The sequence below is a fragment of the Primulina eburnea genome, chromosome 10 (genome assembly GCF_022965805.1).
Source record: "Primulina eburnea isolate SZY01 chromosome 10, ASM2296580v1, whole genome shotgun sequence".
NCBI lineage: Eukaryota > Viridiplantae > Streptophyta > Magnoliopsida > Lamiales > Gesneriaceae > Primulina > Primulina eburnea.
Genome location: NC_133110.1, coordinates 5762750 through 5834838, shown reverse-complemented (window position 1 = coordinate 5834838; position 72089 = coordinate 5762750). Strand labels below are relative to the sequence as shown.

The following is a 72089-nucleotide window of genomic DNA, read 5'->3' as shown; positions in this document are numbered from 1 at the left end:
AAACAACTACCCTGAATGCAAATGTGGTACTTTGTCTGTTAGCAATCCTAGGTGCTTTCAGTGCCATGGATATGGACATAGCTGTAAGTAGACCCTTTGCAATGATTGATGAAATCACAGAGGCATCTCCAGCAGCTGAAGATGGCTTACAGCTCAGAGATCAAATGGTGAAATTTGGAAATAGGCGAGAACTTGTTGCAAAGGCTAGCTGCTGAAGTTCAGAAAAACCAAAGTCAAGTGGTGCCTTTGTTGGTAATGAGGCAAGGGAGTTTATAAATTATGCAAAATAATTTATAAGTTGTTTTAGAGCTTATAAGTTCGAATTTGTCGTGTAACAATTTGGTCAATCATAAAAAAGTTGAGTTACTTGAACTTATTTTATAAGATATTTTTTAAAACATGAAATTATTTTTTAAATTTTAATTTATCTTCAATTTATCTGTATATAATATTTCGTATAAGGTACTTTCGATTATTATTATTGATATCATTATTAATATTACAAAAAATATTTAATTATAATAATTATTAATGTTGTATTATTACTAATACAACATTAAGATTTATGAGTATATTTATTATAATAATAACGGTTTTAATAACAATCAATATAATCTTGAGTAATTTTTGATCTTATAATGTCAAGCACATCACCATTTTTAATATTAATTGTCTTATTTTGTCAAACATTTTAACAACTTATTTTTAACAAAAAAAACGCCTATTAGACCATTTTTCGGTTTAATTTTGTCATATGGATCTTTTATCCGACCAAACACATGAAAAATATTAATTTTAATCCTTAAATTATTACTTTTTACTCTAGATATGGACCACGTCGACCTGTTTCACAAATATAAATTTTTGAGATCGTCTTACAAAAGACCTATTTTTTTTTAAAAAAAAAAATAAGACCTCACAGCTTATAAGTTCATAGAACTTATACACTGTAATTTGATTTGCAAAACATGAGATTCAATATTTTGAAGATGGATTCCCTTGAATCCTAGATACTTTAATCTTTTTAATGTTAAAACAAGAGTGAAATACCATGAAGCTAAATCTGTGTCTTGGAAGCCTCTCCGGAGAAATCTCGTTTATAATAATAATACCTTGTTGATATATTTAAGCGAGGATTCAGTGAGAGCAAAAGAGTATTCCACGTCTTCAATAGAAAATATTTGAATTTTATGTACTTTTCATGTATGAGTCTAAATATAAGTTTTGAATAACAAACAAGTGCTAAACAGAAGAGTTTTGTTTATAAATTAAAAAAAAAACCATAAGGCTGTGTTAGGATTCATGATTTTTTTTTAATCATTAATTCCAAATTCTTTGATTTGTTTGAATCGATTTTAACAGTAAGAATTGAGTTTTGTATAATTTGAAATGCATAGTTTTTTAAAATCAGTAGTTCATATTTTACGGACCGTTATTCATGGAAAGAAGAATTAAACAGCCAAAAATAAATGGGCAGCAAGAGCAATACAAAGTGGCAAAACTTGGTCTCCATAGTGGGGACATAAGAGATCACAAAAAATTAAAGTAAATGGAATTGGATTTGATTCTTTTAACAAAAAGAAAAGAAATAGAGAATTAGATTTTATTCTTAGCCTTCATAAAAAGACATAAATTTGTCGACCATGTAGAACGGTTCAGAGCACTCAAAATCGTGCGAGAGTTTTGAAACATTTTGCCCGAGTAAGCCAATAATTATAGATATTAACAAAATCACCCCTTTTAACTTATAAAATGTATATATATATATATATATATATATATATATATATATATATATATATATATATACCAACAATTTGTAAGAAGATATCTTGATCAACAGTTTGGGTTAAAACTTTTCAAGCTTTATGCGCAAATATCACCTAAGCCTAAAACATTGTCAGTCGTACTATATAATTAAACAAGGGATAAGACTATGTCACACAAGAAGTAACGATATTAGTTTTAACCTTTAGATGAGGCAAACCCCACCTGGCTTGAGATGGGATCCATACATGAACAAGTTCGTCCAGCGGCTGTGTCTATCCGGAGTAACATAGACCAACCTTAAACGAGATACACCTAAACATCCATTTCCTGTAACATTTTAAAGTTGAATTAGAAGATGTAGAGATTATGAAATGCTCCACTTTATCAAGCTCTTCCAGCGGTGTCAACTCGGCTTAATTTCAAACTCAATACTCAAAAGGGTTTGTGCTGTTTCCAACGTTTTCTCCCCTCCAGGATTCATCGATTCATCAGTCAAATCGCTTTCTTTGTCCATTGACAGTTGGGTTTCACTCCGATATGGTTTCATTTTGATATTTTTTAGACTGCCCATGGAATCACAAGTATCATCAACTAGACGAGTAGACTTCGAGCCAAGTCGCTTTTTTGGTACTGGCATGTCGTGATCATGAACTCCCTTGTAGGTTATTACTGCAGCACAAGTGTAATCCACGGCTTTCTCGGTGTACTTTCTAACAGGACATCCAGCTGATGTACATCTGTAGTAGTTCCTGAAATTCATTTAAGAGTTTATTAAAACAAATACAGACCAACAGTGAACATTACACGGACAATCGATATAAGAATGTTCATTACTTGTTAATACAGAAAAAGAAGTTTTACAATTTCTTGCATTCAGAAAGTGGGGATATGAGAAATAATATTACAGGACCAAACACTTGCGGTTGTGCCTATAATTACTACCAGCGGTGAAGGCTCAACTAAATTTTTTTTAATCTGACAGCAGTTCAACCGCTATGTACTGATTTTTGTGGCCACATATGCAACCATACAGGAAATATGAACAATTCGCCCACCAGCTCAAGCACGTTTTGTCTTATGGACCTTGCGGTAAACCAAGTAGCAGGAGCAAATATTGTTCCCCAACTAACAGAATCACTTAAAAGTTGAAAATTTTCTCACGAAGTTGAGGTAGTGTTTCGTTTGATGAACAATCGGCATCCCACTTTCCCATTCTTGTAAGACTAATTCCACACACTTCCAAACACTGGCCCAAGCTAGAATGGGGCACTGATATTTTGTGTTAGCAGTGAATAATCAAGACACTGTTCCGGTTCCAAATCGACCAGGCGGTTCAAAAATCAAATACGTTCAGTTCTGTGGCCACAACTCCTTGTCGAATATAATATTCAAGTACTTTTGAGATTTTCAAGGGAGAAAAACAAAAGAGCCCAGCCATCTTGTTGAAATTAGGATTCTCATACGAATCAATATTAAAATGTAATAATGGGATCTGAGAGTGTACCTTGGATGAGGATTCCCCTTCACCATCTTCTGGCCATACTTGCGCCACCTGTACCCATCTCCTGTTATCCCCATGTCACCAGCTGCATGAACAACGAATTTAGATTTCTTTCCAGGTTTGGAAAGAGGCCCCAATTCAGCAGCAGAACTTCTCTTCTGCCTGGAGATTCGAATAAGGTAGTCAAATTCTACTGATAAAAACAATAAGCGACATGATGTTACTACATTAAATCAAGAAAACCATGTAACTAACAACTTACCTGTTTGCACATACATGACCATCAACATACTCATCCTTATAACTGATTTGCATGGTCTCATCAGACCCACTAGACTCTTGCTGCTTTGTTTCCGGTATCTGACAAATTCCAAGCAAAGTTTCTTTTGAAGACGTAGATGGAACAGGGTCACTAGGGCATCTCACTGAATGGGTTGTAAGATCATTACCATTAATCGGTATGATTGGACGCACAGCCTTAATTTCTCTAATGCAATTTAGCTTTTGCGGAGGATCGTGATTGTGGAGACTTCTGTAAACAGTATCTATGACACGGTTAGAACGATCACAGCAGTCAGTCTTTTTGGCATAACAGTCCGAAAATGTGCATCTGTAATAGCTCCGAAAGCCCTCTGGACTCTTCACTTGCTTTTGACCATATTTGCGCCAATTATATCCATCAGAAGAGGCCTTCAGCATGGGAAGTGCAGCAAAAGGTTTTAGTTTGGGAGAGTTATCCATGTCCTGATCTCCAAGGCACGGATTCCTCTTGTTTTCAACTGGTACTACTTTTTGTTCTGACGAAGATGGACTCGGAATAGATGAACCAGACTGAGTGGCATATATAGGTGACAGCTCCAGCTTTGATGGACCATCATATGGCCGTATCAGATGTTGTATTGGGCTTTGGGCAGGTTGACCAGTAATAATTTTCAAGGGTTCCTCATGGATTGCTTTAACTTGATCCTGAGGTAATAAAAACAAGAAGATAAAATTCCAAAATAAAGTTAATGATTTTAAGCGTCAAAGACGGAACATGCAGATCTCCGGTGTAGCAGGAAGACAAACGAAAATAGAATAAATTTCATCAATATCATTATTCTCGTCCGTTATGAAGCCAAAGTGTTTAAGATGACGACGCTTTTTGTGATGTCTGATGCTGAAACAAAATCAAGTGCTTGAGAGATAACATACTAATTCACTTGAGTAGCCAAAGGTCATATTGATGCACTAAAAGTTTAAGAAATGATGAGCACACTCCAATTTTATTTCCAACTACCACAGGTTTACTAGAACAGAATTCACTGTCTTCTAAACCAACATCTACCATGCAAAACCTAATTTTAGATAAAATAACATGCAGGATCAAGTTTAGTGCCCCTTTTGAACTAATTTTACTTTTCTTTGTCTTCCATGGGATGGTGCAAATTTCAAGCAAAACGTATAGGCGATGGTGTTCAGCCGATAAAAAATGTAAATTTGCATCTCTTGTCCATAATTGCTCTAATAATTAAAATAGCCATTACATTCCACACAAAAAGGTTGATTTTGTCAATCTTATAATAATAACTGATTTACTATGAATACATAACAGGATACACAGACTAGTCAATAAATGTATATCAATATTTTTCAGTTTAAGACCCATAAAACAGGTAAATTCCAAACAATGGAATTTACTACATTCAGCAAGGTTTGCACATATTAGCTGAAACATAATTGTAGGTGCATAACTTGATTATGTGAATGCTTTTATCAATCTGGCAGTAATAGTTTGGCAAAAATGGAGGAAGCGACAATAAAGAAGTTACGTCATATTTCTTTCAAAAAAACAATGGCGGAAACAAGTAATTAGTCATATCTGAATCAAGCAATATTTCCAAGGCATGTAATTTTCGATAGAAACTCAAGATTAGTGAATTACATTAAATTAATTAGCTTACACTGGTGCTTTACTCGACTTGAACCAAATTAACTCAATCAAGGTAACCATAAAATGGTGAATAATAAAGAAATTCAGGTTTCAAAGATCAAATGAGCTCAGTACAAGATTGAGAGTCGATATCCACATATCAAATTCTGAAAACGAAAGCAATTTCTTCCACGTTCCAACATCACAAGAATTTAGAACAATCAAGCTTAGGGCCTTCATGGGGAAAAAACAGTATAAAGAAAAAAAAATCTAACCTTTAACTCTTCGACTGACAGTAGAGGTTGCAGAGAATACTCCACAGGAACCTCTGCAGTTTTCAAAATTCATCAAAACCAGCACGTTTACTCGCTCGTCCATAGTACACACATGCACACACACACACACACACACACCGAAACATACGAATTCCAGTCTTTGATCGCACAAATATATCATCTCAAATCGTTTTATTCACTTGAGATTGAAAAAAAATCCAAAAAACCATACAAAAAGATGTATTTACGAAGTACCAGATAAGCTGTGAGTCGAATCTTTATTTTCGGAACCACTCTCGGACAACCGTACAGGCGCTAGGGTTCCCAATTCAATAGCTTTGGATTCTCCGCTTTCACAATAGGAAGCGTTCACGACGGTAAAATCATTTCCATTATCTCCACTCGGTAGACTCCGTTCATTGTCTTCTCCGATTGTTTCACCTCGAATTTCTTCTTCTTCGCTTGGAGGACTTGAATTTTCGTTTTTCTTTCCGAGCAAGCCTCTGAACTCCGATGCGTCCCCTCTTCCATAGCTGGATCCTACGCACAGTCAGTGGGTGAGTGCGTGCTTTGTGACTGTGAAGGAGATGATTTATTTGCAGATTCTTCTCCTTCTGTAGTAATCGTTCTTTGCGTCAAATGACTAGAAAAACCCCTATGAAACCGTATTTTACGGATAGTGAAGGGGTTAGTTTCGAAAGCGTGGGGGAGTACTTCATTCTGTGTAGGTGCTCGAGATTTTGGATGTCATAAAAAGTTAATTGTAATTTATTATTGTAGAGTAGGTGGGCCGTTCACGGAGCATATATTGTGAGATGGTCAACAATCAATATTCCATAATATACTGTACATAAAAATATACTTTTTGGATTCAATAAGATCCGTCACATACGTGAGAGTCTCCCAGTTTTTGCTTATTAAGTTCGATGTACGATTTTTATTCCATTCGATTTGACCTTCGTTGACTCGGGTTTGGGTTAGATGCCCATTCCATCTAAACAGAAAGTATTTCATCGTCACATCAGTCAAAAAATAATTTAATTTTCTCACATTAATTTTAATATTATCATTTTCCATCGAGCTAGGAGCGTCTCGAATGCTTGTTCAACATCTTTTGTTGCAGCCTCTTGTCTTTCCTTAAACAACCTCCTCTTGGGATCCTTCGAGTAAGGAAAAGACTTCATGAATGTAGTTCATTCCGGATATATTCTGTATGTTAGATAATACCCTTCGTATGTTATTGAGTGTCGTTGATAGTAAAATTAATCTCAGAGCTCATTGCTTTGCAAGACGGTATTGAATATGCGAGATTTCGTACAATTCATTAATAGCATTACGTGAACTAGCGATACCAATTAATGCATGTCATATTCACAAGTGTTGAAACGTGATCGCTTCAAGAACGATTGTTGGTGACCCATGGATTCTTGTAAACTGACCTTTTCCAAGCAACTAGACAATTTTTCCATTCTCAGTGCATGCAATCAAGGTTTCCCAACATTCCATGGAAATCGTGCCTCTCATCATGCATTTGAAGAAAACATTGAACATCATCAGCATTTGTCCTTCTCAAGTATCAATTACCAAATAGTTTAACCACATATTTGCAGACCTTGAAAAGACACTTGGTGTCAGTTGATTACCCCTATGTAGGTACTCTTCAAGGATGTTATCCGGGCCAATTGACGAATCGAGGTCATGTATTTTTGTAGTGGTGACAAGTTTTTTCTTCTTGTAGCATCGTCCCTCTGCTGAAAATACGATGAACGATTTTAAGTGCATTCACTATGCTAAGGAATTACTCTCTTCGCATTCGAAATCGTCTTTGAAATATTTGATTTGGATACACCGGATTTCTGGATAAATAATCATTGAAGAGTCTCTCATGTCCAGCTTCACGATTTCTTTGGATGAATCTTCTTTTTCACCACATCTCGTTATTGTTTTGATATGCCTCAATTATTTGTCGGCTTTGTTGAAGTATCAATGACATTAATTCTTCATCCAGATCATATAATTGATCATCAACTTCAATTGGACTTCGTTTTCACTTATCAAGCTAGAGCTAGAGCTGGTGCTAGAGGAATATTGAAACATTTTAAGGGAAACAAATTCAAGTCTATGTGTTTTTCAAATGACATGTTCTTAGAATGAATAATTGTAGAGCACAATGTATCTATATATATTATTCTTGTCAATAGCTATATTTCAACGGCTAATTTTCAACAACTATATTTGAAATGGCTATATTCAAAATGCTACTTTACAACAACTATATTAATTGATCGGAGACTTACATGAATTGAAACGAAAATTATATTAATTGAAAACTACATTAATTAAAAATGCAATAATTGAAAATTGCATTAATCGAAAAGTGCAATATTCTTGTTTTTAATATTATTATATCAGTGCGATCGTATGAACTTGCACTTCTGTTAGTGTACTTGAGAGAGATTCTCATTGTAGTAGCTTTAAACACATCCCAAAAAGTATATGTCTTCTGATCATTATCTGTGATTGGATCATCGGAGTGTACGACTTCAAGTTCATTTGAAATCGCAAAATTCTGTAAAAGAAACCAGATTGCGCAAAAGGGAAATCGATCATCTTTAATTTCAGACTTAGATTTCTTCAAGGGCAAGGTGTTCTCTTGCCCCACAAATTAGTTTGCGCAATTTCTTCTTTTTTCAGACCAAAGCTCGGACCACACCATATTTAGTTTAAATATAGTTAATAAAGTTTTTTTTTTAATTTTAAAATACAAATATAACTTATTTCGTTGGTGTCACTGTCGCTTAGGGGTGTAGACGAGTCGAGTCTAGTCGAGTTTGAATACCATACTAATCGAGACAATATTTTCATCGGATAAGTGATCGAATCGGTCTAACCTAAAAAAACAACTAGTCGGATCAGTTTAATTGGACTGTCGGACCAGACAAAATATTGTTATATTATATAAAATATTAATATAAATAATAATATATTTTAAAATCTAATTTTTTTTATAAATAGATAAAAAAAATATTTATAAAATTTTAAAAACCAAGTAACTATATATATTCAAAATATCAGTTATAATTTTATATTTTTTAAATAAAAATAAATAAATATGCACCAATTTTACTAAAAGAATATTTTTAAAAAATTTTAAATTTCAAATATTCATATGTGTGTGTATATATATATATATACAAATATTAAATTTATAGTTTTAAAAATAAGAAACATAATTTTTGTTTAAATAAAATATATATTGAAAACCGATTAAACAACCGATCAAATGTTTTTTGTGTTTGTCTGACGAGAGAGTCACATGCGGTTTATCTGATTAATATGATTTGCAGGATAACATATTAGTCCGAAAGTTTATCCAATGGAGCGAGGTAGCGAGAATTTTGTTTTATCATGTATATGAACAAACATTTCTCCACATCACTGTACTAATGGAGTATAGTTAATTGAAACTCGATATCCACTCGAAAAAAATTCGAGCTACTCGAACTCGACTCGACCTCGAACAAACCAAATTCCACTCGAGTTTTAACCAAGTTGCTCACTAATATGTGCACTCATTTACACCCCCTGATGTCTCTGAGTTGCCATTAAGTCGTTGATGCTGTAAAAGTTTGTTGTCCCATTTCTTCGGTTATCAATAATTGCGTGCGTGTCTTAATCTTATCAATCAGTGTACTTATTTTAAATTCTCACCGAACACAGAAATTGGAATCAAGAATTCTTAATCCAACCCTAAATCCAACCTTTTTTTCCCTTCTATTATTATTCACACCTAACATAGTTTTAAGCTACGAGCAAAATATATGTAGTGTCAGCTTTACAAATAGATTTATAAGATCATTTCACAAGAGACTTATTCAAAACAACAAAAATTATTTATTATTATCTTGATAGGAGATTTGAGTTGATAGAGTAGTTGAATGTTTGACTATTGGTCATAGAATCGAATCTCTCTACCAATACTTTATCGGGAGCTCTATCAGATTTATCTAATTACAATGGTTTACATAATACTACGTTAATTTTATAGTTTACCTAATGAAGATGAGACATCGAGATTTTTGTTTTATCAAGGATACAAACGCAGGCTTCTCTACATCACTATACCCAGAGGCGGAGCCACATGGTTGATTACTTGGGCTTTAGCCCGGATGGCCCAATTGTTTTTTCAAAAAATGTATATGTAAATTTTGGAATAATATGATATTAGCTAGTCCGTGTAGATCAATTTAAAATTTTAAAAGATTTTAGAGTTTAAAATTTGAGCTCGGACGGAGCCATATTTCTGGCTCCGCCACTTCCTATACCATAAGAGTGTTGACATCTATCAGTCATATTTTCCTTCACAAATATATTTCCTTTCGATTTTGTATTATCCTATGCTAGTAGATGTCATTTGGCTCACGTGAAAGGATTTGATCTCAAGTTTGAGTTGTTAAAATGAGCTAGATTTGTTAGATTGACCCGTCTCGTCTAATGGGAGGTTGTGGGTTGGCTCGCCTCAACCCACCAAATTACACACAAGTCCATCGAGTTGGCTCGTCCCGTCACCTAAAATAAGTGGATTAGATTGATGGCTAACTCATCTGGTCTAATAGTAGATTGTGACGGGTTGTGAGCCGACTCATCCTATTAACCTGTTTCTTGTCCCGTCAAATAACAGGTTGTGACGAGTTGTGAGCTGAATCAACCTATTAACCCGTTTTTACATATATGTTCCCAGCCATCTAAAACTCAGCCTTGTCATAGTCCGTGGCTGGACATAATCCACTATTTGATTTGTTATATATTAAATAATTCATTCTGTCTTCTTTATATATACTTAATTCATTCTCTTTTAAATGAAAACATTACATATAATTAAAATGAGAAAATTTATCCCTGAGAAGATACACGATGAAATCAAATTTTAGACTGTAAGACCATCATACGTAATAATGTTTAATAAATTACAAAATAATATTTTATGTAACTCGCATTATTTAATTTATCATGTTAAATGAATAACTTCACACGTATTTCATTGTATATATAAGTAAAAACTTTTCTGCATCTTTTTTCAAATTTATTTTGTAAGAACAATTTTATTTTACTTGGTGCATATAAAACGTGGTCAAGGAAATAATATATATTTGTTCATTTCTCATCATAATTTATGTTAGGTCACATAATAACTTTATTAGTGGTCAATTCAGTGGGTCCTTTCCTAAAATAAATAAATAAATAATAAAAAAACTGTCGGTGTTTGTCGACGTCATCTAATAAATTTAAAATTATTATTATTTTCTTAATTTTCAGCCAAGTAAAACATCCATAAAAAAATTATTTTTCTTGATCTAGAATCTTGATTCTCCATCAAATAAAAAATGAAATTATATTGTTTCCTTAAATAATGTGTTTAAGAGTAGGTGTTTGTGAGACAGTCTCACATATTTTTATTTGTAAGACAAGTCAATTATGCATATATTTACAATAAAAAAAATAATATTTTGATATTTTTAAAAATAATATTTTTTTTTATAGATGACCACAATATGTAGCAGGCACTTGAGTATGGAATCATAATATATATCTTCTTACATCAAATAACTAAAACAATAAATCTATAAAACCAAATAGTTAAAATAAGAGTGGGTCTCATGTAAGACCGTTTCACGGATCTTAATCTGTGAGACGAGTTAATCTTATCATATTCACAATAAAAAGTAATACTCTTAGCATAAAAAGTAATACTTGTTAATGTATGACCCAAATAAAAGATCCGTCTTACAAATACGACCCATGAGACCATCTCACACAAGTTTTTGTCTTAAAATAATATTGTACAAAGTAAAAAGTCTACTCTCTTAACTATTTCAAGCTATGACCACGTTTTCGATATATAATAATGTTTTTTGAGACCATGCAATATTCAGCTGTAATAATGTTTCCAATGAGGATTTGAAGCATCTCTTCTTCTTGACCTCTACAAGCAAAATATTAATATCTGATATTAATTAACTTTTAATTTGAAGTAAATATTCTTTGGTATATCAAAAATATAATAAAAAAATTTATGGTGTACGTGTTACAATATTTAGTGAGTGGTCGTGGATGATTGAATCAGTCGTTGTCAATCATATAACAGAATTAATGATAATTTGACTAATTTCCTTCGCTCTGTGTTGTGTCACTGTATGTGTTATTTTCTTCTTTTAAAGTGAAGGAAACCTGCATGGTCGGCTTTCAAGAACCAATTCTCGGCTCAGTTTTTGGTCTGTCGCGTTGATATTTTACCTCAACTGATTCAAGAAACGAGGTTTGGGATTGATGCAGCGGCTATTACTCATGTCTGGTTTGTCCTAATTACTGAATTTTCGGTTCTGTGCTGTTAAAAAAACATGATTTCTTGGTTCATAGGGGCGCCAACATGGGTCTTTATTCATTGTGTTTAGAATATCTAATTTAGTATTGCGTAAAATTTATTCAAGTGTCTCGGACAATCTGATGCTCGAGTTGTGTGTTTTAATTTATCTGTGCTTTTTTGGAAACTTTTTACTCTCTTTATCATGGCCGACAAGTTTTGAATGTCAAATTATCAACACCTGTTCGCAAAAGTTCTAGAAATGTTTGGTTCCCTTGAAGCAAGATTTTAAATTTAACATCTGTAATGGAAAAGATAGGCTCGGCTCCCTTCGAGCAAAGTTTCAGATCCAAGCTGTGTGAGTTGAGAAAATAGGTGTTGGGAGGGATATTTCCATTATAGTTCGATTAAAGAGAGAACAGAGAGAGAATCAATGGGTTTGACTGCACCACTTCTTTAGGTGACTGATGTGGTTTAATTGAAGTTTGATGGTATTGTTTGAATTTTAATGATAAAAGACAAGAGGATGATAATTCATACTGCATCTACTTTCAGTTTGCTTTTTGAGAAGGATTTTGATTATTCTGATTGATGGTAGATGCCACGTTCTAGATTTATTATTCTGAATTTGAAAGGGCATTGAATCATTCTTTTCCTTCTGAAAGGGCGTTATTATGGTGATTGTATAATGTTATTTTATATCCATTTGTTCATTTGGGGTTGATTTTTCCATGTGAGTGCTTGAAAGCTCACTGAACAAGTGAAGCTATTCTATCCTGAAGTTATTTGAACTCATTTATTCCAAATTTACATTGTGTCACTTCCAAATTATTTTCCTACAAATTATCAAAATACAGGTTTCCCGCGGGGCATGATTTTGTATGTTTGTATTATATATGCTAGGATTGTCTTTATTATTTTCTTCCGTTTTTGTGTTTGAAACTACATGACATTGAACTATAATTGAGTTTGTCTCAGGATTACGCTTCACATTGAAGGTAACAGGGATGGCTCATTCCTTGGCAATTACTCGATGCATCATGTATCCATTGTTGTTTGCCAAGTGTGATATCTGCCTTAGTCATCTTTCCTTCTCTTTGTTCTTGCTCAACGCAAGCTCATTCTTTATCTGCATAAATGAAGTCTTATGCTTCGCTTACTCTCACTGCGTTTCATCCAGAGGAAGAAATAGAGGTCACCACGGAAAAATCGTGGAATGACAAGTTCCGTGCCTTTAGGGCCATGGCTTGGGACACGTACAAAAGCAAACCGAACATGCATTGGATTCTTTTAACTCTTAAGTTTTATTGATCTTTCTCGGGTTCCGAACAAATTGCATAAACAGCAAGTCGATGCAAGAATGATTTTTTGTCCGCAAGACGAAATTGTCTGTATTAAAGTGCTATACATTGTAGACAATCGTCTCTAAGATACGACTACTTCGAGTTGAGAAATTGCAGCACTACAAACTCTCGAAAGCAGCGAACAAAAATACACAGTAACTTTCAAGGACGAAGGGAATATAGTATGCAACAAGATGGTAAGAAGTGTTTAATAATGTATGAGATTCATGATTTATAAATGATCATCGGATGCCTAGAAGATACACGACTTTTCGGACTAGATACGTAGAAGATTCACAACTCTCTGCGAGTAGCCAAGGGACACATTGTTTGGTGGTGTGTTCAGAACCAGTGGAACGCGCAGTCTGTTCGGATGCGTCCTGGACAGCTTGTGCGCGTTTCTAGTACGCACCAGCGCGGGTGCTACTGTATTATTTTCCAAATAAATTTGGTCCAAAAACCGCACCACACTGCACCACGTCGGCCGGCCTCACGCGCGTGTTCCACCGAGACTCAGTCTATCAAGTCTTCCCCTTTCTAAAAACTTCTGGTACCCCTTCTTTGGTAGCCATGGCTAGATGGCCGATTCTCATATTGTTTTTAATTCCTTCGTATTTTGTCATAGGAGTGTTCCCTGTAAGAAAATTGGCTCATATCAAAAGAAGAAAAAACGTGCAGGAAATGGCGATGGTCATTGCCTACAACTTTTGATAAAAGATGTATATGCCGCCTCAACTTTAGAAAATTGAGGCACGCATGTGCTTCCTTTGACAATAAAGCTCTCGCAATAACTCATTGATGGTATGAGATGCATATAAATAGTAGAGATTGAGGTCCCTAAGCATACACCTCCTAAGAATAATATACATCATCTACATAGTGTGTTGAGTGCTTAAAAGACATCAATCGGAGGAAAAGCAGAGAAATTAAAGATTTTCAATGGTCGGAGGTAACACTCGGTTTGCTTCCCCCATAATATTTATCATGTTTATATGTACGTAGAAACAAGATTTTTGAGAAAATTCTGACATTTGGTATCAGAGCCGTGATACCTCTGCCTTGAAAATATTTGTTTTCATTTTCTGAAAATCGGATAACATGAAATTTTGGAAAAAGAATTTTAAGTTTCACGTAAGAAACTTGAAATTTAAATATCAGACGTAATAATATTAAGAAACTTACCTTAGATTTGTGTTCTCGGTCGAAGTTTGAAGTTCTTCTTTGAAATCTAAAAAATTGTAGATTTGCTTTCTGAAATTTTTTGTATGAAACGAAAAAAAAATTTCAGAGTAAAAGTTTGGAGCAAAATATTCAGAAAGCTTGAAGAAGATGAAGTAATACATTCCTTCCGAATTGAATCCCTTCTGTGTGAATATCAAATATAATGAACATGGGCCATGTGAAAGAAATTGTCGTTGAAAGTTTTCATATTAAATTATACTAAGTTGTTTATAATTTGACATGAACATATCAAGTAAGATGTGAATATAATATTATAAAATAAAATATTTCAAATTTAAACAAATGAGCAAATGATCCTCACTTTATCACTATTCTGATAAAAGAGAAAACTAATGAGGAGCCCACATTTTCACGTAAATGTGATCCTCATTTTATCACTACTCTGATTGAAGAGAAAAACTGATGGGGAATGTATTTGTTCATATTAAGTAAAAATGTGAATATAAAGTTATTTAATGAAAAAAATTGGCTTATAAAGATTCACATAAATTTGGATAATTAAGTTGAATAATATTTAATATTTATGAGGTGACGTAAACATTATCTCAAGGAGTTCTTCATAGATCGGTTTAAATTGCTTTGGTCTCCTCGAGGAATGTTGCTCTGACTAGGAGTTAGGTATTTAAAGGACCTTAGCACTATCTATCTTTCCTGATGGCACTATTGGAAATGTTGATTATGTTACTAAATAATTATTATATAAAGTATTAAAGTAAAGCCAAAATTTTGTCTGGTGAACCGTATAATTTTAAATAATTAAGGAATAGCTACAACATCCTTAATTATGAAAAATTATACATTAAGTTGATTTAGATCACATAATGGACATCAATTGTAATTAATTATATAAACATAATAAAATTTACCCTGCAGGGATTTTTATTATATTTATATAACTAATTAGGTTAAAATATCAAATTATATTTTTCTTAATTTACCCACATGAGTTAAGGAAAATACATTTTGATAGTTTAACATAAAGTTACAGAAAAATATTATTGAATTAAAATTTTCGCCCAGAGGCAAATTTTATGTCACTAGATTTTTAAAACATGAATTACATTGGTAAAACATGATAGATCCCAAAATTTTAAGCATATGATATTTTGTGCAGTTATGCAACCTGCGAGTTTTTCTGATATGAAATGTGACATTCCCGAACTAAAGAGCGATAACTATAAAATATGGAAAGAAAGAATTCTTCTTCAACTAGGGTAGATGGATATTGATTATGCTATACGGAAAGACGAACTATCTGCTATTACGGAAAACATCATTCCAGATGTTGTTGATCTTTATGAAAAATGGGATTGGTCTAATCAACTCCGCATAATGTTCGTAAAGACCAAAATCTCTGCTGGTATTCGTGGTTTTGTCGATCAAAATAATAATGTCAAAGAATTACTGAAAGTTATTGATTAACAATTTCAGTCTTCAGATAAGGCACTTGCTAGTACCCTTATTATTGAATTCTATTCATTAAGGCTCACCAGTGTGAGAGGTGTGCGAAATCACATCATGAAAATGCGGGACATAGCGGCTCGGCTCAAGACAATTGAAGTGGAAATGTCTGAAACTTTTCTTGTGTACTACATTTTGTGCACTCTTTTACAACAATATGGACCCTTCAAAATTAATAACAACACACATAAGGATAAATGGTCAATCAATGAATTAATGACCATGTGTGTTCAAGAAGAAGGAATGTTGTTGATAGAAACGAGTGATAATATATTTATGACTATACAAGGAAAGAATAAGAAACAAGCCAAAGTCAAGGGAAAAGAGAAATGAATATTTCCACTCCAACCTTATATTAAGAAAGAATTCAAGTGTTTCTTCTGTAAAAAAGACGAGACACATGAAGAAAGATTGCATTAAATTTAAGGATTGACTTGAAAAGAAAGGTATTCCTACTTCATTTGTTTGTTATGAATCTAATATGGTTGATCTGATTTATAACACATTGTGGATTGATTCTGGTTCTACAATACAAGTTACAAATACCTTGTAGGGTATGCAAAACATAAGGAAGTCGATACAAAATGGGCGGAGCATCTATTCAGGAAATAAGATGTCTTCGCATGTGGAGGCTATTGGGACTTGCTGCCTAGTGTCGAATAGTGGTAATATTTTAAAATCGAAATAGACTTTTTATGTTCCTAGTTTTTCTAGGAATTTAATTTCAGTTTCAAAACTTGTACCTTTTGGTTATTCCTTTCAGTTTTTGGATAATCAATAAATGTGTTTTATAAATCAAATATTATTGGAAATGATACAATGGTTGATGGTCTTTTCTCTATTTCTTTACAAAATAATAACATCACTATGCGTGTTCAAGGATGTATTAAAAGATGTGCTATAAATGAAGATTTCTCTTTACTATGGCATCAAAGATTGAGACACATCTCCATAGAGAGAATTAAAAGATTAGTAAATGATAGAGTACTCAGTACTTTAGATTTTACTGATTTTGAGACTTGTGTGGACTGCATTAAGGGAAAGCAAACCAATAAGTCTCATTATAATCAATTCCTTCCTGCTGAATGAATCTTTTAGCAACGAGTCTTGCTTTATACCTTTCAATGTTGCCTAATGAGTCTTTCTTTGTTTTGAAGACCCATTTACATCCAATGCCTTTTATACTATCAGGCAACTGAACAAGATCACAGAATCCATTAACTGCCATAGAATTCATCTCTTCTTTCATATCATTAAATCATAGTTTTGACTCATTACAACTCATGGCTTGTCAAAACGTTTCATGATCATTTTCGGCTCCGATGTTAAAGTCTGATTCTTGTAAATACACAACATAATCACTAGATATTGCTGATGTTCTTATTCTAGTAGATCTCCTAAGATTGTTTGCTCGATCAACAATTTCTTGTTTTTCTTCATTAACAACTTGATCTACTGGATTTTCATCAGCGATTTGTGGAACTTCAGTAACTGGTTGTCTAACACCCATTTGGTCTTGAGGGGTGTGAATAATGGCCAATCTGTCATTTGAATACGAGAGTTGTGCATTAATGTGCTCATTCTAAAAAACTATGTCATGATCACTCCCACTAATCAAGTCAAGTCATTTTCAAGAAATTTTGCGTTTCTTGATTCCACAATTCTAGTGTTGTGAGATGGACAATAGAATAGGTACCATTTGGATTTTTCGGCATACCCAATGAAATATCCACTTATAGTTCTTGGATCCAGTTTCTTTTCATGTGGGTTGTAAACTAATATTTCAGAAGGACAACCCCAAACGCGTATATGTTGCAAACTCGGTTTCCAATCTTTTAATAACTCAAATGGCATCTTTGGGATAGCCTTAGTTGAAACTCGGTTTAATATACACAGCTGTCTTAAAAGATTTAGTCCACAAAAGTTTGGAGCTACTTAACATGCTCCTCACCATGTCTACTAATGTTCAATTTCTCCTCTCAGCTACGCCATTCTGGTCAGGAGAACCAGTCATAGTATATTGGGCAACAATCCCATGTTCCTGGAGAAACTTCGCAAACGAACCATGTGCTTGTCCATTCTCAGTGTATCTACCGTAATATTCTCCACCTCTATCTGTTCTCACGATTTTAATTTGTTTATCACATTGCTTCTCTACTTCAGCCTTAAAAGACTTAAGGCTTCAAATTCTTTGTTTTTATTATGAAGCATGCATATATACATGTATCGTGAATAAACATCAATGAAGGAGATGAAGTATTTCGGACTTTGCATGTCCATATCTGGAAAACAAATATCTAATATATGATTTATAATATTTCCAAACTCCTCTTGGCACCCTTTTTAGAATTATCGGTTTGCTTTCCCTTATGCAGTCTACATAAGTCTCAAAATCAGTAAAATCTAAAGTACTGAGTACTTCATCATTTACTCATATTTTTATTCTCTCTATGGAGATGTGTCCCTGTGGGGACCCGGACGCTAATCAAGTTCTTAATCATCATCGGGACTAATTAATCAATTATAAAACAGGGTCTAAATTTTTTTTTTTAAAATGCGGAACGTAGTGAAATCAAACTAATATACAACTCAGTATAAAATAAAGTGCATGTCTTGTACCGTCTACAAACCAGTAAAACTAAGGTACAACACCTATATATCAAGTGTCACACCCTATATACATCAAAGTCCGAAGTCTCCACTCTATCACGATCTCTCCTCATCTCCTGGACCGTGATCCTGTCCCACCTGTTGTCATGTACACATACAGACAAGACAACAGCCGGATAACTCCGGTGAGAATAAATCCCAGTATAAATAAACGAAACATGCAATCATATTAACAAATATAAAGCATGTAATCATGTAACAAATATAAGTATCAAAATCTGATACATAACCAATCATTCAGACTAGACTCAATCCTAGTCTAGGCATCTCGGTTTCCAAATGTGGTGTTCCTATATCGAATTCCGTAATAGAAGGAACTATGTTCCTATTACTCGATATAACCAAATATGGTGTTCCTATATCGAATTCCGTAATAGAATAATTCCAATCCTAATTACTCAATATAACCAACATCCGGTGTCCTGACCTATCCGTCATGGACTGTAGCTCTATCGCTAATATCATTATCTTGAGACATCGTGCAATGTTCCCGTGGCGATTCCACCACTATCAGGAACTTCTGTCACAAGATTACTCATCTGATACCTGCTATCTATAATTCAAGAAAACAAGTACATCAGTCAAATCAATGCAAATATCAATGCAATAAAGTAAAGTATGTGATTTAGGGAAACTCAAGTCTAAACCGACTCAAGTCGATCTCCCAGTACCACATTGACTTATACCTTTCTTTCGTCGGTTCTGGATCAGTCGAAGTCCTGAATTCACAGTCTGTCTGGCAATGACAATATCAATAATCTCATGTCAATATACCTTTCAAATCAATAACAATCTGATCAATCTTGATTTAATTCAAAATCAACAGCATAACGGTACAATTTCAATATTCCCGTCACTACAAAATTCTCAGATCACAATTACAATCCATAACTCATATCCAATACAATCCGTAATTCAATTGTAAATCCACTCTGTCCGGTATAAATCAATATACCCTAAAAATTCATAACAATTCCATAATCAGTCCGTTTCTTAATCTGACTTCGATTCTATGATTTCTAATACGTCAAGAACAACATATATGAGTTCCTTTAAATTCTGACAATATCATAATTCTAAAACATGTCAAAACGTAGTAAAACTTACGTCCAGTTGTAGTCTGCGTTGATAGGAACTCGTTACCGAAGTCGGATTTAAAATCTAACGGACGGATTTCTCACGAATCGAATTCTAGAATCAAAGAACAACAGTTTCCTCTGAATTTCCGTTTTTCCTTCAAAGATTTACGTTTGTATCTTATATATATACATATATTTCAATGCATGCTCGGCAAGTGGCTCATTTTTCCCGAAACACGTCGCACCGCGGGGGCGCTCCATGTTCTACCGCGGGTGCGCTCATGCTTCGGCAGCAATTCCATTTTCTAAAATTCCACGACCGCGGGTGTGGTCTTGTTCGCACCGCGGGTGCGGTCCTGCACCGCGGGTGCGGTCTCAGTTTTACAAAAGTTGCTACCCTACTGGACATACACCGCGGGTGCGGTGTCTTCCTGAGCGCGGGTGCGGTGTTGCTTCGGCAACACATGCTGAAATTCAAAATAAATAGCCGCACATTCTCTTAAATCGTGTCTCGGTTGGCCCTTTCGTAATCACGTTAAATTATAAGTCAATAATCCTTGATTAACAGTGATTAATTCTCGAGCATTACAGTCCCAATCTCTGATGCCATAGTATAGAAGAATCTTCATTTATAACACATCTTTTAATACTTCCTTGAACATGCATAGTGGTGTAATTATTTTGTAAAGAAATAGAGAAAAGACCATTAAGCATAGTACCATTTTCAATAAGAATTGATATATAAAACTAGTATATTAATTTATTCAAAAACTGAAAGGAATAACCAAGAGGTACAAATTTTGAAACTGAAATTAAATTCCAAGAAAATCTAGGAAATAAAATGTCTTTTTCAATTTTAAAATAAAACAACTATCCAATATAAGATAGCAAGTCCCAATAGCCTCCACATGTGAATATATCTTGTTTCCTGAATAGATGCTCTGCTCATTTTCTATTGACTTCCTTAGGTTTTACATACCCTGCAAGGTATTTGTAACATGAATTATAAAACCAGAATCAATCAACAATGTGTTATAAATCAGATCAACCATATTAGATTCACAACACACAAATGAAGTAGGAATACCTTTTTTTTCAAGTCAATTCTTAAATTTAATGCAATCTTTCTTCATGTGTCTCGTCTTTTTACAGAAGAAACACTTGAATTCTTTCTTAATGTCAGGTTGGGGTGGAATTATTCATTTCTCTTTTCCCCTGACTTCGGCTTGTTTCTTATTCTTTCCTTGTATAGTCATAAATATATTATCACTCGTTTCTATCAACAACCTTCTTTTTTCTTGAACACTCATGGTCATTAATTCATTGATTGACCATTTATTCTTATGTGTGTTGTTATTAATTTTGAAGGGTCCATATTGTTGTAAAAGAGTGCACAAAATGTAGTGCACAAGAAAAGTCTCAGACATTTCTACTTTAATTGTCTTGAGCCGAGCCGCTATGTCCCGCATTTTCATGATGTGCTTTCGCACACCTCGCACACTGGTGAGCGTTAATGAATAGAATTCCATAATTAAGGTGCTAGCAAGTACCTTATCTGAATATTGAAATTGTTCATCAATAGTGTAGTAATTCTCTGACATTATTTTGTTGATCGAAAAAAGACTGCATACCAGCAGAGATTTTGGTCTTTATGAACATTACGCGGAGTCGATTAGATCACTCTCATTTTTCATAAAGATCAACATCATCCGGAATGTTGTTTTCAGTAATAGCAGATGGTTCGTCTTTCCGTATAGCATAATCAATATCCATCCACTCCAACGGAAGAAGAATTCTTTCTTTCCATATTTTATAGTTATCGCCCTTTAGTTCGAGAATGTCACATTTCATATCAGAAAAACTCGCAGGTTGTATAACTGCACAAAATATCACATGCTTAAAATTTTGAGACAATATCATGTTTTCCCAATGTAATTTATATTTTAAAACTCTAGTGACATAAAATTTGCCTGTGGGCTAAAATTTTAATTCAATTAGATTTTTATGTAACTTTATGTTAAACTATCAAAATGAATTTTTCTTAATTCATGTGTGTAAATTAAGAAAAATATAATTTGATATTTTAACCTAATTAGTTATATATATATATATATATATAATAAAAATCCTACGGGATAAATTTTATTATATTTATAAAATAATTACAATTGATGTCCATTATGTGATCCAAATCCACTAAATAGCATAATTTTTCATAATTAAGGATGTTTTGGCTATTCCTTAATTATTTAAAATTATACGGTTCACAAGACAAAATTTTGGTTTTACTTTAATACTTTATACAATAATTATTTAGTAACATAATCAACATTTTCCAAGAGTACTCCTAGGAAAGATAGATAGTGTTAAGGTCCTTTAAATACCTAACTTTTAATCAGAGCAACATTCCTCAAGGAGACCGGTGGCAAGTCAAGGCAGTTTAAACCAATCTATGAAAAACTTTCTCAAATCATGTTTTCTTACGTCACCTTATAATTATTATTCAACTTAATTATCCACATTTATGTGAATCTTTATAAGCCAAATTTTTTTATTAAATAACTTTATATTCACATTTTTACTTAATATGAACAATTATGTTCCCTATCAGTTTTTCTTTTCAATCAGAGTAGTGATAGTAATAATCACATTTACGTGAAAATGTGGGCTCCTCATCAATTTTTATTTTTTATTAGAGTAGGGACAAAATGAGAATTATTTGTTCATTTGTGAACATCTAAAATATTTTATTTTATAATATTATATTCACATATTACTTTATATGTTCATTTCAAATTATAAACAACTTAATATAATTTAATAAGAACATAATGTGAATATTGATGTACCGATTATTTTTTAAATATTATTTGTTTTTTAAATTTCAAGAATAAATGTAAATATAATATTAAATTTTCATATACATATCAAACATTTATCCATAATATTTGGCATTATATCTAAAATGCAAAAAATAATTTCTAAACATGTATTAGAAATTATGTCGAACTTGGAATTATTTTAATGTGTACAATTATTTAACCAAATGTTATATGTATAATTATATATATAACATAATAACATATTAATAATTATTTATTTATTATTTTTATTTTTAAAAATAATAATAATAAAAATTATTTCTGACAATGTTTTCAATTGTCAAATTGGTATGAGTTCTGCACTAATTAAATTTTTTTAGAAAAAATTAATAATTACCGATAACTTCACATTTCATATGACAGAAGTCATAAATGCATCAATTATCATGTATTTGAATTCAATTCATATTCATTATTTGATATATTATTCGTCTTCAACCTTCGGCAATTTCTCTCATATATCAAATTTCATAAACCTTCTTCGATTTTCAAGATTTCAACCGAGAACAATATTATTAGGTAAGTTTCTTAATATTGTTTTATCTGATCTTCAATTTTCATGTTTTTTTCTTATGAAAATTTCCAGAAACAAATTTTTCCAAAACTTTATGATATCGGAAAAATGAAAACAAATTTTCAAGACAGAGGTATCATGGTTTTGATACCAAATTTCAGCATTTTTCTCAAAAATCATGTTTCTACGTATATATAAAAATGATAAATAATATGCGGAAGGGAATTGAGTGTTACATTCAGCCATTGAAATTTTTTAATTTCTCTGATGTTCCTCCGATTGATGGCTTCTAAGCGCTCAACACATTTTATAGATGGTGTATATTTTTCTTATGAAGTGTGTGCTTAGGGACCTCAATAGCTGTTATTTATAGACATCTCATACCATCGATGAGTTATTGCGGGAGCCTTATTGTCAAATGAAGAAGTGTATGCACATCTCAATTTTCTAAAATTAAATTGAGACGACATACGCATCTTTTGTCAAAAGTTGTAGACAATGATCGTCGTCATTTATTACACCTTTTTTCTTCCATTGATATGAGTCAATTTCCTTACATTTCCCCACTCCTCTGGACTTGAAACTTGCTGCTGATAACCTCATGTACGCGTATGTGTATGCTTACATGCCTGCGTCGACTGCCTCTCTTCTTGGATCAACCAACATCCCTCATATTTTCTGCACTCTTGGGGTATCTGCTCGTGAAGAACAAAATCAAAGCCTCGACTATCAATGCTGTTGTTGTCATTACTGCTGCAATGGTTATCATAGCACTTGATTTAAATTCGGATAGATATGGTAACGTTACAGAGAATCAGTATATAATGGGATTTATATGGAATATATTAGGATCTGCTTTACACGGGTTGATATTCGCTTTTTCTGAGTTAGAATTATAAAATTGGTCGGGAGAAGATCCTTCCATGTCGTTCTCGAGCAGCAAGTGATGGTTTCTTTCTTTGCTTTCGTGTTCACTACAATTGGCCTCCTAGTAAACAGGGATTTCCAAGCGATGGCATCTGAGGCAAGATCATATTAGAAGGCGGTGGAAGTTCGTATCTCTGGGTTCTTATCTGGGGGTCATTACCTTTCAGCTCGGGATTCTTGGAGCCACTGCTGTGCTGTTCTTAGCGTCGACTGTGCTCGCTGGGGTACTCAATGCGATAAGGGTGCCTCTTACAAGCATTGCGGTTTTGGACTGGTTTTCGGGGTCCTACAGTGTGCATGATTGAACTGGTTTTGGACACAATTGCCCCTAAATTATTTTAAAAGTGAAAAGACCTCGTGGTGACTAATTACGTTTGACAAATTAAGAGAAGGCATCCACTAATTAATGGTTCCTGCCCTCTCACGCAACTGCTTTAAATTAAATCAGTGATTCTTGGTTGCCACTTGTTACGTCCACTTCGACCCACAGTTTTATTGTTCTCTGTTACATTATGCATCTATTTTTCACAAAATTTAAGGGATGAAAGAGATATGTATCAATTCCCGCATGTGTGGTCCCTGGTTATATCTCAACATCTGTCAGCTTTTTGTTTTATCATCTGTGCTACTTACTCGTGGGGTGGGGTAAAATAGTTGTTGTCGCGATATTTGAACTGTTATATAATTTAAATGATTAGATTTTACCGTAAAAATTATATCTATTGGTAAAACAGTATGAACTGCTACCAGATTAGCATTTAGCCTTACAAATTCATCATTCATGAGCTAAAGCAAAGCATTTGATGGCAGCTTGTCACCTGAAAATGGAAATACGAACAAATAACGCAGAAGATAACGATGGTTTGCGGTATAGGATGAATTTCAGCTGATCATTTCACCTATAAATAGTGGCCAAAGGTTGAGGGGAAACACCACCAAATCCTTGTAATTTTCGAGCATCAAAGTGTGTTATATTTCAAATAAAAAGTGCTGTTGGAATTACGATATTTCAGCGGCATCTTGAAGCTAAGTTTCTGCCATCTCAAAACTTTGCAAACAACCAAGTTCGAGGCAATCCAGCAGCTTTCGTGTTCGAATTTTTAGTCGTTCTTCCCTCATTGCTTTGAAGATAATAATCAAGTAAGTGGGCTTTTGTATTAAGTTTGCACAATTATATTCTTTTTAAGTGGGCTTAAAGTGTTATAAAAAAATCAAGTACATATGATTTCGAAAATTCAATCCTCATGATATATCTGTTTTTGTTTGATATGATATCTTTGAAAACCGTTTGTTATTTATATTAGCTATAATATTCAAAGCATGTTTTAATTATTTGAAATGCACTATAATGATTCGAGTTAGAAATGACAAAAGAAATTCCGATGTTTGATTTGATATGGCCCTAATGCAATGGGATATAATAACCGTTTATTAAGCATCGCCCCTTAGAGGAGTAACATATAGGGGACTGATCAATAGACCATAGAAAAACGGATGATTTTCAGTGCTTTATTCGTATTTTGTTTGTATTAAATTCAGCATGCTTATTATTGAAATAATGCTAATTTTCTATATGTATCATTGGTAAGTGTTATGCACGATCGACCTTCATTTACTGAGTATTTCTCCAAATAGTCACCCTATTACTACCTCCTCTCAGATAAAAACAAAGAACAAATTGAGGAAGAAGAACAAGAATACTCCTGGTGATGGTGAAGATGTCAATTCATAACAAGACCAGTCATGTTATTTCGTTTTTATTATTTTTACGCTTCCGCATTTTGTTTAAGTTTTGTAAAGATAATGTTATGATTTATGTAATAGACTGGTTTTTGGCGCCAAAATCAGAATTCATTTTTTTAAAAAATTTGAATTACTTTCCGGAAATTGAAATCAAAATCGTTTTTCTATGGTTCCGAAACTAGAACGAAACGAAAATCATATATTTGTGCTTAGGTTCTAAATCTTGAAATATCTGAAACTCGAATAAAATCCAGATCCAAAATCGTAAAATTATCTGAAATATAATTTAAACTAGTTTGTTTTTATATTATTCAAACAGTACGTAACATATGTTACGTTAGACTATATTTTTTATTGGCTCTATTTTCGTGGATTTATTTGGTTAAAAAAAGTAAAAAAAAATATTTGATTGAATATTTCTTGTGATTTGTTAATAACATGATAGAGAGATTGGAAGGTACTTTTTTTGAAGATACGAAATTCTATCTCCGATATGATGGATTTGTTATTGTCAATATTTTAAAATCGAAACAGAACTTAGAACTGCATATTTAGATATTTTTATTTAAGGATGTAATCGAGTCGAGCCGAGCCGAACTCTTGAATGTTTGAGCTAGGTTCGTTTATAATCGAGCCGAGCTCGAGATTTATTTAACGAGTATATGCATGGCTCACGAGCTTATTCAAGCTTTTATCGAGCCTTAACAAGCTTAATAAATATGAATTATACATTTAAATTTTCATTAAATTAATTAAAAAGTAAATTGTATATTTAAAGAAAAATATATTATTCTTATTAAAATTTGTAAATTTATTATAATAAATAAATTTAATAGATTTTTCTATATATTTCATACAAATATGCAAAATCAATAAATCAAATATCAAAACTATTATTTTTCATCTAAAAGATTACTCATGAACTTACCAACGAACATGTTCACGAGCTAACGAGCCGAATACTGTAAAGCTTGAGTTCGGTTTGTTTATCTTAACGAGCCTCATTAATCGAGCTCAAACGAGCTTTTATCGAATCGAGCTTCGAATAGCTCACAAACGGTTTGGTTCGTTTACATCCCTATTTTTATTGATTGAATTGAGATCTGTGATGCGAGAAAATATATCCCAAAAAAGATTTTAAATCTCGCAGGTAAATATGTCAAGGACTGGATTTCCGTTTCAATATCTTTTGAGACAAGTTTTAGATTTGGTTTGATGATGATCGAGATTGAGCTTCTTGTTAATACAGAGATTATTTAAAAAGTTTCTTAGCATGGTCACATGCAGCCGAGGGAGGCCAGATGCGCTTTAATTGTCAAATATTTCATAGTGAATATGTTGTTTGTATGTACTATATTCATTTAGACATTCTTCGGAGAGAAGAAAGAGAATTCTCGAAAAAAATAACAATATTTATTACTAGATTTCTTTGATCCATTCATCAGGAAAGAACTATCCGTGCATCGAAGGAATTTCAAGATGGTGGAATAGAAGTCGAGTAGGTGCTCGTCAAATGAAAATATTGTAAGTGTACTCAAGCCATCTCAAACCCAAAACATAACTCTATTTTAAAGCAACTCTACTTTAAAATAGTGCAGTTTCTACGCCAAATACAATATTTGACACTACTTTAACCAAAATCAATCAAAAATAATCATTAAACTAATTTCGTTTAATATATATAACATGTCATATAATTATAATAATAATAATAATAATAATAATAATAATATTATTATTATTATTATTATTATTATTATTATTATTATTATTATTATTATTTTCAAAATTTAAAACTTAATATTTTATATTTAAAAATTACTTATTTGGCAGTAAAATTTTATGTTTGAGATTTAAATTTTCATTCTGTTATTCTTATTTTTATGGTAGAATCATATAAAATGTCAAAAATCAATATTTTAAAATTTAATTATTATAACAAATTCTATGTTCTACCCATTTATAAATGCTAATAAAATTAATGTAGCTATTGTAAATGCTATACAATATAAGAGATACAATTACATAAATCTCAAAACTAAATAGCTTGTTTGTATATTTATTCAATTTGCTTATACTTAAATAAAAAAAATTGACATGTATGTGTTATTTAATAACAGGAAGTAAATCTCCTGGATTATGATAGAATTGTCCGTGAATTTTGAAGATCTGGATCTGATTTTCAAAATTATTGACGATTTAGTTTGTTTATCTTTTATTATATTTATATTTAAATTATTTGAGTGCGAATTCGTTTTTTTATTTTAACAGTGTACTTGAATGTTTAAATATTACTCAATGAATTTGTGTGTTAGATGTTTAATTATAAAATTATTTTCAAATATATTTATAAATTTATATAATTAAATATTTTAATTTTTACGATTAAATACTCGTAGATGTACTCAATGGTGAGTCGCCAAAGATAAAGAGATAATTTTAAATGTTTAATTCCATCGGTGGATATGGTAGTGGTTTGCTTAGTAGATGTGATTGTGAATGGCTTGATGTATTTGTTCAACATTGGGTGTGACATAAAGAGTAGGTTGGTTGAATCGAACAATGTATTTTTATTTTTCTTAATGAAACTAATTATAAATTATAAACTAAACAAAATAAGTAAAAACCGGATCAATATTTATTTCCAATTAGCTAATATTAAATACTAACATATTTAAATACATAATCATAAGCATCATCCAATTAGTTGATGGTATAATGAATAGGCAAAACCTTGTGTAAGACGATCTCACATGTCGTATTTTGTGAGACAGATATTTTATTTAGGTCATCCATGAAAAAGTATTATTTCTTATGCTAAGAATATTACTTTTTATTTTGAATATCAGTAGAGTTGACGCATCTCACGGATAAATATTTCTGAGATCGTCTCACAAGAGACCTACTCTAATGAGTAACGTCATATTTAACCTTGTTTGAGAATCCAATTAATTAATGGTATACTAAATACTAAGATTTTTTTGGAAGCTAAATAATAACATATTTCAATACTTATAGAAGTGTTAACATCCTTGTTTAAACCATAATCTTACATCCAATAATTTTAATACTATAATATGTGTAAGTTAATATATGGATACTAATTATTTTTAAGATGGGCCTAATCCCTAATTACATCATACTATTCAAGAAAAGGATGTGCTTGTACTTAAGAATATTTTAGTTCAATTATTAAGGTAGGGTTTCTCTACCTGTCAATAAAAGATAATCATTTTAGTGTTGGACTCCACTGATAAGGAATCGTTGGTCAAATTTTCTTTATTACAATTTAGAAAAAAAAAAAGTAATCTTCAATTAATTTAATATAAATTAAATTGGAATTAGGAACTTGATTGGAAGGTACATAAACTTGTTTATTTCCATTAAATTAGTGGAATTATTGATTTAAATACTTTCGAATTATATGATTGAATTATAGAAATCTATAATTATATACAATCTTGTTTCTATTCCCCCCTTTTGTCCAATAATACATCGTCATATTTAAGTTTATAATATATATAAAGAACTAGGATAACGCCTAATGGTCATCAACTTTAGCAACTTTTGTATTCAAATTAAATTATATAGTTACAAACTTTTTGCTCAAAAAGATATTTTAAAAAGTTTCTAAAATTTGAGTATCATTAAATTAAGCAAGACTTTCTCCATTCTTGTTCGAGTATTTCTTTCTGCACAAAAACTCATGTGAGACGATCTCACGGATTAATTTTGCGAGACATGCATTTTATTTGGATCACTTATGAAAAATATTATTTTTTATTATAAATATGGACAAGATTATCCAATCTCACAAATAATGATTTATGAGACCGTCTCACAAGAGAATCTTCAGTACCCACCATATTCATCACCTATATATAAATATATGATTTATTATACCTCAAAATAAATCCAACGATAAAAAAAAGTATATATGTATTTCACATGAACCAATATTATGTATCATTTGAAAACATGAAGCGGTCTTTGTTTTACCATTGAATCTATCTTTGGAGTAATACAAAAAGGAAATATGTCTTGACATTCAAGACAAAATTTATTCTTTAATTAATTTTTTTTTGTTGATAATATTATGCTTCAAAATACTCAAGCAATAAAATTTTACTTTTCTAGACTAATGATATTAATGAAGAGATTAATACTAATTCTAGATATGATTTTCTATTTTTTTAAAAAGAAACACGTATGTCGCTATGAAGAAATCAAAGAGACGAGTCGAGTTGTGTTGTTCTGTTTTCGTGAAGCATTGAAGACTTTCGAATACAACTCCTAGCCAAAGTATTGTTCATTAAACTGAATTTTGGTTAACAGAGTTTGTGTCCATTGTTAATTAATTATTTTTATTAATAGAAATTTAGGATGCTCTATACTCCCACATTTTTATTTATTTACATTTTTGCGCTAAACTATATATTCTGATGTTTTTTGTGTTTATCTTAAACACATAGTGTTCATAATATTTAGTACTTATATGTTAATACCTTAGTGTAGCATCGTAATCAACCATAAATATACTCACTTAATTTTGGTGAAGAGCTTTTTTTTACATGAACTATCCACGACCGCACGATAAACCCAAAAAGAAATTTGACTCTTTCTATATACCCAACGTAAGAAAAAAAAAAAAAGCAATGACTTTATATTATTTTTAATTTAGCCGACTATTAAATCTTATCTTATAATTGCATCAGAGGTGATAGTATAATGTTTAATTAATTTCCCCATCATATAAGAATATTTTAAAATTTCAATTGGCATTCCCCATAGCCCATCATTTAATCTTTAGTTGGTGGGTGATATATGATCTTTTGTAGGCAAAAACTTGTGTTAGACGGTTTCACGGGTCATATTTTGTGAGACAGATATTTTATTAGGGTTATCCATGAGAAAATATTATTTTTTATGCTAAGAGTATTATTTTTTATTGTGAATATCGGTAGGGTTGACCAGTTGTGAATATCGGTAAAGTTGATTCGTCTCACATATAAAGATTCGTGAGACCGTCTCACAAAAGACCTAGTCGAGCTGGGATAAGAGGCCCATAAGATGAACGATTTCACTTTTTGGAGCAATTTACATTAACATAGCTTGTCACATGGAACCAAAGTTGATTCCAAACATTCCAATTTACAAGTGTTGGTTAGGACCACAATGGAAGGAAATTGAGATGGTGCCCCAAAATAGCAATGAGGTGATATGTGGTGAAGGTTTACACCCTTTTGGTGGGGGCATAGCCATATAAAAATATGTTGTTTTTTCATTGGGATGGAGAAAAAACAATATTTTATCGACTATTTTGTCAGCATTCAGGCCCACGTTAATTATTTTTTGTGGGGATATAGAATGTTTGAGAGATATTTCAAATTTATGTTTTTTTATAAAAAAAAAAAAAAAAAAACTAGGTTTTAATACGTATCGAAATATGACATTTTTAATCGATCGATGATAGTATCGAAAGTTGTGATTTGTGTTTTCAATAAAAAGAATTGTATATCGAGATTTTTATTTCTCTCGTTTAACATAAGAGTCATAAATATATTTATTTGGCTTGGAATCCACAACTTTACTTAATAGTAGAAATCGAACACTAGGTTAAATATATAGAGTATGTCTCTTGTGAGACGGTCTCACAAATCTATCTGTGAAACGAGTCAATCCTACCGATATTCACAATAAAAAGTAATACTCTTACCATAAAAAGTAATATTTTTTCATGGATGACCCAAATAAAAGACTCATATCACAAAATACGACCCGTGAGACCGTCTCACACAAGTTTTTACCCCACACACACACACACACACACACATATATATATATATATATAAGATTGAACAAGAAAACTGGACCGATGGAGAGTCATGCACATCGCGTAACATTGGTCTTAAACCATTATTTCTTTTCTTGTGTTCATGTTTTAGTGGTTGATCACGACTCGTAATAAAACTCCATTAACTTGCAGCTGTTGCCTCTGCATGTCGCCAAATTTGCAAGGTGTATTAAAGAAGAGATCCAATAATTGATAAAGAATAATCATGCATGCAAGAGTTCTAAAAAGTATTATGTATATAGAAAGCTAGAAAACAAAACTATATATTATAATCATGATGTTATTAATGATGAATTCGACAAAGTCATAAATCAAATAATAACGATGCCACAGTTATATCATAAAATAAAATAATAAAGACTCAATGATATCACAATATTAAAAAAAAAAGAAAAAAAAAGAAGACTAAATAATACAAGACATAAACACGAAGAAATTTCAAAATTTATCTCCACCATCGTCAAACTCGAACTCCAGTTCTTACAAAATACGTAGAACTCCCCAATGGCAGTGACTCAAGATGACATGATCAATCATAATAGAGTTTATTATAACATATCGTTAAATGGATAAAAGTTCTATCATGATGTTTTAAAGGATGACTCAAGTTATATACAATAAAAGTGAGTAATCGTGCCAACTCCTGTATCCATTAATGAAATAACACTCACTTATTTGATATACAATTTTGATATACTTCGTCACATTCAATAGGTGAGTGTCACATCGTCGATAATCATATATGTGAGTACGGTTGGTAGAAAAGCATATCAAAACTATATATATATTTATGGTGCTGAAATTTGGAACCATTTCTTTCGATGAGCACTGAATAAACCTTCGGATTAACGCATCAATCTAAATAAGTCTAGCAAGGTAAACTTCGCTGAAGAATGTATTGTACAGATAATCGAATTCATGACGATCGATCAGATTCGTATATATTACTATTATTAAAGTTGAGACATGAATAATAACTATTTTGGTTTTCTGTGGTGTACAAATTTTTTTTCCTCAAAATACTCATTCCTAGTGAATGCAATTATTTTTAAAATAAAATAAAGCATACTAAATTACCGATTTAGAAAATAAATTATAAATCCAAAAATTAACTATAAATAATAACTAACAAATTTTGATTAAATTTAATATGAAAATTTATGATATATAAATATAAAATGATATTTTAGATAAGAATTTGATTTACGTAAGTACACGTTGTGTGCAATTATTTCCAAGAAACCCGTATATGTGCGTGTGTTTGTTAATAATTGGTACATAAATTGAGCGGTAGAGATCCTAACACATGGGAATGCCTTCAGAGGTAACATGGCTCGATGCCTCGATTCAGTTATTTGCTTTTCCAAATATGGGACAATAATTGAAGCCTAAACTGAAATTGTCACCAAATTTAACCACGAATAGGTCTTTTGTGAGAAGGTATCACAAATCTTTATCTATGAGACGTATAAGCCCTACCGCTATTCACAATAAAAAATATTACTCTTAACATAAAAAGTAATATTTTTTCATGGATGAGCCAAATAAGATATTTGTCTCACAAAATACGACTGTGAAACCGTCTCACATGAGTTTTTGTCTTGAACCACATCTTAATAATCATAACCACACCTATATAAAATAAAAACAAGTTAGAATGAGAGTAAATACAATATGAGAAATGTAAATAGATATATATTAGCTTAAAGAGAGTTTTTTCCTTATGTGTGAGAATGAATTTGAAAGTATATACACTTAAATAGATTAATTTCTCACACATCATCACTAACACAAAAAGAGTTACATTAATTTTTTTTGTAACCATATCAAACCGTCCCACTTAAACAGCTTGTTATAGTATTTGGTTTCGACTTATCATAATATATAAATAACATATTCAATTAAAAAAGTTTCATTCAATTTATCTTAACTGTCGACACAAAAACTTCTTCCTAAAAAAATTCATCTTCTTCCAAAATATTCTTCAAAATAGTCTTGTATTTGTTATGGTATTTATTTTTGTTTACTAAATATATTTTGATTATTGTTTTAACTAATTTTATTTTTTTATTTGAACTATATTTTATATTTGTAAGACAATTTATTATTATTGTTTTCAAATCAATTTAAATATATGTTTTTATATTTTGCATGTTGCTTGGTTTTCACAAAAAAACCCGTAAACTGAATGTAATCATCTGAAACCGTTCAACCATAAAACTAATTTTATATGTGAAACCATGACTATTTTTTAAAAACACTAATAGACCATATATGACACTGTTAAGATTGGAACTTGAACCTAACTCAACCTCAAAAACTATCTCAAAAGAGGGATTGTCCAATCCCATATATACAACTCTCGGGTTATTTATCCAACCGATGTGGGACAATTAACACACCCTATCACGCTCAGGAATGAACATTTGGAGCATGGAGTTTACAAATGACCCAAATATGGGCAGAACGAGTGGATTAATTATAGGCAGTTCAACACATAACGGTAGAACCCGAGCTTTGATACTATGTTGAGATTGAAACTTGAACCTAAATCAACCCCAAAAGCTAGCTCAAGGGTGGAGGATTGTCCAAGCCCATATATACAACTCTCAGTTTATTTATCCAATCGATGTGAGACAATTAACAGACACTCTTATTTTATTTTCTTAAAAAAATAATCACAAAATCATACTGTGATCATTCTACATATATCTTTGGACAACACATCTATTGATGCAAACGAACCGAATTGAGCCCTTATTTCGTATATTTGAGCTTTTGGTCAAAATCGATTTCAATCTCGGTCACAAAAAGTCGGAACCATAAAAAAAATACAATTAAGTTTCTTCTAGTAAAAGTAATAATCTCAGCATAAAAAGTAATATTTTTTATAATCTGTGAGCCGAGTCAACCCTACCCATATTCACAATAAAAAGTAATAATCTCAGCATAAAAAGTAATATTTTTTCATAGATGATCTAAATAAGAGATCCGTCTCACAAATACGACCCGTGAGATCGTCTCACACAAATTTTTACCCCATTCCGTTGAGTACCAAACTAACTGACTATTAGTCTATTATTGATTATTAATTACGTCACGTCCCATGTGTGCCTTCAGGGCATGAATGTGTTCCCAGTTTTTTTTTTTTTTTTTAAAGGAAAGGAAAAAGTGCCCCAGTCACATCTCCCATTTAAATATCGACACGTGTAAGAACACCCCCTCAGCCGTCGATTGATATGATTCACATTGACTAATATGCCCCCAAGACCTTTGATATATTCCTTGTTTCTGCTTGGGAAGGAGGAGGAAAGGAGGAGATTGTGAAGCCAAAAAAAAGGGCCCATAGATTTCGTCAATTTCTGTGTGTGGGGAATGCGGAGAGATGAGAAGATCTCCGGCTGCTAACCTCCATCTGGACGGCGTAAAGGCCAAGAAACCGCTCGTTAGTGGCCGTACTTGCCACCGGAAGCACGTGGAAGACGGTTGATGCCTCCAGCATCACCGCCATAACTACCTGCCGCTAAGCTTTACCTCTGTTTATAGCTTTTACGTAATATTTTACGACAACAGTTAAATTTCAGGAATCGGACTGCCATGGGATCTGAAGAAAAATGTGGGGTGCTGCATGGAAAGTATGAGTTGGGGCGGCTCTTGGGACACGGCACTTTCGCGAAGGTGTACCATGCGCGGACTTTAAAGACTGGGAAGAGCCTGGCCATCAAAATCGTGGGCAAAGAGAAGGTGATTCGGGTGGGGATGATGGACCAAGTGAAGCGTGAGATCTCTGTGATGAAAATGATGAAGCATCCGAACATAGTCGAGCTTCACGAAGTCATGGCTAGTAAGACCAAGATTTACTTCGTCATGGAATTTGTTCGCGGGGGAGAATTGTTCGGGAAGATCTCTAAGGGAAAGCTTCGGGAAGAGGTGGCTCGGAACTACTTCCAGCAGCTTATATCCGCCGTAGATTTCTGCCATAGCCGCGGCGTGTATCACCGTGATTTGAAGCCTGAGAATCTGTTGCTAGATGAGGTGGGGAATCTTAAGGTCACGGATTTCGGACTCAGCGCTTTTACCGATCACCTCAGACAGGACGGCTTGCTGCACACAACGTGCGGCACGCCTGCGTATGTTGCTCCGGAGGTGATTGGTAAGAAAGGGTACGACGGTGCGAAGGCCGATATCTGGTCCTGCGGCGTCATTCTGTTTGCGTTATTGGCTGGTTATTTGCCTTTCCAGGATGACAATATCGTTGCCATGTACAGGAAGATTTGCAGGGGAGATTTCAAATGCCCACCTTGGTTTTCGCCAGAATCCCGCAAATTGATTACCAAAATGTTGGATCCCAATCCCAGTACGAGGATGAGCATATCAAAGATCATGGACTGTTCTTGGTTCAAGAAATCGAATTTCCGGCGTTTAGGGTCGAAAGAAGAGCAAGAACTGACGGCAGAAGATGAGGCAAATGTTGGAAAGGGGAAAGAAGCAGAGACTTTGAATGCTTTCCACATCATTTCCTTGTCCGAAGGATTCGATCTTTCTCCCCTCTTCGAGGAGAAGAATAAGGTCGAGAAAGAAGAATTGAGATTCGCCACAGCAAGCCCTGCCAGCAGTGTGATTTCGAAGCTCGAGGAGGTGGCCAAGACGAAGAACTTCAGTATCAAAAAGAGTGATTCTTATGTTAGATTGCAGGGTTTAGAGTGTGGGAGAAAAGGGAAACTTGGAATAGATGCTGACTTCTTTGCGGTGGCGCCGTCTTTTCTGGTGGTGGAGGTGAAGAAATCAAGTGGCGATACTCTTGAATACAATCAATTCTGCAGCAAAGAGCTGAGACCGGCGCTGAAAGATATTGCTTGGACATCAGGCAATTCGACACCTGCTTAAATTTGGCCTTCATTGAATTCATGTGTTTTAGTGAGTTATTATGTCATGTTTCAGAATTCCTGTGAATTTTTTGATGTGATATATATTAGTTTCCTTTCTTTATTGTGATTCGAGTATTCTGATTCACAAGTTCACACCTTTGTTAATGATTCTGAGTTCTCTTTTTGAACCATTCTTGTAATTTATCTGGACTTGCCGAGCATGTTCCACTGGGTTTTCTTTCTACTGTCTGGATGAATTTTAAAAAGAGTGACGAATTATACTAACTTGAAAAATTCTCCCAACCAGTAGTCTGAACGAAGTTCTCTCGCCAACCCGAAGGCATAGAATTCGTTCTTATACTCTAGTAAAGGGTGTCGCTAGCAATATATACTTTTTAGTACATCAGATTGTTTCACGAGTAATTCATGTAAGTTGTAAGGATTTTTCCGACTAACATGATCACAATTCACAGGGTTTCTAGTTTTTTAATACTACGTCCTGTGAAGACAGCTTACATTAAGTAGAATTAATTAATGTGTTTGGTTTACATGTAGTTTTAGTTAGTACTGTGCATGTTCTTGCGAGTCATGTTCGATCGTTTAACTGGAGTATTGGAAGGTAAGGGTGTTTACACAATATTTTGATTTGCGAATGGGTCATGAGCGAAAATGCATCAATTTGTATAAAACAATCAAAATCTAACTTCTAAGAATCACGACGATCATGAACACTAAATTTGACCTTTTGTTATGGTCTCTTAAACAAATGCAACGCTAAAACAAAAGAACAAACAATAGAATTTGATGAATTAAACTCCTAACTTGATTGTGTATCAACAAATCAGTTGGAAATCACAAAAACATGCAAAATATAACAAAATAGTGATAGAATATGTACGAAGATACTAAAATATGACCGAAAAAGCTTGACTAAATCAACAAGAATTATGCAAGAAGTTGCTTGGAGTTTTTGCGATGTGTGTTGTGTTTTTTCTGTGTTGGCGGATTACTTCTTTTTCTTTACTGTGCGGTACGGTTTCTTCCCCCCATGACCCACGGTTTTCTTTCAATTTCTCCAACGATCTTCTCCTCTTTCAACGAACTTCTTGATTTATATGAATAAATTTAAATAAATGAGAATTTATCTGTCACATTTGATGGATTTTCATAATTAAATTGGACTTTCATAATTAAATATTTTAGCTCAAACAAAGGGTTATTTTCTTTTTAAACTTTGTGAATGACGATCGTAAGAAACAAGAAGATTGGGGACCCTGATTTCTTTCTACTGACGATGAGACAAATTAAGATTATTAAGTTATTGTAGTCGAGATGATCATTATTACATTCATTTTGTTTAATAAAATGTGTAATACTCCGTAGTACTGGTGCACCTTTGTACGTTGATTTGCCTGTTTGTATAATTTATTTATTTTATTATAACTATTTTTGTTTTTTAAAAAATATTTATTTTTATCTCAAAGATACGAGTGTTTGAAGGTATTGAATGTGATGAAATAATTTTTTATTTTGCTCTTATTTAATGACATAATTTAATAAGATAAAAAAAATACAAATAATTAGTGATTTATTTAATATCTAAATCCAAAATTCTCCACGCCTAAACATTACAATTAAACTTCAAATTTCAAATATTCACCGTCTAAAATTTGCAATGAAACACTACAGATTTCAACTTCCAAAATTTTTTGCAATGTTAAAAACTTTAATGAAGTAGTCCAAGCAATTCCACAGCCAAAAACAATTTAATTATTTGAATTTTTAAAATTTTCAATGGTAAGTACCAAACGTTTCCAGCTTGTTTGTAGATGGTAAAAAAAAGCAAATTGAATTGGTGTAGATCGGTGAAAGAGTAGGAAAATTACTATTAATATAGAAACTGGATTATATAATTTGGACAGATGAAAAAAGAAATGTAATCAATATGAATGATGCGAAAAGAATACAAGGAAATATGTGTATTTAGGAATCTCGAAAAACAAACTATGATACTATTTGGGTAAATTTGCAATTAATCTCTAAATCCAAACTCAATTTTATCTTAATTCCCTACACCTAAAATTTTTCTTTGAACTTCCTATTATAAATAAGATGAAAAAAATACCCTTAGATGTGTTAAATTAAATGATTTATTTTACTTGATCAGAAATGGTATCAAAGCCTAGATACGATTATCTTAAACATACAAATTTATTATTATTATGTAATTAAATGTTTAAGGAGGAAAATTTACTCAAATAACATGAATTCAAACATAGGGTTGATGTTTTAGGAAAATATAATAGGGTATGGATGAAACCAAATTCATATCCAAAGTACGTAAAAGCTTGGTATGAATTCAGAGCTCTTGCTTCGGTTTATACTACATCACCCAGCTTCCCAAAAATTTCAGGACTACCTAAATAGATTCAGGAAGCGGTTCATGAAACATGGGCAAATAACGTCTATTTGTCTAGATGAGACATCTTAGAGCTATACTTCTTTAGTACATCACCAGAACCAGCAGAAAAATGCTCTCACGAAACCTTTTATTTCATCAAGTTAAGGAGTCCAGATATTAATGTTAAAAAATTAATCAAAGATCATCCGACATAATAAACACTCCTTGTTGTTTAAAAAACTGAAGATGACATTTCCACCAGAAGAACTTGAGATCCATGTGTCTGTTTAATCGAGATGGACAAAGTCAAATTTTCGTTTAAGTTTTATCATAATTCTGTAAACGAATCATTCATGTTAAATACATGACAAAAAAAAAAGTTTTGCAGAAGATTTATTTGAAAAGAAAAGAAATCTTTTGTGGAATAGCAAACTGCCGGGGAGTAAAGAAACTCGTCGAAAATTCTGCAAATGACTCATGTGGGAAGATTGTCAGAACATATTTGTCCAGAGTGCCCAAATAAAAAAGGCAAAATTTGGCAAAGGCTTCAGACCTATGTCAGACAAGAAGCATCTTGCAGAGACAAGACCAAGTGATGCACTACAAAAAAACGGAAGGATTAGCGACGCTTTTATAAAAACCGTCGCTCATTTAGCGACGGTTTTTATAAAACCGTGGCTATATAGCGACGATTTTTAAATAAACCGTCGCCTTTTAAATTATAGCCACGGTTTTATATTACCGTCGCTACAATAGCCACGGTTTTATAAAACCCGTCGCTATCTAGCCACGATTTCTAAAAAACAGTCGCTATTATTGCGACTGTTCCACACACCCGTCGCTATTTTGTTCAACGGGTAAAACAAAAGCGACGGTCTTGTATCAAACCGTCGCTAATATAGCGACAAATTTTCATAAACCGTCGCTCATTAAACAGACGACGGTGTAATTAAAACCCGTCGCTATATAGCGACCGTGTAAAAACCGTCGCTTAATTTAATAAGCGACTGTTTTGCCACAGTCGTCGCTATATAGCGATATTAAAGAAAAACCCTCGCTATACTAGCGACGGGACCACAAAACCCGTCGCCGATCTAGATCAGCAAAGGTTATGCAAAATCCGTAGCCGATCTGGATCGGCGACGGTATTGCTAAAACCGTCGCTATATAGCGACGGTTTTAATGTAACCGTTGCTATATAGCGACGGTTTTTTCCAAAAACCGTCGCTATAATTCTATATATACGAAGGTTCGCGAAAATTTTCTTAACGATTGTTCACGGTAGTAGCGAAACTTTATCTATTTTTTCAAAGTTTCGATTTTTTTGTTTTGTACTAACATTTTCTCGTATTTATTTTGTAGATTTCTTCGTCGGTGTTATCTTCCGTTATGTAAAACTACATGTCTTCGCTCAAATTAGGTATTAAATTAAAGTTTTTGTTTAACAGAAAATTTTTAGTAGTTTTTTTACAGAAATTTTTCGGTACGATATTTCGTTCCCAAACTATTCAGTAGTTTTTGTATACGAATTTTCTCGATAAACACCGTCGCTAATTAAGCGGCGGTTTTTTTAAAAAACCGCCGATTAATATAGCGACGGATTTTTTAGGACCGTCGCTTAATATAGCGACGGTTTATTAAAAAACCGACGCTTAAAGTAGCGACGGTGTTTATATAAACACCGTCGCTATATTTGCGACGGTTCTTAAACCGTCGCAAATATAGAGACGGTGTTCTTCATAAAAACCGTCGCTATATAACGACGGGAGTTTAAACCGTGACTTTTTTTTGGCGACGCATCATCAGGTCACGGGTTGACTGACCGTCGTTAGTACCGTCGCCTTAGGGATAGCGACAGTTTTTTAGCGACGGTTTTGACCGTCGCTAATCCCGTTTTTTTTTTTTGTAGGTGATGAAAGATCATAATTTCATTTTCCTTGGGACACCAAAAGTTTAAGATTCCTCGACAAAATAAATAGACATGTGACGACAGTCAGGTTCTCCTCGGGGAAACCAAAAACTAAAGATTCCTCGAAAAAAGTAAGTAGGCGTGTAATTTACCCACTAACAAAAAGACTTGGACCCAAATACAACTATAAATATAAGTAAATGAGAGTAAGAAAATCACACAGTAAATGAGAGTAAGAAAATCACACAAGAATTAAAACGAAGTTTGGAACAAAAGAAAATGCATTTTACATATTTTAAGGTTTTCAAAAGACGGATTAAGGCGATAAGAAAGCAGCTGGTGATTTTTAAATATCTATACAAATAATTAAAAGAAGCAAGGAATGAGATATAAGCTGATATGATCTAAACACATATCTATTGGTTATGTCAAGAGATAAAGATGAAAGAAAAAACTATTTCTAGATTAATGATCTAGAAAAGGACAACTCAAAAAAGTGGAGGAACCATTCAACCACCCACTCAAGAGGTAACTGCCAAACATAGCTGGAAGGCATTAAAGAAAAACTAAGGCAACTTTTTGAAGTCCGAAATTCAAATCCGCAAAAGACTTCTATAAATACCAAAACAGAAGAAGGATGAAGTCATCATTCAACCTCTTCATTTTCTTTTCTCTTACTAGTTTATGTGTGTTGTAACTCCGACTACTATAGGTAGCTAAGCAAGTTCCTCGTCCTCTATATCAGGTTACTTTGTAATAATAATTTGTTATGTTTGAATAAAAAAACCAAAGTTTTTGCCCCTCTATGCATTAGTTCCAAATTAACCTTTTTATTATACACCATGAGGTATGAAACGAAACAAGGTTGTGCAATGTATTGTTGAAGGAATCTGCATAGGGAACCATCTGTTGTGACTGCGTAGTTGAGCTGTGAAGAATATTATGTAAAACTTGTTGGATATAACCCGACGTCATTTTGGTCAAAAAGGTAAATGATTTAATTTATTATACGGAAGCATGATGAGCCATTTAAAAAACGATCATCTGAATATGATATGTCTTGAGGTTATACGCCTTTAAGAACATGCTCGATAGGTTAAACAATGTTGTGTACCATAATTAAAAGAAGTAAAGGTTTTCTTGGAAAATTTAGAAAATTGAGGAGTTAAGACAAAGAATTGAAAGGACGAGGAGTAAGAAGAAAGTTGAGAAAGGAAACGAGGAGTTTTTGCAAGTTTGTCCATACTATTTTATTATATTATATATATATTTTTATAAGATAACATAAAAAGAAAACTTTAATATATATTTTCAATGATCAAATAATGAATCTGATCTTATACTACTTAGTAATATAAAATATTATCTCTTTAAAAAAAAAAACAGGTTTCTTACTGCTACAATTTTTTAATTGCTTTTGTGTGTGTGTGAGTGTTTATTCGTAGTTGAATGACATGAGAACAAAACAAACATTATCTCGGGGATGTCACCACCATCATCAATTCATAGCCACAAATACAAAGCTCAAATTATCAATCTCATAATTAAATAGGTAGAAATGGCATCTGAATTCTCAGTCGTTGTATGGACGATACATCTTTTTCCAATATACCAATAATTCAGACGAGTCCCAATAATTCATGTGAGAGAAACAGACCTTAATATTCTTTATAGGATTATTATTATGGAACTCACTTTTAAGATTTTTTTTTTTTTTTTTTTTAAAGTTTTCAACCTGTCGTCTTCCAGCCGGCATCCCCGACTTTGTCTATTGATCGGTTCACTTGTCCGTTATTGAGTGTGTTCATTTTGATGTGTTTTTTTATAATTGAAATTTAAATGCAGATTTGACAACTATCTTATATTTATGGCAATATGTCTTACTTGTCATAATTGAAATTCAAATGCAGATTTGACAATTATCTTCAACTAGTATAAAAGATTTATTTTTATTTAATCCAAACGAGGATGATATGATGCTCGATCGTTACATCGATATATTGTCGTGTTTCTTGGTGAAATATTTAATCAAAGATTCATATATTTATTACAACTTGTTATAGAGAAAATTGCAGTTTTAATTCTGCATATTTGCTTCATTACGATTTTGGACATTTAATCGTCTGTCGATTTTATTAAAATTCAATCCGAGTCCATTTTCTATTTTTTTTTGGCAATTTAATATTTTTTCCCCATCGACAGACTTGATCTTCACTACACATTTCACAATTGTATTGGTGTTATCATCAGCGCTCAATTGAAAAAAAATGATTAAAATTGTAAAGAAAGATTGCTGATTAAGCTTGAAATTTGACAACATATAATACCAAAATCATAAAAAGACATACAAAATCAAAAATATAATTTTCCCTACACAATATACAATGCATGTGGTCGACATTTTACTTTATGTTTATATACTTTTATTTTTTCATTAGTGCCTGTTAGACATGCTGAACGGGCCGGTTCGACCCGTAATCGGATAGAAACCTGAACATTAAGCATGGAATCGATTGGGCATTATCAGTTCCGGAACCATCCTGAATTTATTAGTGAATGGATCATGATGTTTTTTCACTTGCGGAACCGTATAGAACCTTTTCTGGCTAGAATTTTTCTTTAAAAAAAAACAGTCGTGTACTCGTGTTTCAAATGTCTCGCGCTGGGGAGGCTGAAAATAACCCACGTAGCGCGAGATGTTCTGTCTCGACACATGTTTCTTCGTCAATGCACGTTAGGGCGGTTCCTATTGGGCTCCTTCGACCATGCAAAACAAGTTGGAATCATAAAGAACCGGTCCACCCATTACCGGTTCGAATAGTGGATCGTATTGGTTTCAAGGTACATACCTTGAAATCGGCACCCGCGGATCCCGACCAGAACCCCACGACGGGGCCAGAACTAAAACCCCGGATCGGAACCGTTAAACATGCCTAATGCCCATGGATGTAACTCTTCCTCGTATCGAAATATAATTAACAAAAAAAGGGTTGTTTCTCTCGTTGAACTAATTAATTAAACGACAACAGCATGCATGAACCACTTTAATTTCAAACATTTCATGCCATTGGTAAATCCGGTCGGTTTTTTAAAGTTCGTGTAACCATTTTTCCGACATAATTTTCTATTGTTTTTGTTAATAAAAGGAGTACTGAGCAAAATTCTAATATTAATAATAATAGAATTATTAATATTGATATTATCATTAATAATAATAATACATAATAATAATAAGCTTTGGTTTGAAAAAATCTCTGAATCCGCCATCTTCTTGTCATATTAATATCTTTGAAACGGGAACATGGACGGGGATGAGAAGTCGATCCCGATGTTTCGGGTTTATGGATGCGTACGCTTCCAACGCCATGTCTTTTCGCCAAAGTTTCCGGTTGTGTTGAATGGGAAGAAGACGGTGAAGATGTATGGGCCGGAGATGAAATTCTTTAGGAGCATTGATCATCTCATAAATCATTCAGGCCCACTAATGAACACTATCTTATTTTTTCATTTTTTTAAAACAAAAATATTTTTTGATGGAATTTTTATTTTAAAATCGAAGGACTTCGAGCATATAACTTTGTGTCAATGTATAATTTTTCGAACTATTATGTTTAATGTCATTCGAAGAAAATTCGCTCCTACAAAAGAGATTTGAATTTTTCATAGAATGTTTGAGTGAGAGTTTTTTGTATGTATATATTAAAGAAAGTCTAATTGGTGTGATACGTCAAATCCGAGTTGTAGGTTGTTGACTTGTCTTCACAACCAAGTTGTAATGTTTTTGTGTTTGTTGTCCAGAGCATTGAGGACTTAGTTGGAAATGGGTTTGTACAATAAATATGAGTGTTCTAAAAAGTCCTCCACTTGGAGATTATGCGCGTTTAAGATTGAAGTCCAATAAAAACGCTCTGCTTTGGAAAAAAAGCAAAAAAAATTTGTTTAAACTTTAGTTTGACCGAATTAAACATAATTACGACGTTTAATCAAGTGTTCTTAAGCACAATTAATCGATCTTATATTTTTAGTTTTTTTTTTTATTTTGAAGGTATGTCTTTTTATTTTAAAATAATAAATTAAGTTTATAATTTAGATGTTTATTTTTTATTTTAATTATGATTAAGCATGTCTGATAATGTTTTGACAAATATTTAGCATTTTTTAATGTAGTCTAGTTGCAAAAACAAATAAAGATTGTAATTTTGAGATTTTTATGCTTTCACAAATATGTTAATTAATGTATCAAACTTAAATTTATTATATTTATGTATTATTTTATCTATTTATTGGTTTGAGATAATTACAATTACACTAAAAATAAAAAATGTTTTTTTCACGCTTAAGCATGTGCTAATCTTGCTTAAGCTTGACATTCACGCTTCGGGACGCTTCACGCTATTTAGAACCTTGATAAATATAAGTCAAATCTTCTAGTAATATTTCTCAAAATGAAAAAGTAGGACTAGAATCCGATATTTCATAAACAAATTTGTGTCTATTTATTTTATTAAATTCAATTAGTGTAATTTCTCGGTTATGATTCAGGTATTATATATATTTGCGGATTGTGACATACAAGATGCGCGTGTATTCCATAAAAAAAAATAAAGAATGAAATAGCTTGTTTTGAAAATAAAATTTATTAGTTTTAGAAATTTAAATGGTAGAAGAGAAAATGAAATATAAAGAAAAGTGTTATTATAATATAGTTAAACCATGTAATAAGTTTGATAAGATTGAGGGTATTTGGACAAATCCAAAATTACGCCATTATTCCACATTGTTAGTATACAATGCTCTGTGTGTGTCTATAAATAAATAAATAAATAAATATATATATATATATATATATATATATATATATATATATATATATATATATATATATATATATATATATATATATATATATATTAGTGTACTGATGCATGTGTTGCGTACGGGTATAATTTTTTTAAATAATTCATTTGGTTTATATTTAAATGAGAATTAAAATATAAGTATAAAAAATAGTGAGAGATTACAATGTAATTTTTATATATGAATTAAAAAATTAAATAGAAAAAAGAAAGGGAAAAAGATCGAAGTACAATATTTTTTGGGAAATTGATTATTCTAGTCTATTTCAAAGTCATAATTTTAAAAATGGCTTTATTTATTACACATTATGTATTATGTCTTATTTAATTAAAAAAAATCCTAAAATACCCTTTTTTCTATAAAAACACATGTTCCATTTTTGTGATTTATTTGTTTAATTATCTATTATTTCTCTTTAAGAGTTGATAACATTTGTTCTGTTTTATTTAATTTATAATATATTAATTTTTTTAATAATACTTACTTATATCAATAAATATATTTTAATAAAATTGTGAATTGTTGGTTTGAATTAGTGCATACGAAACCACCAAGGTTATAATATTTTAATTATAATTGTTGCTCATATAAAATAATATAAACAAAATCATCAATCACCATGGTTATGAAACGTAATAATTACATCAATGTGAGTTTACACAAATATAAACAAAAAATCTGACGGTCTCAATTAAATCTCTACTTTATTCCATGCTAACAGTTTATGAGAATGCACAACAAACTTTCAAAAAAATAAAATGCATAAAAATGATACTCGACAAAAGAATTATCTCAAATTATCATCAGTCTACGTACAAATGCATGTAATTCATAAGATTATTCGAGAAATTACGAAAATCAAATAAAGAGTTTGAGATAAAGAAATTGATGGTGAATAGAGCTTAAATGATAAAAGATATTTATGTAATTTGATATGATAAAAAGACTATTTTGGTAAATTAATTTAACTGAAGGCTATAATTGATTATAGTAATTGTGTGAAGTCTATTTAAGAAAATCTCCCATATTTTTTATAATTCATTTGGTTTATATTTAAAATTTAATTATAAAAAATAGTGAAAGACTGCACATCAATTTTGATATATAAATTAAAAAAAATTAAATGAAAAAAAAAAAATCGAAGCATGAATTAAACATGTGACTTGGTTAGGATTATTTCATCCTACCCCTGCAGGCACTAATCCTACCCCTGCAGGCAGTGCCTGCAGGGGTACATCTAAGGGCCAGAATTTTTTCTGGTTCAATTTTATTTTTTTTTAATTTTTTTTTCCCCATGAGGTGAAATCTCAACCACTCATATGGGGTGTGGGCACTGCCCACACACCCATAATCGAACTAACCACTTGGTTATTAGAAAATAAGGACTAGATACACTAAGATAAATGTGACTTGTATTGAACTTTTAGCACTTTATTAATATATATAATTGTTAAAACTGGCCATGAAAATAAAAATTAGTTACTCTAAGTGTACTTAATAATATAGTATATGTGTGTGTGTATATATATATATATAATAAAAAAATATTTATAATATAATTTTAAAAGGTCTACGAGTGCTTCGTAAATATGTTCTAGAGAAACATTTTCTAGTGTTTACAAGATAATAAGACAGCAATTTTTTTAAAAAAAATAGTTCAACGTATAAGCTTTATATATATATATAAAAACTAAATTTATTTCAATATTTTTGTTCGTCTCTCGTATTATTCACAATTTTCTTATTTGTTATTACTCTTTCTCTCATTTGTTTGATAAAAGTTCTGTACTTGTATTGCTCTCTCTTCAACAATTTATTTTATTTAAACACTTAAATTTTGAAAATAAACGATCTTAAATAAACTGCGAGGGTTTTTAATCGGATAAGGACCAAATAAAAAAATAAAATTAATTAAATGACCAATTTTTCAGAAGATAATTAATTTATCATTAATTGCATTTATTTCTTAAATAGTTGCTTCCAAGTACTCATGAAGTCATCGTATTCAAGTCATATGATAAATAGTGTGTATGATAATTAATTTCTCATTAATTGCCTTTATTTCGTAAATAGTGATTCCATTTATTCATCAGTCATCAAATACTATCCGTTTCAAATATATAAACTTATTTTTTTTTTCACGTATAATAAAAAATAAAAAACTAATTAAAAAAACAAATGTTACAAACAAACATAATCGATAAAGATTGATTGTGGGATAATCGATGAGCTACGGTAGGTCGATGAATTAAATTGATTTTGATTTCAAATCAAGTAAAAGACACTCAAAATAATCCTTCAATCGATTAAATATTTTGTAAAACATTTAATATATATGCAAGTTGAATGAGTACAAAAAGTTTGATTGAAATATTTTAGCAAACACTTGGTATGCAAAATTTTGGGTATTTGAATAACGCAAAAAAATTTTAACAATTCATATTAAAAACATTAGCAATATTTAAATGCAATAAATAAATATGCACAAAAATTTGTTTATAGATGTTCGGAGATTAACAACTCATACATCACCTTTTCTTCTCATTGGGAAGAGTCTATTAAAAGACTTTGAATTATATAACTCCTTGCAAACCTATTTCAACCTAGTACTTATCTCTTGCCTAATTAAAACCCTTAGAACACTCGTGATTATATGACACAACCTCACAATCGATATAATATTTAACGTCTTTTGTGCCAAGATTACAAACACAATCTTTAATGTCTTTGTGGGAAGACCCATTCAACTAAACTTTGAAGCTCAACTCTCATATATATATATATGTGTGTGTGTGTGTGTGAGATATTGCGTGTGGGGATTTAATCTATTACAATGTGTGTATCTCTCAAATGTCATCACATTTGTGTTTGCTCTCATTCTAGAGCATTTATTCATGTAGGTTGCCTATACTTTGAATCTCATTCAGAAGCTTATATTTTATCTTCAAAATATTGTATTTATAGGCTCCAACAATAATATAGACGTTAGATACATGAATATGACCGTTTGAATTTTTTTTTACTCATTCTAATATTGAACGGTCATTTCCGCCTTGCTGGTCACTTTTCTCGAGCCCGACAGATTTTGACGTTTTGTCTAATTTTGCTCGTATGCTCACCTAAATCGTTTTAGCTTCGTAATATACTGAATCGTTTCATTTGGATAACCGAGCTAATCAGGCTGACCAAAATATCACAACTGCTCATGTTCAACTGATTGTTATTTTCGTGCGATCGGTTTGGTCTTGCAACTATCAGTTTGACTAGATAACATCCGATTTAGCGCAATTAGTGTGATATACAACTTGTGCCAAGTTGGGTTTTCTTTTCAGTCGTCTAGGCGGCTGATCATTCGGATAATCGAACTATGAGCTATCATCAAAACACTGAAACTCGTCAGATTTTCAATTTAGCTAAATTCGAAATTCAGCTTCTATATCAAGTTAGCAACTTCATACTTGAGTAAATATGTTTTAAAAAATATAAAAAGTTTTGTCAAAATCAAGATTGTCAAACAATCGTAATTTTTTTTAAATTCATTTAAAAAAATGACTGTATGTTTTCCAACACATAATTAATAATATGTTAGTAAAAATGATATTAAATATAGAAACCACACTATATATTTGAGTTAGTCGAAAAAATATATATAATTAAGACTAATATATGTATATATTTATATAAAAAGCTATTGATAAATATTGAATTAAAAAATGCAATAAAATATTTACGCATAAATGCATAACGAGTGTTTCATTTTTTTGATATCACAAAACTCATATGAGACTGTCTCACACATCAATTTTGTGAGACAAATATCTTACCTGATTCGATTCATGAAAAAATATTGATTTTATGTCAAAAGTATTAAGTTTCACTCTAATTGTGTACCGTATCACTACAAGAATAAATGCTTATAGTGACATTCATAAATGTAATCATATTCAATATTTAGTGAAATTTAAGTTTTAGTGACACCTCCAACAAATATCCTCTATTCCAATATCGTCTTAAACTTCCTGACATTTTTTAATGTCATTATAAGATGTTAATGACAACTTAATACGTGTTACTAATTATTCATATAATGACATTTTTAAATGTCAGGAAAACTCATGTTTTAAAGACATTTATACATGTCTTGTTATTATAGTAATAACGACAAATTTATATGTTATGTAAAATCATTTATAATGACAAATAAAAGTATCGTGTATGTTATTTATAGTGACAATAAAAAATGTCACTAATGATAGGTTATAAGGTTAATTTAAAATGTCTCATTATGTAATCTGTAATGACACTTACAAATGTCTTCTATATTGGTATATAAAGACATTGAAAATTGTCATTAATAGTTGTTTATAATGACTTTTTGAAATGTCTCCATATGAGTTTTACAATGACATTTGTTATGTACATGATTTAATGTTCTATTGTAACATAAAAAATGTCATATTTTATGAAATGTCATCGATTTTCATTATTTTCATGATATAATATTCAAGGATATAACAAACATAATTACAAATACAAAATTTTAAAATAGAAATTAAATTACTAATCAATAATTGTCATTAATTTTGCAATCATTAATGTATAAAACTGACAAATTTGTTATCTCGAAAAACATCTATACCCCAACAAATGTACCAAATGTATTTAATTTAAGAACTTACAAACAATTAAGCCTCGTAAAGCAAAACATAAGCAAACTTGTGACGCATCTTCATTCTTCAACCATCTCATCTTAATCAAAATCCAATATTCTTGTCACCTACAATAAAAATTCATATATTTGTATGAATGAATAAAATTAAAGCACAAAATAAAATATTAAAATTTAATTCAAACTATTGAATATCAAACCAAATAATAAACTGGAAAATTATTATTTATCCAAATGTACCTAGTAGAAATCTTCTTCATTAACTGTCAACTGCAAATATAAATATTATTAATTTAAAAAGATACTAACATGAGAGACATAACAATAAATACTAGTTAATTGAAAAGTTGAATATCATACAAAATGACAAGACCAAGTTATCATTTCTCCAAGTGTATCTCCAACTTTTTGTAAAAGATCATATGGCCTAATCAAACTTTCTTCCCGTTCTAAGACAAATAGAACTTATATTTCACACCAATTTGGTCCCAAAATTAATAGATAACGTTTTCTAAAAAACAGTTGTCTTTGCTAAAAAAAAATGTTAATGAACAACGGTTTCAAAAAACTGTTGTCTTTGATTATAAAAAATTGAAAAGACAACGGTTTTGTCTTTGACAAAAATCATATAAACAACGGTTTACGAAAAATTTTGTTGTAACCTAAAAAAACCCACTCATTGACAACGATTTTTAAAAATCGTTGTCGTAGACATATAAAAGACAACGACTTTTAAAAAACTCTTGTTTATTAGCGGGGTTTTTAAGCTATGACAACGGTTTTTGTTAAAACCGTTGTTAAAATAAAAAATACAATGGTTTTTGTCTTTTGAGTGTTGTTGAATTCATATTTTCTTATAGTGACGACGTGGAGAGCAGGGTGAAGACTTTGGGGAGAAATAGATAAAATAAATGTGGGAATATTTGGGTTGGATAAATATTGGAGGAGATAAAATAATTGTTTCCTCCATATAAAAAATGACATCAATTAAAAATGTCAGGATAACTAATCTAATATGTTTTTTTTATTTTACACATTATTAATTTTTTTCAAGTGTCATTATTAAGTATTTGTAACAACATTTAATTAAAAGTGTCTACAAAAAATGTCACAATAGTCATTGTGTATCGACTTGTATCACACACACACATATAAAGATTACAAGAAACCATAAAAATTTTCATATTATACACGAAGACATGAAATTGTAATTTTTGTTTAGTATATTTATCTATTTGCAATTTTAGTCAGTTATGTTGTTAAAATTGGGGTTTAATACGTATTTTTCAATTTTTGATAACTTTATATTTTTTCATAAAAAAAATGATGTGAGCGTCACATCTACATCCTGTTAATGTTACATTTTCACTACATGCTAGTCATGTAAACCTATTTCAAGACTGTCTTTTTTTTTTTCTTTAAGGTTTATCGATGGTAATATACCCCCATAATGAGTCAGATGTCTCTTGACCCATACAAAAAGATAAATCGAGAGAAGTACACAAATAGGAAGGGACTTGTAATGCCCGAGAATTTGATTACCGTAATTTGAAATGATTTGGGTATATTTACCGTAATCGGAGATTAATCTGGGATGATTTCTTGATTAATTGAAGTGATTATAGACGGAACGGAGTGGACCGGGAAAGACGAGAACAGACGCGAATTATGTGCGAAGGAAAGGCCATATGCGCACATGCGCGACGAGATGCGCGAGCCATGCGCGGAGTGGACAGAAGACCCCGCGCATATGCGCGGCGTGTGGGCGCATATGCACGAGGTGTCCAGTAGCCAAAGGGAAGTCCCGAGTGCTCGGCGCATATGCGCGACGTGAACGGCGCACATGCGCGAGCAGGGCAGAGAAGGTGACGCACATGCGCGTCGGAAGGCGCGCATATGCGCGACTGGGTTTGTGCTCGAGACAGTAAGTCTCGCGCATATGCGCGACGATTTGCGCGCATATGCGCGAGCATTCCAGTAGCAACATTTGGATAGAATGCCCGGCGCATATGCGCGGAACTTGGGCGCGCATATGCGCCAGACATGCAAAACGTAAGGGTGCCACTTGGTTGGCATGCGACGTGTGTATATATATATATATATATATATATATATATATATATATATATATATATATATATATGTATTATATGAATTCAATTCAGAATAAGAAGAACGAAGAAAGAGAGAGGGCGAGGAAGCTTCGTGAAAATCCTTACGCTTTTTTATTTCAATCCGTCCGTCTGTTTTTGAATCCGAGTACAGTACTGCGTTCCTATCGACGCATGCTACAACAGGACGTAAGTTTTGTTACGTTTAGATATGATTTGAAATTAGACTATTGTCAGTATTTAATATGATTCATATATTATGTTCTTGTCATGTTAGACATCATAGAGTCAAAGTCAGATTGAGAAACAGACTGATTATGTATTTGTTATGATTTTCGGAGTCGATTTGATTGAGATTCGATATCATAATTGTATTATCATTGAGATTATGAGTTATATTGATACTGTTTACAAAGTCTGGTATTATATCTGTGATGTTGGGACTGACGAGGTTATCGGGATTGTATTTTTATGTCGTCGAAACATCAGAGGATTAATAATAATCAGTTCAGTAGGGGTTTCGATTATATCGGGATATCGTCGATATGAATTATATTGTATCTGGATTCGATATTGATTAGAATAGGTATTGAATTGAGTTGTGTATTGATATTATACCTATTCGATTGTTATTACCAGATTGGGAATGGACCGAGGAAGATTCGGGACTTCTTCTTCTGAGCGAGAAGATACATGTATAAATTAATGTTGAGTTGGATTGCACAATTCGAGTGAGGTTTGACTCGAGTTTCCCTAAACCACATACTTTATTTTGTTGCATTGATATTTGCATTGATTTGATTGATGTACTTGTTCTCTTGAGTTATAGAAAGCAGGTATTAGGCGAGTAATCTTGTGACAGAAGTGTCTGATAGTGGTGGGATCGCCACGGGCACATTGCACGATGTCACAAGATGGTATAGGAATCTTGGGACAGAGGTGTCTGATAGTGGCGGGATCGCCAAGGGCATATTGCACGATGTCTCAAGATAGGATATTAGCGATAGAGCTACAGTCCATGACGGTTAGGTCAGGACACCGGATGTTTGGTTATATCGAGTAAATAGAATTGGAATTTCTTCTATTACGGAATTCGATATAGGAACACCATATTTGGTTATATCGAGTAAATAGAATCACTGTTCCTTCTATTACGGAATTCGATATAGGAACACCACATCTGGAAATCGGGATCCCTAGGCTAGGATTGAGTCTAGTCTAAAACGTAGAGTCACGAGTCTGAATGACAGTTATATTGATTTATATTGATTGATGTTAATTATGTTCCTGAATATGGTACATGTACATTTGTGTTTCTGATTTTGGTACATGTTTAGAATAAGAATTATTCTTGATATTAATTCATGTTTCTGATTATGTTACATGTTATGAATAATGGGTTCATGTTCTGATTTGCATACATGTTATGAATGCCTGTTATATGCTTTTATATGATTTATATGACTGCATGTATACATGGTTTATACTGAGAATATAATTCTCACCGGAGTTATCCGGCTGTTGTCTTGTTTGTATGTGTGCATGGCAACAGGTAGGATAGAAGCGGGATCAGAAGAGAACGAGGCTGGACTAGATAGCGTGGAGATCTGAGATTCAGAAACAACTTAGGATTCAGTACTGATATGTAGTTGAACCTAGTTGAATTATTGTAGATAATACAATAATTGTATGTTTATGTTTAATATGTAATTTGAATTTAATTACATTACGTTTCCGCTTTGTATTTTAAAAAAAAATGTAGACCCTGTTTATTATAAATGATTAAAATATTCCTAAAGACAATTAAGGAATGAATTAGCGTCCGGGTCCCCACAGGACCCGAAAGAGAGGAGATCAAACACCGACCCTAGAACATATAACTCACAATATGTAGTATCCCGATACCTAATTTGAGTTAATTATTGGATTAATTATATTTTCGGTGGGATCGGAAGGACCGAACCAGGTTCGGATCGTCCGAAGAGGGTTCGGATCATCCGAAGTGGGTTCGGACCGTCCGAGACAGGTGGCTGGACACGTGGAAGGGTTCTGGACACGTGGAAGAGTTCGGATCGTCCGATCGGGGTTCGGATCGTCCGAGACAGATGGCTGTACTCATGGAAGTCATGCAAGGTTCGGATCGTCCGATCAGGGTTCGGACCGTCCGAAGTGTACCGGATCGGATCGTACGAAGTGGTTCGGAGCGTCCGAACGTTGGCTATAAATAGAGGCGCGAGGCTTCATTTGTGACTCGCCATTTCAGAGTGTTCCAGAGCATTTCAGTCGTTTCTGACAGGTTCTAGTCTTTTTCCGAGGTTCGGGCACTAGCGGGGAGCTACTAGTGTTGTAGCGGAGCTGTGCTCTAGTTTGGAGCTAGCGGCACCAGTGGGCTGACTGCGGACGCAGGCGTGAGTCTAGGACTGATTGTTAGGATCTGCTGGTTTGAGGTACGAAAGTACTATCCGAGATATCCTGGTCGAGTATACATCCTTATATGTGTTGCATGATTATGTGGTGCATTGATATATGTCATATGATGCATGCTATTATGTCACGTTTTATGATGCATGTTGCATTTCATGTTGAGCCGTATCTCCTTCGAGATAGCCTTTACTGTTGAGCTGTATCTCTTTCGAGATAAGCTATATCTTGTGGGGCCGCTCAGCCCTGTCTTGTCTTGTGGACGCATGGACACCGAGAGTACACAGTGGCCGACGGGTCGGGAGGGCTTCGGTGATCCGGGACATTTTTGGTCCACGTCTGTTCTTGTAGTGGATGCAGTGACCCAGAGGAGTACCGCGCGGCACTATCCACTTGGCGCCTCTAGACTGAGCATTTTGAGATCCTTTGTTACTCCTGTTTCTTGACTACCCTGGTATCATATCATAGCATGTGCATTTTATATAGGTTTGTATACTCATGCTTTTGTACTGATCGTTCTTATCGCTCACGTCCTCGGTTTTGTTTATCTTGGACACCCCATTCTCACGGGGAAGGCCTCAGGTTGGACAGCTCAGGAGGAGGAGGAGGAGGACGTTGAGTAGCTGGTTGGTTTAGTTCTTCGGTATCTTTTTGTTTCGATATGGTTGTACCAGTATATTTCAGTTTAGTTGAGTTGTTCTGGATTTTTCGATTGGGTTGTATAACTATCGTTTGTTGGCCTTTTCCGCAATTATCTCTGATTATTATTAATTAAGTTAGTTGCATGCTTAGTTCTTGATTAGTAGGTGATTCTGGAACGGGTCACTACACAATATTTCAATGAGAAATATGTTTTACACGAGAATCGATCTTGTGAATTCGAGAAATATCAATCTACATTATCTCAAACTTTACCAACTCACTTATGCTCCGAGGGCTTTTTCAAGACTATTTTGCTCAGCCTCTACATGGGTCAAACTTATGTTTGGTGCAAGTCTTTTAATATGCTATATTAATATCATAATTTTTTTTTTAAGGAATTTTTTTAAATCAATCTACATTATCTCAAACTTTACCAACTCACTTATACTCCGAGGGCTTTTTCAAGACTATTTTGCTCAGCCTCTACATGGGTCAAACTTATGTTTGGTGCAAGTCTTTTTAATATGCTATATTAATATCATAACTCTTTTTTTTTAAGGAATTTTTTTAAACAAGTTAGGCGTAATTTAAATTTAAGTTTGGTAGAGCATAACCTGGTCATTGACCAAAATAATGAAACCAAATACCCGAGACAACATTATGATTATTAAGAATGTTCAACTAGATTTTGGTTCCATTTTATAAAAAAAATTCGGAAAAATCAACATTTTGGTAATGTAATTTACATTTTTATATTTTTAATTCTGTATTTTTACATGTTTTTTCGTTTCGAGTCATATTATGGTGAATTTTCATTTTTAGGTAGGTAACTTGTATATGTTTTTTATTTTGGGTTATTTAACTTATATGTTTTTTTGTCCTTTTTTTTACCGACATATATATATATATATATATATATATATATATATATATATATATATATATATATATATATATATATATATATATATATGGTTTGGATGAGTTAAATTAGTTTAAAATCAAGCAAATCGAAAAATGGTTCGATTTCAAGTATTAGATTTGAAAATAGTCCTAAATGTTTAGGTATTATATATATATTATATATATATATATATATATATATAATACCTAAACATTTAGGACTATTTTCAAATCTAATACTTGAAATCGAACCATTTTTCGATTTGCTTGATTTTAAACTAATTTAACTCATCCAAACCATTGGTTTTTGTTCGAACACTGGTAGTGGAACTTTTCGGTTCAGTGGAATGTAATCCTATGAAAACCAACCCGCCATCGACACCTCACTCTTTGAGATTCATATAATTAAGGTTGCAAGATTCCAACGCCATTAGTTTAGCTTATACGCTCCACTCCCTCTCTGATATGAAAGGAACTTGGAGTCTGCTAAACGCCAAAACGATCATTTGTGAGAGAGATGTCACTCAAGGATTTGTATCAATCATGATGTTTTTTTTTTCAAATCAGGAACTTAACCCGATAAGGTACGTTGGGTCAATTTTAATTATACGAGTTTAAGGTTTTGGTTAATGAATTTTAATAGATCTGATATGTTGTGTTTTTTAATATGGAGAAAGTAAAATGTAATTTGTGTTTACCAATCGAGAGTAGGTCTCTTGTGAGACGGTCTCACGAATCTTTATCTGTGAGACGGATCAACCCTACCGATATTTAGAATAAAAAGTAATAATCTTAGCATAAAAAATAATATTTTTTCATGGATGACCCAAATAAGAGATTCGTCTCACAAAATACGACCCGTGAGAACGTCTCATACAAGTTTTTGTCTTTACTAAAATAACTAAAATGTAATTTTTATTTTATGATGAGTTCAAACATAAATATAAAAAGATAACGATATATATTGGTCATGATCGGATCCTTATTCTCTTACCACTTTATAGAAAATAGAACTAATGAGAAAGTGATTAATTCGTAGATTGGAAGATCATAAACTCGTTTTTCTTAAGTCATGAGGATAATGACTTCAAGTACACAAACGGTTTAATTTTTTTATGATTTAACAAGATAAATTATGTGGTTACATGAGTTTTAGACCGGGGGTTCTTTTTTTTTTGCTATGGCTTCAGGTACAATTAAGTCTTTCTCAAAATATTACTATGTCAAAATGTTTGCTTGTGTCTCAGAATCATCTCCTGAAAAGTGGGGGTTCCTTTTTTTGTTGCTCAGATCTAGCAAATTTGTGCGATCGATTACTAACACTTGGCGAGAAAGATAATGGGTTTTGGAGTTTCTTGGTACGGGGAAGTAGTATAGAAAATCTTTCTCCAAAAGATAAGTACAGAGAGTTTGGCACTTGACAGAAGAGAGTGAGCATACGCAGGCAATTGTGTAGATGCTTATACTTTTGTGCATGCGTATGCTCACTTCTTTTCTGTCAGTTTCCTTCTCTATTGTTTTCTTTTTCTATAAAACATCGCCATTGATAGTTCTTAATATTCTCTTCATTTTCTTGTCATACAATCCAACATTTGTCGTATAAAATCTGAAAAAAGTTGAGAGAAATGTAGAAATTCGGTATTAAACGTGCTTAAGAACAGACTTAGCCACTAGATAATTTAGTTAAGACCTTTCGGTCAACCTGCCTGCCACCTCCTCGATTTTCGTATTTCCCGTGTAAAAAAAGAGTGGTTTTGTTTTTTTGATTCAAAATAATTATGTTTCAGAATAAATAATGTTATCCCAAAATGGTTTAATTATTTGATGGAACCCTAAAGCGTGACTTTTGATGTTGCTTTGGGAGGACGAAATGGGAATGAAGAAGGTACGACTGGTTACTGTTCTTACTTTTAACGGAAATAAACTTGTGTATTTTTAGTACTAGGGCAATCTTTAGAATTAAAAACTCCAATTTTTTTAATTAAATCCGAAGCTTATCGCTCATCTTTATCACGTTATCTCCATTTTTACCCTTTTTTTCTGCACCTCAAAGAGACGCAGTGATGTGATAATTTGAATTCCCTTTTCCTCTTCTTTTTTATTTTTTTTGCTAGCTATTTATGTTTCAAAATGCAAAAACTTTAGATATTTTTTATGATTTCATTCTTGAAGTTATTTGTTTCTTATGTCTCTGTTGCTGGAAAATCTATTGAATTATTATGTTTTCTGGGGTGGGGTGACATTGATTCTCAGGTTCATCTGAATCTTGTATTTTAATGGCTGAAAACGGACGAAAAAGCTGTTTCTTGTTCAATATGCAATATCATGGGTTTTTTTAAGACTTTGATTTCATTTTCGGATTTATTTTAATATTTTCTTTCGAACTGCAAAAAGTTGGGTTTTTGTTTTTTTGTTTGTTTTTTCAACAGTGTTTTCATTTTCAGATTTATATGATTTTTGTATCCTACTAGCTGAAGAATTAATTTAATCAGTTGTATTTTATGTCACGTTTTAATATTCTTATAAACTAGATATTTTTGTCCAGTTCTTTCTGATGGATGAGGATTTTAGAACCATGGAGATGGAAGGAGGAGAATATTGTTTACTGGTATGGTTCCATTATGTGCATATACCATAATTTCTATTTGATGCTAAATTATTATTATTATTATTATTTTTTGTCAAATTTTTTTAATCAAATAAGTCTGGTAAATTTTCTTGGTGCAATTAATTTTCTTTTTGGGGGAACTGGGAGATGAGCCTATCTTTGCTTATGATTTTCACGTTATTATGTTGTATACTTTATTCTTGAACTTCTTTCTTTTACTTGTCGAATTCACGCTTGTTTTCCAAGTTTAAAGTACTAATGGTCTTTAAGGTCTATGTGCGTGCAGACATCTAGTGTCTGTGGCTATTTTCATGTGACTTTGCGAAGTCTGAGAGAATAGGATTCCAGATAAGAATGTATGTACGTAATCTGCAAAACCGATAATGCGAAACTTGTAAATTTTGAAGGATCGTTGAGTAGAAGGTAATAAATAATATTGGCTATCATGAGATGGATGTACTCAGTTAATTAGCTTACAAGTTCAAAACATAGCAAACAATTTGCATCACAAGCTGAAACACTTTTATACGAAGATGAGGAAACTTAAGAGGCGAGGCATCATTATGATGCCTAATCTTGACATAAAGTAGTCGAAGTTTTAAGCCCGAAAGTTCCATCAAATACTAAATAGGAATGATCCCTTATCTATGGTGTACTGCCGGTTGATCCTAAAGTTTTTATGTGCTATAGTATATCTGTTTCATGTTGATGTGTTTTGAAAATTCAAACTCGTGTATATATGTAGAAGATGTGATTAGCTGGAAAATATACATAATATCGTTGACTATTGTTTGCTTTCGTTTATTGCGCTTTGAAAAGATTTGGTAAATCGCTATTGATTCTATGTTTATAGCTTGAATATATACATGCCATATAATCATGGTACGAGTGTATTAGGCTACAAAAGGGTTGAGTATATATGTTGACTGTCTTCCTATTTTTGCACGAATTAAGAAGTTATAGAAAGAGTCCACCTTGATAATAGCTCAGAGAAATGCTGAGCGACTAGGCTCCTCATCTACATCTATAGTGTATTTAGAAGTGGTCGGTACCTAGAAGTTACTAATTTAGAAGCTGTTGTAATTAGGCGTTATTCGAAAGTTGTGAACGAGTTTTACCTGTCGTCTTCGAAACTCTTAAAACATATTGATATTAATGTACTTTGAATGATGATTTGATAGAAATCACATCTTATGGAGTGTCTTCCGTTATGCCTATATGGACAACTCAATTCGCAAAATTTCTAGGCTCCCTCTTTTTGGACTGCAGAAGAGACTAAATTTATTGCATTGTAGGTGAAATTTGAAAAAAGAAAGAGAGTTTTAACATGGATGTTTCGAGCTTTTATAATCATGCATGTCTTGCTATTTCTATCTACTTCTTGTTGAGCAAATGGTTGGGACTTGTTGGAAAAAAGTCGCGTCGCAATCACCACAGCTAGTTCGATATTGTTTATTTATTTTTAAATAAATGTAATAGAATCAAGGTTATCATTACTTACCTAGGTATGTTATGTTTTAGAACCAAGAGATTTCCCAATAGTGCATGCTGTTATTTGTTCATGATATGAGCTAATTCTACGACTTGTTCATCTAGCATCTTACCCACTCCATCTCTTCTTGTTTTGTGCTTCATCCTTGTTGGTGCATATAGTGCATACAGTGATTGACATTCTATTCTCTTGATTATCAATGTGAAATTTAAGACGAAACTGTAAACATTACAAATTATGGGTTGTCTGTAGTTCTCCGCATAAACGAAATCTCCACCACGATTTTAATATTCTTTAGCTTAGACTAATCAAGTACCCCGGAAACAAAAGTGAAGAGTTTGCCACTAAAATAGATCAGTAGAACTTCATAAAACTAACATGATATAGTATCGTCAATTTTTCGATCTTTCTAAAAGCATTACGGGCGAATCATCATCATGGACTCAGTTGATGGTTAAGAGATATAGCTTCAATGAAAAAAGATTAATCCTATCGCAGTGTTTTTCTAGAAGCTGTTTTAAAACTGCTTCAGAAATTGCAGTGGTTTAAAAAAACCTTAGGCTCCTAAAAATGGTGTAGCGAAACGAAAATATCCCGTGGCTGTGCATGCATCTGTGCGATCTTTAGCAAGATCTTACAGGACCTAATGGATATTCATCTCAAATTTTGGAGCCTCTAGTGATGACTATTCTTTCTATTTAATCCTATATCTATATCCATGTTATGTGTAGTGCCCCAAGTGTTAATCCAAGGGCTACAAAGAGGCCGCATTTTTTTTTCATGTAGTGCAAATGTGCAATGTGCGGGGCATTGAACAAATGTACGTGGATCCTTGTAGCCCTTGGATTAAAGGTCGTGGTCCTACCTATGTGGTAGAATCGAAGAACCCTGGCCTGATAGTAGTTTCAGAAACATTTATCAATTGCATTAGAATTAGAAAAAAAATAACTTTTAATTTATGTAGGGAAAATTCTATCATTGATACCTAGAAATTTAATATTCATCTCACAAAATACGACCCGTGAGACCGTCTCACACAAGTTTTTGCTTACTGACTGTCAAAAGGTGCTTCTAGCATGGACGATCAGGAATTGGAAGTCCCCTTTTGTGATGCAGGCAATCTGGGACAAGAAAGTTTCTACACATATCACAAGCAAAAATACTCGAGTGAAGTGGGTTGTTCAGGGACTGGTCACCGAGGACTCGGAGGGCCTCATTCCACTGAAGAACTCATGTTGAATCTCCGAAGAAATTAAATGTTTTTCATTTCATGAGCAACTTAATCCAAGATGCAATCTTGATCGAAATCGAACATGAAAACATAAATGTTTTCATCTGCAGGAAGGCAAAGCCTGCAGTGAGCTAGTTGGAGAGGATCCACAAGTCACCGAGTAATATACAAATTACGATGGACTAATCACGATTGAAGTGCTTCACATTATCCTTGTTTTATTTTTCCTAAGCTTTGCTGGTAGCCTTGTTACCAGCGGCAATGCACCTTGTTGAGACATCTTTCAGCTCTTTTCCTCGATACATGCTTATACATACTTATAATCACAAAATTTTCAATTATTTATTATGTTAACCATTATAAATTGTATTCGATTTTTTAAAATTTCAAACTCGTGAACTTTTTCAATATACATTAATAATTTACTAATTTTCAACAAAATAAATGAAGTGAGATATTGAAAAATTTTAAATGTTAGCATCTTAAAACAATAGAAGACAAGAATTTAAAGATAGATAAAAGAGAAAATATATTTGGAAATAAATGATAATTGAGTAAATTCGTTTAAGATTTATATCGTGTTTTTATCATTTTGTTTTTTTATTTATTATTCTTACTTGTAGAATTATTATAAAATTGAAAGAAATAGTATTGAGGATAATTTAATTATTTAAATAAAAGAGTTACTGCTAAACATTTCGGTGGGTGAACAAAGAGGACAATGTATAAATAAATAATTTAGATAGAAGAATATTTACAAAAAAAAATAAAAAATTGGCAGTGACCGGTCCCGTTGCTCTTGATTACAACTAAAATTTGATAATATAAAATATCAAAAAATACAAACATACAAAAAAATTGTAATTTGTGAATGAATATATTATTTCGAAATTTACTAGACACATTTTGATTTTTTAAATTATAAAAAAAATTCCTACCAGTGAAGAAGTGATAGATGGTAAACTTGGTTTCTCGGAGGTCAACTCCTCAATTATAAGTTCATTTTCCAAAAAAAAATATAATAAAAAATTTTCAGGAAAGAATTGATTAAAAATGATAGCTTACTGAATAAAAAAGTGTACAAATCTTAGAGCGAAAAAGATTTTAGATGAGAAAAAAGATTATGCAGATACAAAACATTATTATTATTATTATTATAAAATTGACATTGTATGGAGCAATTTATTTAGAAATAGTTGGTGTTGCTCCTTTGAATAATCAAACAAGCACTTCAAATAATATTCACCCCAAAAAGTTTGACACCCTTCTCTTCAAAACCACCATGCTGTGCATCCATTCTCCCAATTTCTTCATTTCCATGACCACCGTCACCAGCCTGCCCCATCAGCAGTTCCGACGGACCACCGTTGTCGGTGACATCTCCAATCTGGCCATCTCCAGCATTGTTGTTATATAACACATCTATAACATACAGTTTACCAACATCATTCATGCCGTCGCTGCGCTCGTAGGCCCAGAAAATAACCATATCCTTTGGTTTCAAACACTTTTCTTTCAAAAAGCCATTCCAGCCTCTGGTAAAAACGTAGCTTTGGCTACTATTCCAATAGCAGTACCGAAACTTCCATATCTTCATGGACATGTCGAAAAACATGACCTCTACATCTTCGTTGACGCCTTCATTTTCACATATTTTAGGGAAATGCCTAACGGCGTACCTTTTTGGAATCACAAGACGGTTAAGCTTACCCGCATCGCTAGGTGTGAGCACCTTCATGAAAAGTCGCCGCAAGTTGTAGCCTGAGGTATCGGGCAAAGCTGCCGAATCAGGCTTTTCCTGAACTTGAGCCGCCAAATTATTCGGAAAGTTTGTATCATATGAGCTGTCCATGGTCATGTTGATGACTTCACCAGTGGAGAGATGACTCCAGAACTGTGGTGGTGCGTCACAAAACTCGACGGATGCCGTTTTGTGAGCCATAAATGCAGCTTCATCCTCGGTTTCAAAAGATCCAAGCCAAATGTGTTCATTGTTGGCACATAAGTATGCACCCCAGTACCCATTCTGTTGATTTACCACGCCTGGCTTCAACCAGGAGGCATCATATACTGTCGCATACTCAACTGAACAGTACTGGTAAATGCTGCTCTCTGATTCAGAAAGAGGAGCAGGAGCAGTTTGATGTAACAACCAATGAAATTTGCTCTTCTTCCATGATGAATCTGGTAAAACATTCATGTTAGTGCAAGAAACTGATATTTGGAACAAATCTTTTCCATTGAGGAGAAGTGGTTGCGAGTATTGGGAAACTCGGCATTCAATCTGATACATAAAATCCTCTCAAGTCTGATGACAAAGTACTATGTCTATGTAGGACATTCGAGATCATGCATGATTAATATAGACGAAAAATCCTTTTTTGACTCTGTCTTTGGACCTATGTCTCTTTTATCCCTACGGTCGATGTTATAATAAACATACAAACAGAACATACAGGCAAATAAGCATAATGTGAAAGACAAAACTATACCCTATATTTTTTTTGAGCATGCTACAAGCATAAATAAAAAAAAAATTAAAAAAAAAAAAGACAAATAACAACTTTACTGTATCCATTCTTTTTCTTTTTGTCTGAGATTCAAAATGCTTCACAAAATACTCATACCTGGAAGCAAGCATAATAATCTTATAGTTAACACACGCTAATTATATTAGAAAACGGTAAAAATCAAACAATAATTTCCAAAAACAATGTAGAAAGACATATTCTAATACCAATGCTTGAGTTGGATCAATTTTAAGACAAGTTTCCAAAACTCGCGCAAGAAGTTTGCGTTCTGTCATAACGAAAGAAGCCTTGTTTAAGTACTCATTATGCCTATAAACGTAACACATGACCTTAAACACCTCCATTTACAGAAAAAAAAATTACTCTACCAAAATACTTGGTTAAGACATGAAAAAAAAAATTGATACAAAATTTAATTTCCGAACATTGATTAATTTAAGGATGTATGTATTTAGCACGGTCAAGAATTCTGCAGAAGTGGGGGTAGTGCAACTGTTAAACGACATACGTGAATGAACCGAATAAACACTAAAAGAGTAATTTAAAACATCTGGAAATTTTTTGAAGCCAATAAAAACCGCGAAACATTCAACAAAAGGCAATCTTGCTTGATCTGGAAAAAAAATTAAAAGAAATAAATCTGTTCAAAATTGTAACATGATTTATCACAATGAAATATAAAATCTTCCTTGCCCTTCATACATAAAATCTTTATACACTCACCTGATTTCGCTATTAATGAATCGATCTCCTAAAAGAAGAGAAAAATGGAATGGACTTGTCAAGGTTGATTACTGAACAGAAACTTTCTTATTCATGAGTTTTACGGATACAAGGCAATGTTTTTATAGACGACGATACGACCTACCCAAAAACAAATTAAGGTAAGTTTAATTATTATACTTGAATTTCAAATTGAATACGGTGAAATAGATTTCGTTTATATTACAAAATCTGAATGAAAAACAATAAGAATAGAAGAAGGCATGGCAAAATAAAACCAAATAATTCACTGCCTTAAATCCAACTGACCAAAAAATCTTATGTGGTAAACCTCGATTATGTATAACAAAATATAGAAAATAAATAGGACAAGAGGCGCACAGCAAAACAAGAATATGTCATTCAGATTTAGTGTCCTAAATTTTTAGTCTCTATTAATTAAATTGAAATGAGCGAATATCAAAACTATGAATGATTGCGAAAGAAAATGGCATAAAATCTTATTGATGAAACCGAAAGACTTGAAATCCCATCATCCACTTCACTTAATCACCTTTCCACTTTAAATAATGGTAAACCAAAGATAATTAATCAAATCTTAACTCCCCAAAAAAAGAATTACAAAGAGAAAATTTGAGAATACCAACACTAAAGATAAAATAGTTTGATACAGTTAAGTCATTTTGACAAGAAACACCTAGTTAAAATTTATACTCTACCTCGGAAAGTAGTTGTCTTCTAGAGCAAAACCCTTTATTGTATGTATAAAACTAAAGGTGAATGTTCTCCAGAAATGACACAAATTCTGATTTAAATACATGGATAGAACCATTCCTCAAATGGAAAGAAATCACTGAACGCATCTGAAATAAATTCATACCTGGTGTCATTCAAACTATAGACCAAGAAGGTTGCGACGTGGAACGCCAAATGAGTAATGCTTTAACCCATAGTTGGGCATCTCGTTATGAGTAAAGAGGCTAAATGAGTAGGATCCATTGTGCAATCTTAATACAAATATTCTCTTCGATCTCTCTAGAAACACAAACACATAAAAGAAAATACACAAAAGCAATTAACATTCTTCAAGAATTAATTGCTTTTACATGCATAAACTGAACCATATCATAACAATTTGTTGGAGAAAATTATAAACCCTCCCTCTCCACTACCTAAATCATATAGACCAAGGGAAAATAAATTTTTTGGTTCACTAACTCATACGATTTTGGGTTTTGATATATAAATAAGCAAAGTTTGGTTTTGCTGAAGTAATTTTTATTTTTTTGGCTTTTAATTCTATTCATTAGCGCTGACGTGACATCAAAAAATGTTGATATGTCAATGGAAAATGCTGACATGACATCGAAAATTGTTGGTGAGTCTTGTAGGCGGCACCACATCAACAATCAAACCAAAATACCCAGAACTTTAAAGCTAATGCACAAAAACTAATATTTGAATACTTAAAGGACCAAAACATATCATGAATCATCATGAACTGTTTTGAACTAGACTATCACTAATAAACTTGGAGATCAATAGTCATTGATTTATCCTCGATCTTTTATATAAAATATGTTCCTTCACATTTCTTTGATGAATATATGATTTGTTATGCAATTTTTTCATTTTCTTTTTAATTGAACGAACTTTGTTGTGTTGGTTGATTTAGAGTTTTTTTTTCAATTAGCATCGAGTAGATAAGTTAAAGCTGTGGTTTAACAAAATTTTGAGCAAATAGTGAATAAAATATCATATTTGGCCTAATATAATTGCTAACATGTAAGTTAAACCAAGGCAGTGAATGCCTTAAAGTAAATTAAATGTTGTATATACAAACTAGTCACAATGAAACTTGAGGAACTCCACATAAGCCACAAAATTATTTTCAATAGAGGAGTTGAAAAGGTTAGATTTGTCGATCACTGTACACTAGTGGCCACCAACCATCAATAAAGGAGGCAAAGTCGACATAGAACGAAGTGGCTTAAGCACAAAAAAATATATTGTGGCCTTTTTAGCACCGGAAAAAATGGGCCCCAAGAGCCTATAATTTTAAGAAACTTCCGTTTGATGCATCCCCTCGGACCAGTGTGATTTGAAAGATTTGCAATACACCATCATTACTCACTATAGTCTATAACTTGAGATATACACTAGCAATTAGTCATATAACAGAAACTGCTTCTGAACATTTGAGCTTCAGAAGTTGTTTTATGGTGATGCTGGATTTCGAAATCGTATTTCTAAAAGGAGATTTTGAAGACCGTTTCAAATGTTTCTTAACTAAACATGGTTATTGTTAGCACTCGAAGGGTTATAACTAAAGCAATGGTTTTTATTCAGCGTTTCTAAATTCATCAATAATGGAAGCTTTCACCAGATTTATAAATAGAGTTATAGTACACAAAACTCTTATAAAACCGTCTTATGAGTCAATTTTGCGAGACATATTCTATCCAACCCAACCTATAAAAACTCTTATAAGGTATGGAATTGATGCTAGATAAAAAATTCTAGCTAATAATATTTTCGAGTTCATAGTGAATGTACATCGAACATGGAAACAAATTCTGATCATGAAGTTTGGCTTATGGAGTTCGGTCGTGCTTGCAACTTTATTTTAAAAAATGATTATGAATTTTTCTTTACAAATTTGCAAAACTTTGTAAAAGAAAAGTCCATAATCACTTTTAAAACATTTGCAAACATCGCCTTCAACATTTGGTGGAAACAACTTCCAACTATTTTAGGACAAAGCACATATGTAATTGCATACACTTTTACTGGTTCTCAACAAGGCACTCTTCCTATTTCTTATCTCGGTTCGTCTTTACTTTATGTCACTTGAAGGCTGCTCTAATTCAAAATCTGCTGCAGAAAGCCAAGTAATCTGATGGTAGTTGTTCTAGTTAACTGGGCCTTCCAAGGACAAGAAAATTGAGATTTCTTTTCTGGATAAAACCCCTTGGCAGACATTCAAATGTTTTAGGAATTTTTTCAGAAAAAATATATTTATTTCAAGAAGCAAAACTAATAGATATAAAAATGTTTACACACGGAACTAACATCAATGAAATTATTCCATTATATTAGGCAAACACAGATTCAACATATATCAATCTTAGAACTTATTAAGCAACTACTCACAATAAGACAAGGCAGTCCAAAGTTACTCAAGTGTGCAACAAAAGATCATATTGACGGTTTTTTGTTTTAACTATATTGTAATGAGTTGGTACATCCTTCAGCCTTAAAACTAAAATGAGAACGTCGCTGTTTTAATCGACAAACACATATCAATTTTTTTTTCCAGTTATGATCCTCAAAAAGAGACGGCCCTTTCATTTCACTTGGTTTTCTTACCCTTTGTTTCTTCAACTACGAATAAGGCATGGGATGACGAATTTCGAAAATTGCTAACTTGTAAGATTAAGACTAGCTAAAATGGACATCTTCATAGTTCACGTAACTTTTGGAGTTCAAGTCCCGGAATCAACCAGATTCATTTTTAATTTGTTTCACTTTATAATTGATCATGATCTTATTCTTTAATTAACATAACAAATAAACAGTTATAATACGTATGCCATAGTCTTAATTTTCAATCTTTTCCTCAGAAAAACAAACTAATCCACAATGGTCGAGGGAGACTGGTGCCAGGATTGATCCTCATAAATTTTCTTGAACACTTACACCATTTTCAGATTAAATACAAAGGATAAAAGAGTACACTACGCTACTACTAAATTCAACATTGTAAGTTTATGAAAAATAGATAGGCAGTTGGGTTTAACCACCAGAAATAAAAATTTCATATTATTTGGAAGATCAATGGAAAGTCGTAGTAACATTTTTCTCTCTTTTTATGATGCTATTTTAATATTATTTTTGTAAGATATTGTAAAAATCGAAAACAAAACGAACATATGTGTAATGTTTAGCTACTTTTTTCCTAATCCATCAAGTAGACAAGGAAATCTCAAGTCAAAACTTAGCCTATCATTATCAAGATGATTAGCAGATTCCATCCAATTTAGAGTTTCTTCTTCTGCCCAGACAATTAAAGCATGACAATCAGCAACAATATCCGCACGGTTAATTGTGCGCGCGCTTGTGTGTGTGTATATTAGCTTCGATTTTTGAAATATGGATTAAAATTTCATATTTAAAAAATATTCAATTTATACTGCACAATAAATAATCAGCCATTTACCTTAAAAGGGAGTTCATTAAAGGTACACATAGGGCAAACTAAATAATAGAAAGAACGCAAACAACCTCAATCAAACATCTAACTCCTTTTATTAAATCACAACATAAATTCTACACACATGAGTTCTCAGATTATTCATGAATGTTTAAAACATCAGCTTTGAATCTGAACTTCTGTAATAAAAGGAGTAAAAATATGAAAAGTACCTGAAGAATTAAGTTTCAGAAAATTAAAAATATGAAAAGCACCATATGTTATCTGCAATTCAAGAAAATCGTCTCAATCAAATACTTGAGTAATTAAAGAAATAATTGACAAAAAAAGGGATCTTTTCCTAATAATTAACCTGCACATCGAAATTTTCTTCTCTGGTCAACAGCATGATTGCATGCGTATCTGTCCAGTGAAGGAAACCGAAATCTTGCCATACTTGAGTTGCAGCCATAACCATTTTCTTTACCTCAAAGATAATCCTTGATCTGAAAAAGAGAAGAAGTCACTTAAAATATAGCCAAGGTAAAATTACATTTATCCCTTCAGGAAAATTCAACAAACAAATCTAAGAAAAAAAGATATCGACAAGCTAAAAGAAACCCAAGATTTCGTCCCGGGATTGAACAGAGAAATGATAAGAAGGAAATGGAGGAAATTTTTCAGCAGATCACTGTATTTTCTTTGGGTTGCAGAATGACAGGAAAAAATTGACAAATATTAAGATCACTGTATTTTCTTTGGGTTGCAGAATGACAGGAAAAAATTGACAAATATTATGGAGTTTTAAAAGTATTCAATTTAACAGACTGCCCTAGAACAAATAAAAACACAAGTTTTTTCCGTTAAAGCAGAATAGTAACCAGGCGTACCTTCCCAAATCCAGGTCGTCCTTTCAAACAGCAGCATCAAAAGTCACGCCTCAAAGCTCAATCCCAATAAATAATAAATTTTATATATCATACGATGAGAGATTAGCAAGAGATATGATAAATAAAAAATTCAAAACAATCACATCAATAAACATGCCGTGAATAGAGGAGAAATGGGATATAAACTTTCACAAAATCTGACATGAATTTCCTCTTCTTTGCCCAAAATATATGCAAAACACTTCAGTTTGTCAGCGTGACCGCGTGTGCATTGTGGATAAACTTGATCCATCTGAATTAAAGCCCCTAATTTCAACCTCCTTTAACCTTGCGTTTCAGCTTTTTCCAAAGAAAAAGATAGGAGCCTGTATATGTTGCAGTGTAGTCATAATAGATAGCCGAAGAATAAATACGTATAATTATAGATATGGAAGCTGACGGTAAGAGAAGTGAGCACACGTAAACACCAAAGTATACTCTTTATACAATCGCCTTACGTATGCTCACTCTCTTCTGTCAGCTCAATTCCATTACGCAACCAAAGCTGCACCAAAGAAACAGACCCCATCAATTTTCTTGACGAAAGATTCGCAATTTACAACACAAATCGACAGATCTGGAGAACGAAAAGATGCCCTTTGTAGGACAGGGCATTCTGCGACCATTGAAACTTCCAAGCCAGCCACAGAAACCGAAGAGAACACACACAGAGTAGGGTTTCAGAATCAGAAGGTCCACGATATTTACTAATATCCCCGAAAAACAAATAAAATCATTTTTTCTCCGGTTCTTGGCTGAGAATACTGATCTATCTTCATCTCTCTGCATGCCACCATAAATATAGCTAATTGAGTAACAGCCGGTGAAAAGGGAGAATACTCGTGATGGGGGATCATGTCATGTGACTACTTTCTTCTCTCCCACTTTGGACGGACGCACACAATTTGTTTGGGATTTTTTAAACAATTTTTGGTTCATAAATTGATGCCAGAAGGACAACACTATGGTGGGTTAAATTTCCTCTGGAAGAGAAGTTGTGATGTACAAATACAACGATTTTAAACGATAAGTTTTCGTGACACGGTCTCTTTGATTATATATAGGAGACACATTGAATCGTTCTATATAAGATAAAAAAAATAATACTTTTGATATAAAAATAATATTTTTTATGAGTTGGTTCAGATTTGATACTCGTATAATAAAATTGATTTGTGGGACAATATAATAGAAGTTTGTATGAAAATATAATTTAAAATGACTATATTTTTCAGTACTTCCATCAAGGGAGAGGCCTGGGATTCGAACCTCGGAAACAATAATTACCCCATTCCGAATTGTAATACAAAAAAAAAAAAAGTCATTCAACGTAGGGCAAAAACTTGTGTGTGACAGTCTCACGGGTCGTATTTGTGAGACGGATCTCTTATTTGGGTCATCCATAAAAGAGTATTACTTTTTATGCTAAAAATATTACTTTTTATTGTGAATATGGGTAGGGTTGACCCGTCTCACAGATTAAGAACCATGAGATCTCATATGAGACTCACTCTTCAACGTAGATTCTCCAAAAAAAAAAAAAAAAAAAACTCAACATAAAAATTATAAATGAGGAGATTATTTGAGTAATTTGTGGTTTAAATATGATATGATACTTTTATGTAAATAATCTTTTAATTCTTTTGCTCTTTTTCATTTAAAAAGTTGTGGATTTGTTGGTAGGCCGTTGGGGTTTGGACTTTGGGGTTAAGTAAGTGGCCTGTATGCAGATATTTTAAGTGGAAGAAATAAATATGATAGTGGGGAATTATTTAATGATGTTTGAAAAGAGAGGAAATGAATCAAAGCAACATATCAGATTAAAATTTTTATAGTCATATCAGATGTAAATTTAAAGTTATACTCAGATAATAATTTTCCTTTTTAAAGTAATAGACAATAAAAAAATGAAAGATAATTAGATTTAAGTGTACTTTTGTAATTCATCATGTAAAATTTAAGTTTAGGTGTAATATAAAGTAGGCAAAAACTTTTGTGAGATGGTCTCATGGGTCGTATTTGTGAGACGGATCTATTATTTGAGTTATCCATGAAAAATTATTATTTT

At 32.5% G+C, this 72089-nt stretch overlaps 3 protein-coding genes, 4 long non-coding RNA genes and 1 pseudogene across 16 annotated transcripts; 4 read left to right on the top strand and 4 right to left on the bottom strand.

The window, feature by feature from the left end:
• Window positions 1-1939: 1939 nt before the first annotated feature.
• LOC140803733 (probable WRKY transcription factor 32) lies at window positions 1940-6005 on the bottom strand (the record flags this gene model as incomplete). The annotated part of the gene is made up of 5 exons (XM_073159621.1): window positions 1940-2519; window positions 3275-3433; window positions 3534-4237; window positions 5459-5511; window positions 5714-6005. Coding segments are annotated over 5 exons (1554 nt in total), but the record flags the coding sequence as incomplete, so codon positions are not given.
• Window positions 6006-11615: 5610 nt separating this feature from the next.
• LOC140842784 (uncharacterized) lies at window positions 11616-17865 on the top strand. The gene is made up of 2 exons (XR_012120489.1): window positions 11616-12373; window positions 12581-17865. It is a non-coding gene; the product is annotated as an uncharacterized lncRNA (long non-coding RNA).
• Window positions 17866-23548: 5683 nt separating this feature from the next.
• Window positions 23549-24553, top strand: LOC140842783 (probable purine permease 5; annotated as a pseudogene).
• A 10276-nt stretch (window positions 24554-34829) lies between these two features.
• Window positions 34830-36612, top strand: LOC140842782 (CBL-interacting serine/threonine-protein kinase 6-like). The gene has a single exon (XM_073210918.1). The coding sequence runs from the start codon at window positions 35132-35134 to the stop codon at window positions 36419-36421; it is 1290 nt and encodes a 429-aa protein (XP_073067019.1). The 5' UTR covers window positions 34830-35131; the 3' UTR covers window positions 36422-36612.
• Window positions 36613-50100: 13488 nt separating this feature from the next.
• On the bottom strand, window positions 50101-50696 carry LOC140803188 (uncharacterized). Its single transcript, XR_012111797.1, has 2 exons — window positions 50599-50696; window positions 50101-50346 (listed from the first exon to the last, which is right to left on the bottom strand). It is a non-coding gene; the product is annotated as an uncharacterized lncRNA (long non-coding RNA).
• Window positions 50697-57386: 6690 nt separating this feature from the next.
• LOC140842780 (uncharacterized) lies at window positions 57387-61954 on the top strand. Of its 4 annotated transcripts, none has more exons than XR_012120487.1 (3): window positions 57387-57505; window positions 57606-58923; window positions 61481-61954. It is a non-coding gene; the product is annotated as an uncharacterized lncRNA (long non-coding RNA). The 4 variants fall into 4 exon arrangements; XR_012120486.1 differs by lacking the exon at window positions 57387-57505 and having other exon boundaries at window positions 57512-58200; window positions 58861-58923; XR_012120485.1 differs by lacking the exon at window positions 57387-57505 and having other exon boundaries at window positions 57512-58200; window positions 58861-58923; window positions 61457-61954.
• Window positions 59047-61447, bottom strand: LOC140842781 (uncharacterized). The gene is made up of 2 exons (XR_012120488.1): window positions 60425-61447; window positions 59047-60360 (listed from the first exon to the last, which is right to left on the bottom strand). It is a non-coding gene; the product is annotated as an uncharacterized lncRNA (long non-coding RNA).
• Window positions 61955-62741: 787 nt separating the features above from the next.
• LOC140842778 (AP2/ERF and B3 domain-containing transcription factor At1g51120-like) lies at window positions 62742-70921 on the bottom strand. 7 transcript variants are annotated; one of them, XM_073210912.1, is made up of 6 exons: window positions 70450-70921; window positions 69983-70347; window positions 69466-69653; window positions 69326-69377; window positions 65781-65935; window positions 62742-63830 (listed from the first exon to the last, which is right to left on the bottom strand). In XM_073210912.1, the coding sequence occupies exons 5-6, from the start codon at window positions 65788-65790 to the stop codon at window positions 62878-62880; spliced, it is 963 nt and encodes a 320-aa protein (XP_073067013.1). In that variant the 5' UTR covers window positions 65791-65935; window positions 69326-69377; window positions 69466-69653; window positions 69983-70347; window positions 70450-70921; the 3' UTR covers window positions 62742-62877. The 7 variants fall into 7 exon arrangements, with proteins under 7 accessions (XP_073067013.1, XP_073067014.1, XP_073067015.1 ...); XM_073210913.1 differs by having other exon boundaries at window positions 70546-70921; XM_073210914.1 differs by having other exon boundaries at window positions 70618-70921.
• Window positions 70922-72089: the final 1168 nt, after the last annotated feature.

What these genes read in the sequence shown, in the direction of transcription:
- LOC140842782 (XM_073210918.1), top strand. Translation starts at nt 35,132, where the DNA reads ATGGGATCTGAAGAAAAATGTGGGGTGCTGCATGGAAAGTATGAGTTG.